Below are 72,089 nucleotides of genomic sequence, written 5' to 3' on the forward strand. Positions count from 1 at the left end.
ATAATAAATGGAATGGATGCTGTTAGACAAGTGCATCTCAATAATGAATGGATAGCTGTATGGATCGCTTTCCTTGAATAATTCAGGTAGCTGTGTGGCATTTGTGAATTCATTTGGGAATATCCCTGCCTGTTAGCTATTCCAATGTGTGTGTAATGGTCAAATCTGCTGTTAATGTGCAGGTGGAGGTGGCCATGCATACATCGTCTGTGTGATTATCTTTTCATACGTGAGGGGGAAAAAAAAGGCAGCTTTTGTCTCCTGTAAGTACATAAAAATTCAACAAGGCAAATAAATCAAAGCGTCAGAGATCATTTTCATTTCCCATATCCTTGACACATAAGTCTAGAAAAAAAAAGTGAAATGGGCAGTGAGAGCAGTGTAGGAAAAGGTAAGCTGCACAAGAAATCAGTCAAATCAGTGGCACCAACCACACAACTAATTACATCCACTGATACTTACTGGATTTTCGGCCATCAGGAAGCAAAGTAACGTGGAACACAATACACCAACAAATCAACACTCATGAAACGGATCGCTCACCTGTGACACTCCTGAATGTTGTGGATATGAGCTTGTTTAGACTACAGTTGTCTTGGTAGAAATTTGATTAAAAAAAACTTTGAATGTCAGGACTTCAATCTCTATAGTTGTAATATAGTTGTATATATATATATATATATATATATATATATATATATATATATATATATATATATATATATATATATATATATATATATATATATGCATATTTAAAAGGTTTTTTTCTGTCACTTTTAACACTAAAGGAGCAGTAAAATTTACTCTTTTTTTTACTATATTGAGAAACAAAATTTCTGATGCTGGAGTACAAAATGATGACATTGTTGTCTTGGGGTAATGGTTCCAAAAGAAAAACAAAAACAGAATTTATGCTAAAAGTAATGTAATAAATAAAGGGCCAGTATGTAGTTTTGGAGATCAAATTCGGAATTTGAAAATGTACGATATTAATGAGGTAACAATACAACCTCAGAAATCTTCATTTTCTCTGCAACTGAATAAACAAGCTGTTCCCTGAGGAAAACATGGTCCCAAGAACACTGTTTGAAGCTGGAGAGGTGGCAGGGTCCGCCAAATATAAACAAAGTAAAACAGTATAAAACTGTGTTGTCCTTTAAGTTCAGTTTGTTTATGAAGAAAGTTTATTTATTCATTCTTTTTTTTAGACATAATCTTTCTGTTCTGGTGAAAATTTCTTGCCAATACCACACTACAGCAAACTAGCACCTTTAAAGGTACCCTGTGAAGGTAAGGACCACTAAAGCGCTATGAAGTGAAATTTTTAACAGTGGGCTCCGGTTCGGTTTGTTGCATGAACCACTGACATATGATCGACAAGACAGCTCCCCAAAAGTGAAGCCATGACATGCCACTTGCCCCCTGGCAGCTGGTCGCAGCACATCATAAACCTCCTCCATGTTAGCAAATGGAAATCGACGCTGTTACTTAAAGGATAGAAAAAAAAAAAGTTGCAAAATGTTGCTTGAAATGTCAGTGCCCCCGCAGGGCTTCTTTAAGCTGGTCTTTGAGGATAATGGGTCTAAAATAGGGACGTGCACACAAACACTGCTTGCGTTCTGTGTGAATAAAAAGGAGGGCTGACAGTGTCCTATGCAACAGAACAGAAAAGTGATCTGAAATACAAGATTTTGGTTCACAGTAGGTATCAATTTTAATTTCCTGGCTAAATTTGAATTATAGTCAGAATGCTAATACAGAGCTGATAATATGTATGTGTACATGTACGTGCATGTATACATTAGCATGTTCTCGGGCCTCTTGTCGCCTCCACCCCAGCAGACTGACACTTGTGCCTCTAAGAGGCCATCTGCTCCTTGTTTATGCAGACTGAACTCCAGCTATAAGGGGCTGTAAATCAGGTGAATTGTTAAAGAGAGCAGTCTGCGTTGTGGCCCGAGGCTCATCTGTGCTGCGCGAAGACGGACGGTGCTTCAGGGAGCCGTGATGTGAATCTACCTGGGACTGAGTTAATCAGTGGGTCTCATGGAGAGGTTTCCATCACATTGTGCCACACGTGTGTTTGTGTGCGTGTGTGAAACAATCCCGGTTGGCGCCTGCAAAACATAATTCCCATTCTCCATTACGATATAATTTAATGCGTCTATGCTTCCACCGAGGGCTCCGACTGGCTGCGTGCACCTTCAAGATCTCATATCGATCTCTGCCCCTCGCAAATCATTCAAAAAACTGTCAACAGGGCTGCAGCAGATCAGCTTATGACGCTGAGTGGATATGAGCAGCCAGCAAACTGCGCATTAAAAACAAGATTCCTTAACCTGATAGTGCCATCTTATGTTGCATCTGGGAGCATACCAATGGTGACATTTCATTCACGGAATCCTGGCTGCACATCATGGGGTACTGTTGAGTTGATTTGCTGATGAATAATGCAGAGGGAGATAATGGGACACACTTTATGAAATGGCACCTATGGCTGTCATAGAGATAAACTCCTGCGCGATGATCTCACTCCTCACGCACGTTCTTATCTAACCTTAAGGTCTTCTCTCGATGAAAGGCAATGCTGCATTTTGATGGGAAAGGTGTACAATATTTTGGCGTACTAATGTGTGACATTTATCACTGCTACTGTTAAACTCCTGAAGTCAGAGCTGCTGTGATGAGAGGCTCAGCTTTTTCCGTTAGTCTGACAACGTCTAATGCAATGTGAGAGGGGAATTAATGTATATCTTTGTTAATTCTACTACATGACATAGTTAAACTGGGATTATTATCCTCAAAAATAAAACCTTTAACGGTGATGTAGACCGTATGCCAGTGTGACACATGCACAAGCTTCAGCAGCCTTGTGTGCCACTCAGCACACGGTCTGGGAGGGCGGTCCTCCTCACACACGGTCTAAAGACATGCGCCGCAACTTCACTCACAAATAGTTTTTCAAAAGCCGCCTGGTGGGATTTGTCGGGTCCTTGCATGTGTCACACAGATTGGGACGTAACCGGCTTGTTTACTCTGAGAAGAGGACGGGGCCCGACACGGCCAGCTGCTTTGTACCACTTGAGCAGATCCACCCCCGTTTGCCTCTCTTGTTACGCATTTCCCTCTGCTGCTGATAACAAACTCTCTTGATCCTCCTCAGCTGCTCTCCTTCTGCGTTCGCAGCCTTTTCCAGGCTTGATTTTGGAGAGACAAAAAAAAAAAAAAGCTTGCTGTCTGAGAATAGATGTAGGTGGCCATACTGTCACTGATGCTGAATTGAGCTCATGTGTATATTGGAGGGCCTTTTAGCAGGTGTCTCTACCCATTCTTGAACTGCTCTTGACGCTTGTCGTCGCAATCACAATGCCACACTTGCCGTACAGGAGTGCAGCCGCCAGCCTGTATCAAATTCGAGAGGCAGTGCGCTGTCAGAATAATCCTCGATACATCTGCTTGTGTTCACTTGCCAGGCCCTTATCTTCAGTGGCTAACCTCATATCCCACGGCATTCCGAGATGGCTCCAAGATATTCCATTTTGTCATTATTTCACTCTTTTTCATTTTGACTCAAATGAATTACTTTCAGTTCAATTGCTTGCTTGAATATGACACAGCAGCCTGTTAGTTTCATTTAACATGAAGACTGGAAACAACATGGCTACCTAATAGAAAAACCCAGCTTTTTTATGTTATTTTAAGGATTAAACCAACAACATGCAATCTATTAAGGATGTAAATGTAGGGAGGCATAATTTATGACAGAGCTAGTTTACAGACCTTGTAGTGACTAAACCTAATTGCCAGCAGGATGTAGTTTTATACTGATGAAGAAAATGGTGCTAATCTCATCAAACTCAAGGCCAGTGGTTCCTGAATAGAAGGCCTTAAAATCAAACAGAGGTTAATATCCATGTTTCATTGTACATTTTTTTAAATTCCACATCACTAAAAAGGGCACCAGTTACATAGCTAGGATTTATGCTATATTTAAAAAAAATAAAAGATGGAAGAAATTAGAAACACTGAAATTATAATCTTGTTAAGTTAGTTATGTTTCAGCTAATGGTTGTTACTGAAGGCAGGTTAGTCTTCTAGGTGATGGCAGTCATGGCAGGCAATGTGAATGTTTGCCATTGTTAAAAATGCTGATAATTCTCAACCATCCACACTTTACCCTTTATGACCAAACTGAGTAAATTCAGCTTCTGAGCAACTTGAATGAGGATGGCTCAGAGGATGGCTCAGATCTACTCAGAAGTGAGTAGAGGTGGAGCCTGGTTGCTGAAACATGCCCATCTGGTTGGAAACTACTAAGCTAGCTAAGGCTAACAAGCTTGCCGTGTTCACACAGAGAGAAATGAATGTCACCTTACCGTATTCTGCCAAAGACTGTCTCCTACAGAGCTTGCCAAAATAATCCAAAATACAGGCCTTAGGCTATTTAGTACAATTACCAGTACAACAAGCCACATTATTTATCTCATTACAGGTTTCTCCAAAAGGTATGAACAACTAGAACAGGGCAAAGAAGTCGAGTCAAGTGACTGATATTAGCAGAGGTGCAGCTACTAGAGAGCTTGTGTCTAGCTGTCACTCAAGGTGTCTGCAGTCATTTATATAAATATTCAGCCCCCATGTAGGTAATAGTGGAGCAATTGGCTCTATATGTGTGGTCTTGTTGGAAACGACTCAAGGCTCAAGAGAACCAAGTGAGGAACTGCAATTTCAGCACTTATGAATTGGTTTTATTTTACAGTCATAAATGTTGTTTGATTGTACATGGAGGGAAGCCATTTAAAAAAATCACTATGAAGGAGTGCCTTGGTAATAAAAAAAAAATTAAAAAAAATTAAAAAAAATAAAAAATTCAGCTGCTGCTCACTGAAGTGTATCCATTAGTACACAAACAAAGTTGTTGTTACTGTTATTACTGAGCTTCATAATCCTTCATAGAAATAGAAAGCCATCAGGAAAAAAACAATAGGTCAGTGGGCACATTTCTGTCGACACTGTCGCCCAAACGGTGACAGCTCTGGCTGATGAGGGAGCGTCAAGAGGCTGATCACAGCCTCCCTGTGCACGGCCTGCCCTCCATTAACATTTTATTCTGTCATGCACTATTGTGATAAGCCCACGTCCTCTCAAGCTCCGGTGAAAGAGGCTGACAGCTCATTTGCAGCAAAAATGGCAAATGCCTGTTAACGTGTATGCATTAGTGAAACGGAGACAGCAAACAGGTGAACTACGTGTGGCTGGGTATGTGCTACCTGTCATCTAAAATGTAGATGTCAAATTTCCTTTGAAGATGTGGATGCTTGCTATGTAATGGGTGCTTTATACAGTAACAGCATACAGCCGTGAAAGGCTCTTGAGATTCCATTCATATACTTGGCTGTGCTTTAGAGTGCCCTGCAGATGCTGTTTGAAGCTATTATTTTTGAAATTTCTACAAAAAGTATTTTCTCTGTGGATGGTCAGGTATTGATCAGACTCTTTCCATTTACTCCAAGCTTTGTGGGTGTGAACACTTGACCATTGTTTGCTGTCCTCATGGCAGCGAGTACAAATCTATATTTTGCTGCATCCTGCCAGCAAGACACAGAGCTCACTGGGGTTTAGCAGTGGCTGACATTTCTCCTGTCACGCCATTCAGTATGGCCTAAACTGAGGCTTAGCAGACAACCCACCTCCCGCCGAAACCTACCACCACTGTACACAGCTGGAGAGCCTCACTGGCAGCCTCGGCACTGTGGTGCATCCTCAAGGAGGACTGAGTAAGCGCTGCCCTGGATGTGAAAGTCGTTCCCGCTGCCATGTTCAGTCATTGTCCTTAACTTTATGCACTGCTCTGGGCTACTGGCTGTCTTTTCAATGTCTAAAAAAAAAAAAAATAGCGTGAAGCTCAGCGTGGGTGGTACCAGTCAGCAGCTAGCTAAGGCTAACAAGCTTTCTGTGTTCACACATAAAAAAGCAAATTTTGCCTCACGTTATGCAACTGCAGGTTTGTTTGCCCTGTAGAGCCGTAATACCTTAAGTTACACAGCTGCAACAGGCAGCCAAGAGCACCAGCAGGCACCACTAGTGTGTTTTTGTTTAGCCTCTGTCTAAAGGCAGCACTCACCAGAGAGTTCTCATCTCCCTGTTCTTCCCCGGTGTCTTTACTTTTTTCCTTATCTATTTTCTGTATGTTCATCAAGTAAAGTACATTTCCCCTCAATTCAGGTGTCAAATGAGAGAGAATTGCAGTGCACTACAGTGGATATTAAGATAAATCCCAAAAACCTTTCAAAACCAACTCTCTCTTAATTCCTCCAGGAGCTCTGGGCATGGCTCTGCCAGAGCTCCGCAGCTACAGCAGCTGTCTGACAGATAATGCCAAGTGGCCATTTGTGGTACTGCATTGTCTGGTACTTGTGCACTGGTTTCAATTTTCAGCCCTGGAGGTTGATAAGATAAAATACTCATGACAATTTCTGACATGCCACAAATCCATCCAGTTCAGCAACAACTAGTGCTGTATCCAAAAAACAGCACTTCTCCACAAAAGTCAAATGTTTTGCATACAGTTATGAGACAGGAGTCAGTGGTGTATCTATCCTATATCTTTCAGCTGCCTAAATGACAGTTAGCATTAGGTCATTAGGAGAGCCTTCTTTCACCTCTTCAGTAACTCCTTATTGACATCAGTGATGTTCACTGCAGAGAACAACATGTCAGTCGGGATTGAGCTATGTTGTGTGAGTGCTGGCATGTTCCTGGCATGCTAACGTGTTAGCTCACCAGCTCCAGTAGTTCACATAACCTTTGAGTAGACACAACATGACTAGTATTGTATTGAACCAAATATTGTCAGACATCAAACAATGGGTTAAAGCTTTATCCTTTGGGTTTCTGGTGTGGCTGAGCCTCAGCAATGAAAACTGAAATGAATAATGAATGTAATCTCTCAATCCTCTCTACTGTCTCCTGGGTGGCAACATGTCAGAATGCATACATAAATTGTTTTGCACAACAGGCTTCTTTGTTGTTGTTGTTGTTGTTGTTGTTGTTGTTTTTTTTTTTTGAACATGACATTTACAATGAGGTTCCTAATAAGACATTGCTTCGTGAGGAATTAAATCATGTAACGAGGTGACGTAATTATGCAGACGCTTAATCACTGCGGCTGGCGTGTATACAAAACAGGAATATTCTGCATGAGCGTCACTGTGGCTAAAAGCTGCATCAGAAGGAACACACTTCTTTCTCCAGATGTGAATCATCATGCTGAATCTCTAATGAATCTCTGATATCATGGATGGAAAACTTTGTCAAGAAAAAGAGCTGAGCGCATTCAAACTTCTGAAGTGAAGAGCTTTGAACGTCGGATCAGTGTGTCTAAGCCTGATAACTGATTTTCTGTCTGCTATCTCCAAAGTCCTCCCTCTGCCTCACTGTTTCTACCTCTGTCCCTAATGTCTGTCTCTCTTTTTATTCCCTCTCTCTTTGTCTGCTTATGCTCCCCTCACTCATCCACTGTGCCTGTCCTCATTAATCGGGCATGTAGGCAGCATGCAGAACAAGGTAATGTTAATGTTCTCTGTCAGGAGCCTGCTGCACCGCACTCACGCTTGCTTGCGTGCTTACTCGGCTTTCCACCTGCTAGCCTCCCCTGCCTGGCTGTCTGCTGCCCCTCCGGTCCGCGGGTCTGCCTGGAGGTGGCCATGCACCAGCAGGGTTTAATGAGCCTTAAAGGACAGAGGTTTTGACATGGAGCTCTGCCGTCCATTTGCGTCACACCTCCAAACACACATGCAGCCCCCGCACCGTCTGCAAAGAGGGACAGTGTGATCGTAACCTTGGGGTTGTTACTTTGTTAATCAAAAGTGACAGGGTTGTTAAACCGACAATCTATAATGTGTCAAGTGTGATCAATAAAATAATGTGGCGAGGACTGCAGTCTGTAAGTGATTTGAGGATTGAATGGATGAGGTCACCAAGGATCAGTGTGTACAGACAGTCTCTACCCCCCGAACCAAAAATAACTCACCTCACCCCTCGGGCGCCACCAGAGCCGCTGAGGTGAACGGTTGGTGAGGTAAGTGTAAGCTGCTCTGGGCATGAAGACTCAGGTGGAGCGCACAGTGTAAGCCACGAGTCTGAGAGTTTCTGTTTTTTTTTTTATCTCATCCTGGCTGTCAAGCCAGATCCCACCTTTACATGTTGCTCTCTGTATTAAAACAAAGTGGCTTCGCCCCCTTGAGTTACATTTCTCCTCTGTTTGTCACGGAAGACCAGGTGGTCAGATCACTGAATCAATCTTATAAATTCTGACATCTCGTTAGCGATGCTACCTACTCACAAGCTAATCATCCGAATTGCGTTTGTAGCCTTTCTGTGCAGTATGGACTTATCCTGTGACCTTACTGTGCCGTTGTGTTCCCAGCTCTCCAGGGAGGAGTGTTTCTCTAGTCACAACAGGAAGTATTGAATCCAAAAGGGCAATCTGTATCAAGCCACAGGTGTCTGTTAAGTGAATGGTATTCAAAAAAGGTTAAGTGAGTGCTTTTCTAGCTCTCATGCTGATGAAATGTTTGACAATAGCAGGCGTGCAAGCCTGAAATGTTTTGTTTTTTTTCCAATGGACTGCCTCCATCCGTGCAGCCACAACTCTTGTCTATTATTATTTAATAGCCCTTAAATTATAAAACTACGTAGAAAAAAAAAAAAAAAGTAGGCAGAGACCTTCTGTCTATTCGAAGAGGTGGATCAGTTTGAATCGCTTGCCTAATCAGTGAAGAAACAAAAGAATATGAAAATTGGACCTGATGAATGAAAATTTAAAAAGAGGAAGGAACCCAAGCTGTCGATCATCTCCACCTGCTGCCCAGCTGCACTGCCTGCACTGACTACTAACCACTGCATGTGCTCTTCAGACCAGATTTATTTGCATAGGAGGAGGGATACACATGATGCTGAAAAAAACTATAATGTACTGATTCAAGTCACGTTAACTCGTGAATACGTTGGAGAGAAACATTAGATAAGAATTCATTTTAATCTAAATGAATTGAGCAGTCCCATTAATCTGAAATGTTGCTTTAGGCTCCGTCTCATTTGTTTCTGCTCTGTTTCAATACAGGCTTTTTCTCTCTAGCCACTCATTAAGGTGATTGGATATTTGTTCTGATTTATTTTCAAATCTTTTGTCTTCAGTGAAATGTTTAAGAATTAATCTTGTTGCTTTTTTTTTTTGTTTAAGGGATACACAATGTGCATACAATACAAAAAACAATGTTAAGTCCTTGGTGGGTGCTACAGAACCTGAAACAACACAGCTTTGCATAATTTATGTTAATTTCATTGTCTTTTAAATTACCCTGTTAGTTAAAAATAGTAATTCTTGTTGTTCGCATCTGTCTGAATTATACTAATGTATGACAAGGGCATGCTTGAGTGTTGCAGCGGGCAACTTAATCTCATGTATTTCATTATGTACCTATCTATGAACAAATATAGGAGGGTTTGTAAACATACTCTGTTTCAGTAATGAGTAAATGCACCATCATTAAATTCTATGTTATCCTTTTTAAGTGAAATTGAAGACTATTTACTACAGCTTGTTAATGTTGAAAGTATCACTTTTAATTGAGTACATTTCAATCATAGTAGTCAACACATGTTAACATTGTAACCCATGTGTTAGTATTACTATATATTTGTTTGAACACACGTTTTGTTAAATTTCGAAGAAACAGATTTGCCTACATTATAGATTTGTATGTGTGTATGTATGTATGTCTGTATATATATATATATATACACACACACACACACACACACACACACACACACACACACACACATTACATACATACAGTGGCAAATGAATATGTGACCAGTAGCTCCACCAAATCATGCTACATTTCTGTGATTTCAACTGGAATTTTACTGTTTTTACAGCTGTATTGCGGAAACACACATTGCTTATGGCAGAAATACTGCCATCAGCTTTGGAGAAGAAAGCCGGTGATTTGGATCAAGAACAGCAGATGGCCCGCTGCGTCTTTCAACCATCCTGACCAGCTTGACCACCCCAGGGCTGAAGAGACTTGGAACAAGAGCCAAATGCTAATCCAGCTTGGATTGAAGGTGGCCCCTGGCTAATTGCAGGAGCTGTTAGCACACAACTTAGAACAGCAATGCTAAAGAAGGTGAAATCAGAGATTGTTGTGCCCACAGAGACCTGTCCACACCACATCTCAGATCAAGCTGTAGCAGATCCTATTCTGAGCCAAGAGTGCAGGACTGCGGTGGACTGTGTGTTTATAACATTGATGCTTGGTGCTCACACACTGTCAAAGTGGATCGGCAGGGTTTCCCTGATGTCTTTTGATGCGACAATGCAGACCATATTATCATCACCATCATTTTGCTGCTGTTCATAACGGCCATGATGCAAATTCAAAAGATGCATTACGTATTGATGTATATTTGTATATGAACAACTGTAAAGATGTTCTGTAATTTGTTTAGCATGAGGGAGTTGAACTTAAATTTTGATATACAATCCCATGCCAGTCCAAAATGCTCACATGTGAAATGGTCTTCCTCTTGTGATGAATGTGTTACCTCACAGGTGATAAGGTACTTTCCTCTAAGAGACACTATACAGACAAGGAAGGCAGTAGAAGGCTGTTGCTCATAACATGCTGTCCTCCACTGGAGTTGATGATAAGGCAGACCAAGACTTTACCAGCGTTGCTTCAATATGGCTGTGCAGTTTTCACATTTGTTCTAAAAGCCTTTATTACTGTGGCACCAAGTACGTAACTTTCTTGTCATAAAAGCCAATTAAGAGGTGTTGCCTCCCAGCGCTCCCTCTCGATACTGAAAAAGAGCCAGTGCTGCAGAGCTGACAGGCTGCCCCTCTGGGAAGCTGGAGCAGGCAGAGAAGCAGCGATGCAGTGGCTGAATCCAGAAATTGAAAGCATCGCTTGCCCGGAAAGCTCTTAATCATTTGGGATGACGCTTGGTAAAAGCTGTCAGTGTGTTGCGGCAAGATATCAACGTAAAATCTCAGTCGGCGAATCAAACTGAGGATGATGACAAGACGAGGACATGAACTGACATAATCATCTATAACCTGTATTTCACCTCGGAGGACCATCTGGGAAGGGCCCTCATTTACAGTGGTGTAAATGAGTAGTAGGTAGTAAGATATTTCTAGCCGTGTTCCAGAGACTTGTCTTGGTTGGGTCACAGCTGAGTTAGGGAACTCATGCTTCCCTGTTTTTCACAAAAAAACTCACCGGTTAGCTAACTGCCCCTCAGGCGTTGCCTTGGCAATGAGTATCATCACAATTACCTTCTGAATTAGCAAAATGGTGACAGAAACAACACAAAAGTTGCTTGGCGTCAGCTGCAGTGAAGCATTGTGATTTGGAAAATCGACTCCAGAGCCTCACGTTCGCATGACCTTTCTTCATGCTCCTTCTTGGATAATTATCGCTCAGATGTAATTGAAAAAAAAGGTCATTTGTGCAAAATGAAATGGCAGGGCCATATTCAGCCATTTCAATAAGACATGTGGAACATGATTCTGTATTCGGCCCAGCCTGAATGCATGAATGCCATTCAAACAATTGGCTGCAATTACTTCAATGTCATGAAGAAATGCTGCATCACATTATTTGGCAAATTATGAGTATAGTACCTTTTAGGAGAGCCATTACAGCTGCTATAACTAGATGTTGTATCTGCTGTTTACAAATGATCAGACAGACCTTACTAGCGATGTGACTGCTGTATGCAAGATGTTATTTTCATCCAATTTATTCACTGCACAGAGGAAAAAAAAGCCCCCTCTCATGATATTTTCTTAATCAAAAGTCTGGCTACTGACAGGACAACCAGAGGAACACTCATCTCAGATCGAGAACGTAACGTTGGTTTGAAAAGTGGGCTGGTGTGAGTCACAATGCACTACACATAATGATATTTCAATAACAAATTCTGCACCTCTACATGCTTTTAACATATTTATATATATGTATATACTTAAAGGTTCAGTGGGCAGGATTTAGTGGCATCTAGAGATGTGGTTGCCAATTACAACCAACTGAACATCTCTCACCTGACGATCCCCTATGGCGGGCGCTAAAAACATTAAAGAGTCGCTTTAGAGTCAGTATGTGGTTTGTATGTTCTGTTCTACTGTTGAAAAGTACAGGACAGTACAGTAGTGCAACATGGTGCACATGGTGTGGAAGAGGACCAACTCCCTCTGTAGATGTAAAGGCTCATTCTAAGATAACGAAAATACAACAATTCTTATTTTCAGGTGATTACTGATGACTCATGACAACCTAACTGCGACTAGACCATCTTACCTCGAGCTTATTAACATATTCATTTATTTGGCAACCTAAGTAGTTAAGGTTGCTGACGAAGTTATCTGTCACAAGTTAAACTTAGAATTATTTATCATCAATTTTCTGTTATATGTAAAATGTACTGACTACTGTTTTACACTTTGGAGCAAGGTTAAGGTTATGTAGAGATTGGTGATGATTGATTTTGTGCCCAATTGGGCAGTGGCACAGTTTCTGATTAATTTAAAAAAAAAAATTTTGGCAGGTTGCACTCAACTTGGAACAGTAATGCCGAGCTAACGTAACCTGAACCAGTGATGGTAACGACTGGCCAGAGAGCTGGAATCACATAGTAACTCACAATATGATCCATGATCTGCTGCCCATGATAACGACAGCATCACGACATGTGATTCTGTGATACTGACAACTATATAGCTTCCATTAACTTTACCTGCATTCAGTTGATAAACAAAACCACACAGAGTCATGGTGCAGTGAGTCAAACTGGCATCACAATCTGTTTAGAGTGCTGCATGTTTGAATAATATTAGTGAAATCTGGCACTGGTGTATCGATAACTGTATATCAGCGGGACTTTTTCTCAAGATATATTGCCATTTGTATTACATTTGTAACATGCCTCCGACCAAACCTCTGTTGAATTTGGCTGACTTGTTCACAACTTTGCTAATACAGCCAAACATCTTGCAAGTGCAACACCACACAACACATGCCCCAGACCTTAAACCCTCCTCCCAGTGGTCAAAAGCTAGCAGCGCTAACTTGCAGCTACAGTTGGCAGCAGTTACAGGTCATTTTCAGAAAACTCCATAAATCACAGAGTTGAGGCAGAGTAACCAGGAGACATCAGGGAGAGCAACAGAGAGTATTTTCTCCACGATCCAGTTTCACCAAAATCATCGCTAGCTGGCGCTGTGTGTGATGAACTGCTGTAAAGTGTTACACATGGTGATCCTACCCGCTCACTTAAGTTACATAGTACAGAAACGAGCGATAGGGTATAATATTTACATAAATCACAAGTAGTTAATGTGAGCTGAAGGCCTAACTCATAACGTTGATGGACAGATATTATACAGCATGCATTAACAGTATGTATATGCACAAGACAAACTCACTTTTAGTGATTTATGAGCAAACCCACTTAGACAGGTCAGTTCCCCACTCAGCTAAAATTGCTATCCATGGCAATTACAAAAGCTGCCGGCCCTACTGCAATGGGTTATCTGTAACACGGCTCACAAATCAACCACCGTTTTGTTTTACTTTCCTTTTTCACTGCAGTCTAAGACGAGATCTCATCCACAGAGGCAGGGAATCCCTCCGCAGCTGACTTTCAACTGTGCCAACTCTTCCGTTTTATAAGGTTATCGATTTCAGTCGTGGCAAAAAGCCTGAAAATGCATTTTCTGAAGAGACTGCAATAAATTATTAAAAGATTTTCAGCCAGAGGCCATGTTCGAACTATCCTGGCCTGGTGAAGGTCAAACTGTACGCAATGTTAGTGTTTAATAAGTTTGGTCTTACTCAAAGCCAGGTGTGTTTTCTTTACATTGACTTGTCTGCTTCTCGATCCCTCCTCAGGTGAACTACAGAGAGGGCTGTGACAACACAAAAGCTGACGGGCTTATGTAATCGTATAGACTTCACGAACCCTGCAGGATCGGTGAGTGCTGGCCTCTGACGGCCACACGACAGTTCCTCGAGGCAACGCCATTACAATTTGATTTGAAGTGAGCCAGACAAACCGGTTTGTCAATACTGTTTGTTTTACTCTGGATGAGATGGCCCCTACACACATCCATGCAATTATCTATCAGTTCAGTGTGTGGAGGTCAGGTGTCCCGAGGAATCCTGTCTGGTTTAGTCTGTGTTAGTGGGGACTCGGCGTGTCAAGACGAGAGCCCGGCTCCACTCTCTGACCTTTCTGATGAAGAAATAACTAACCTGGAGGCTGGTGGAGATTCTGGAGACGGTATGTCTTGTTTTTGTGTTGAAGAAAAGTCATTTTGACATATGAGTGTCATGCACACTTTATTGATGATGGTATAACCTTGTGAAAGTACTATAGTGGGCTATAACAAATCATTATTTGTAGCAGATGGAGGTCGACTCAACAGAACTGTAAGATCACAATGAACACGTACTGTATACTTTGCAAAACTGAAAAGGTGACAGAGGGCATCTATGAACTGTTAGGACAGGAATCAGATTCTGACGATGAGCGTTAACAGATTAGAATGAACATTGTTTTTTGTTTTTTTTTTTTCTCTCCAAAAGACCTTTACTGTGTGTTCAGACCAAATTCAGGTGCATTCTACAGCCGCAGAGATACAAGCCTGTGAAAATATGCGACGAGACAGGGGGCGCAACCTGGTGGAAAGCGTCCCGGGGCTCTATGAACCTGCTTCATCAACATACAATGACGATGAGACAAAGAAGACAGACTTGTGGAAAAAAACAGATTTGTGTTGAATTCTGTGGCCGAGCTGAACACAAACACACTCAAAGATTAACCGCCAATATTAGTTCAGTGCTGGTTAGCTCACTGCTAACATATGTACAGTACCTTTATTAGTTGTTTGGGGCAGATGAACACAGTCACTGTTCACAAATTCCAGAAGTCAAAGATGTGTAAATGATGCAAGGCAAAACTTCACTTTGCTTTGTGCCTGAAATCCCAGTTAATATATATTATGAATAGTTTAAATGGCAGTGGCAGTAATATAATTTGTCAGTCCCATTCTCCAGTGCGCAAGTCCTCTTTTTCGTTTTCTGTGCCCTGCCCCTACAACCCTCTGAATTATTTGGATTTTTTAAAATAATTTATTCATCTATTTTACTGTTTTTTGTCTTAAAGCTATCAAGGATAATCTGGTGGGACTGAGTCTTTCTCCACCAGTTTGTTTAGGGCCTGCCCATTGGGCTACAGCCATAGGTCTTTTTTTTAACTGCCAAAATATTTAATAAGAACACAGTGTTGCCAATTTGGCACCTTTCCCACTGGACTTGGCAACATTTCTGACCCTCTTACAACTTATTTTTATAAAATAACCAATTACAAATCTTGCGATGTATTCAGACCATAAGGGGTAAAGAGAGAAATAAATACAAATCTCGCATGAAAGCAGCTCATATTAATCTCAGTCAGTGGTCTTTCCTTCTTTGAAAAATCTGTAATTGTCGAATGTAAATTCCCACCAGATTACCAGAAAGGAATACCAAGGACATGACCACAGTGCCTTCATGGACAGGTACAGCCCTAAACAATTTCCTCATCTGGAAAACATAACCTACAGCTATAAAACAACAGCAACAACAACTCGCATCAAAATCCCAACTAACATAGAGAACTGTGACTTTTCATATTTATATGAAATACCTACTTGAAACAGTGTATTCAGATAAATGCTAGCATAAACATGCTGCCAGGTCAGTTTCATCCAGCTGGATCCACAAAAGGAAATGACAAACAACAAAACTGTTGTCGAAATTAACCATGAAAATGAGATGTCCTCTTGTTCCACCTACTTGCCAAAAAAACTGCAGTTTAGGCTGAGCTCTGATAACATGAGTGAGTCAGTACATCACAAATGAAGCCTTCTCTCTGAGTCCTTGGTTACTGTGGGGGGATGTTATGTCGGCATACACAAATATGGTCTATTGAACCTGGTGTGGCCTTGAATCTAATAGAGGGAGACTGTAGAGTCCTGACCAAGGTAATGTTCATCCAGCTGTTATTGGTCGACTAAATGGAAGAGGCTCTCCAGCACTCACCTGCTCCTGTCTCCTTTTTGTTCCTCAGCTCAGCTCTCATGTGTGAAGCCTGCTGTCCACTTAAGGTGAGACTGCAAATGGTCAATGCTCTGCTGTCCATACTTCTGTTCAGGCATTTTAAAGTTATCATTAAGAGTGTGTGTTTTTGTTGTTTGACCATTAGCTGTGTCATTAAAAAAAAATATTCATTATAATTGACATTTTTGATGAAGGAGTTGACACAGTATGGACTGTACAAATATTACTGAGGTGGAAAAGTTAAGCTGCATTTTATATCTCATCCTGCACGATTTTTGCAGCCAATAAATGCCCTCTTAATTTTTATTATACTGCCATTGTTGTACAAAAACCAACCTGTCCTGATCCTTGACCACTTGACCCTGTAAATCGACTCAGTGAAAGCAACTTATTTAGACCAAGAGGAGACCTCTGGTGGTTTTGATAATTAATGGCAGTAAATGAGGATGTCAGTGCTGGATCACCACATCAAATTTTATCAGGCACCTGAAAACTCACTCATAGGTCAATCACATTAGCACATATGGACGGTTAGCTCAGCATCAGCTATGTAACATTCACTTAGCTTGCTACTAGCTTTGTAACTGAATATTTGAATAGATGAGTGAATGTTAATTTGCTTGTCGCACTTGTTTGCACTGAGTGGTGTTGACGAAAAAAAGGTCGGGTAATGTTAATCATCTACGTTCCGCTGCCAACATCTTCTGGCTAAAAATACATAGTTATACTGTCGGCTTACAGGCAGGTTACAGGTTGATTGTTGACCATGTGACATTAATGTGACAGGTTTACCAGGTTGTCATTACACTAAGCTTGAGTGAGAGGACAGAGGAATGTGTCATTAGAGACTTGGTGTAATTAAACAACATGGTTGCAAAGCGCAAACTTTTAACTTTTTTGCCCACTGGCAAAATGGGTTTTACCAGCCACTCAATAGATTACCATTGTGATTTTGACTGGTGAGTGCAGCATAGAAAGGTGTAAACCTCGATCTGCCATTCAATGTTTTAGCTCTGGAATACTGGACACTGCTTTGAGAGATCGATTAACCTTTAAGTTCATAAAGAATTTAGACTTGATGTACTACTCATTGTTAGTCATCACCAAGCTGTGACATCCATTAAATGTTCACATTCAGAGCCAAGCTCAAAAATACTGTCAGGCATAATTAAAAAGTTCAACATTCTATTCCTGAAATGAACAGTGAGAAACCAGATGTCCTGGTTGGACAGGACAGCTATTGGTCAGCTGCTGTTGCTCAGCAACATTTCCTTCATCTGTCAAAAGGAGAAAGACAGGGCCAAGGTCAGCAAGGCTCCTAGCTGCTCACCCTGTCAGCAATATGACGGGAATGTGAGCTGCAAATGAGATGTGCAATGCCGCACACACACGAACACACACGCACACACACACACACACACCTGGCAGTGCTCCCATCAAGTCAATAGAAAATGTCCACCACTCTCTTCTGTCTGTATTGCTTTTGTCTTGCTTATCTATGTTTTGCTTAAAGGCAAGATACTTTATCCAGCAGCAAATATTTTAATGATGTGATAACATTTCAGTGATGCATTCATACTTCTGTAATCACGCTACAGTCTGATTCATAATATTGTCTGCACTATTGCTTTTTTTTTTTTTATTATATAACATATTATTATATCATATTATCTTCTTTTCTTCCTACCACAAACGTGACGGTAGTTTTCCATCCGAACCACTGACTCTCGCAACATACAGCGAATACACACTGCCAGCCACAATCACAAGTAAATACCCACAAATCATTATGGTCAGAAGCAAACAGGTCCACTATGTTTGAACTGTACAACAGAAAAGCATCCTCGCAGACGGGCGCTAAATGACCTGAAGCTCAATACGCATCCATATGACACTTTTCACATGTTACAGAGAGAATCTGGAGCACCAGCTGAGGAAACACACAAGCCCTCCTTGTCCTCAGGTAGCCTCCTGTAAGAGAAAGAAAGCACTGTTAGAAAACAATAGATCTGACACACCTCTGTTTAACTTAACTTACTGTCTTGAGTTGAGCACACTCATTGTGTTTATAGTGCCCTCAATTTACCTTGGTAGTGGTCTATTTCCATTTATTTAACTGCTGCACTTCTTTGGGATCTGTCTGGATAACGTCTCAGATAGATTCACTAAAGTCAGTTGATCTAATTACACTTGTCATCTATGTGATGACCATATGATACTTCCATGTTTTGTGAGGCAAGAAAAGCTTTACAAATGAACGCCACTTTTATGATTATATAATCATTATATGATTATCATGATTATACTTAATGATTATTAGGTGTAAATGCAATTGCTAGACGTAAAAAGCTACTGTCTGTGCTCAGTGTAATGATGATTAATGCTGCTTGTTAGCAGTCACCCTTTTGACATGTAAGCACTGGTATATTTTATGTTGTAGACTGAAATGTGAAAATTTTGGACTTTATAATTGAAAATCAATTTAATTCAAGACGAGGCAACTGAAAATGCAAAAATGCTAACTTATTTCAGGGTCTAAGTACTTAGGACTTCCTGTAGCATTTTAATATAGAGAACTCAGTAACCTGAATACCTGCCTCTATAATGTCTAGGGGAACATCAGCTCATAGAGATCAGAGAGTGAGGAAGGAAGTCAGTGAACAGGACTTAACGTAATGTAAGTAGAACATTAAAACTTCTTCCGTGAACTTTTGTGCCTTCTGGGTCATGAAGATTAGTTTTCATCTGCAATGGTGGTTGTTAAACAATGAATACAGCTCCTGTGATCCCACGCTACTTCACAATGTCATCATACTAAGTCTTTTGTGCAGAATAAAGACAAATCTTCTGAAATCATTTTCACCTTCCTCACACAAAAGACATTCAGTTACATAAAGGAGACTTTCTCATCACAGCATTACTATAAAAGGATGCAGTAGAAAGAGAAGCTGGTCTGACATAGAAACAATGTTCCTTTCCTCACTAATACCAAGAGGTTTTGTTTTGAGAGTGCAGCATAATATGCTATATAAGACAACTGGGTTCCATTTTTTTTTGTCTAGTTCACATACATTGTAATAGATACAAAGTGGGTACGCAACCAGCTGCAGAGGGCAATATTGGTTTAAAGTCTAACTCTGGAGAGAAAACTGAGTTGTGAGAGCACTTTACTGCAATGCTGCGACTGAGTTGTACAGCTCGATATTAGTTTTGGGACCGAACTTTGCACATTACCATGCTTTTGATGGTGATGGAGCGAAGCAGTTTCACCTTTGTATTCTGTGATCTGTGGATTGAATGTTAATGAATTCAGCTTTGGCAAGAAAAAAACTGAAAATATATTAAATGAGCAAAATATTAACTTGTATTGGAATTCTCCCTTAGAGTTTACACTAAATATTGAATGTTTACTCTTCTGTGTGGCGCTAACAAATAATGATTAAAAAAAAGTGTCACATCGCACACATTTCCTGTATTTCTATTTTGCATTGCCAGTGTGACAGATGATTTGTGTTCAGTGTTGCATAAATGACACTCCTGCCTTCCCCACAAAGCCGACCCTAGCTCGTTGGCCACAGATTGTGTTCAGCCTCCTCCCCTCTGGTTGTATCGACCACTGACGTGTTTCATGAAGGCTGCGCTCTTGCAACAGCTGTCCTGCGGAGTCTTAGAAACAAGCTGTGATTACATGGCTTCTTTCATGCCGATATCCGTCTCTTTTTGTTCACAATTTGATAGGCTTAGGTGATGGAAAAAAAATTAGCCCGCTGCATGGTCTTACTTTCCCCATTTGCAGTCGGGATGTTTCATGGATCACTTGGTTCTTGTATATGCTCCATCAGGGTTTTTGCAGCTTTTGTTCCGGAGCTGTTTCGCCAAAGCTGTTTTACCCTCAAGGTGATTGTGCCTTTTAACCACGAACGTATTCTACAGGAACGTCACTCACCACACATGAGACGGGTCTCTCCCTGCTCTGCCTTGCACATTTTTCCATTTTATTGCCGCATTATGCTCTAGACTAAAAGCTTTTGTTCTCCACTTCAGTGTGCAGAATAATGGCATTTTTAAGACTTGCTTTACATCAAAAAGTACACACAGGGCTTTCAGTAATGGCACTTGAAAAGAAAAAGTGTCCATAAAGCTGTTCATGAAACATCCAGGAAGGTACACTTAATTGAAGTTGCTTTGTAGAAATTTCATTCATTACACATTCATACAGCGTGGTAATTTGTGAAGGTTATTGAAATGTTAAGGTCTTTAAAACACTCATTCATACACAAAGCATATATAAAACACCGCAAAGACGGTCATCCGTATATAATCTGTGTATAATACATGACATTCTGCAGGAATTCAGTTCTGATTTGCCACCCAACAAAATAAAAAGCTCTGGTCTTTTACTTTGTTCATGAAACTGGATGTTTAATGTGCATTTAAGAAACCAATAGGTGAGAAAAAAAATGAAATATAACAAGCAATTTGTGGAATTCCATTTCTGCAGTAAGACACTAAAACTGATAAATTCCTATGAGATTCAAAGGGAGTGAAGAAGTGCATGGTGTCGAACACGGGGTCAGCCTGCGGTCCCATGAGGTTGCTTCCTTTCAGCCAAACAACAGTTAAATGGTAACTGACACTGGCGCGCTCAGTGATTTGGGAGAGAACACCAGCAATTGCCCCCCCACCCTTGATATGTTTGACCTCGCTGTGATTGGCTGCTGTGAAACTTATAGTGGTTGTAGATCTAAGCAATGTCTTTAAACCTCTGTGGACTGTTTCATTTAATATGAATCAGCATTTTTTTTCAGCATTGCTGTCTGTTCGTGAGGCCATGAAGTGATGCTTTTATCTATATGCAAATATGATTGTCTGAGTCTTTTCCCTGTGCTCGTTGCATCTTGAGCTGTTGTAACAAGTGAATTTTCCCATCCTGGGATAAATAAAGGCCTATCTATCTATCTATCTATCTATCTATCTATCTATCTATGAACACTGAGTATTTGCGAATCAGTTATTTTACAATAAGATGATGTCTATAATGTTCCTCCAAGCACTGCACCATAAACTGCTAAGTCATTAATTTTACGAAGGTCTATGCTAAAAATGTTCACAATGAAAGCTTATCAGGCCAAAATGTTTTAATGTTAATTGCTTGATTTACACTTGCCAAAAGGGATAGGATTTCTGGATTTAGTTCTTTAGGTCTATGTTGATGCAAGCTAGCTGTGGACTGATGGAGAGCCGACTGTTTGGCTAGCTAGCTGCGTCACTAAGTCTCCTTTTGTGACATTATATGAATTATTATATGACAGCGCTGCTTCACCAACAGTGAAGAAAAGGTGAAAAGTGTTTAAGTTGCTGTATTGTTTTTAGATTCTTGGCAGTTTGAGACATGATGAAATGGAAAGTACAGGCCGAAAAAAGTCAATCATCTTCAGTCGAATCCATCTCTGATTAAACATAAAGTTATCATCAGTATCCAGACATCCATCCATCTCTTCTGGTGTAATTTTGAAAAACAAATTGAGCTTTCACCTCTCTGCTGTTATCACAGATATATCTAAGTGGCTGTAAAGCTGGTGACATTCAACCCTGCATTCATGCTTCTCAGCTGGTCTCCTTTCCCGTGCTGGTAAGTCATTCCTCTGATAATGGCATGTTGATGAGCTTTTAGGTCATGATGTGCAAACAGCACGGGTGCTACAGAGAACACGTGCCGTACTTTATCACTCACAGCATTGACATAGCATTTTAATAGCTGTTTGAAGTTTGAAGCTTTATATTACAAAATGCTCTCAGTACCAGATTTGGTGCTGCACCAGTACACCCCCTAAAACTTATAAAATGAGCCTACTGCTTTACCTGACAGGGTTAATGCCCATAAAAATGGGTTTTAAACTAACCTAGGTAACTCAGTGTGGACATCAACTAAACAAACATTCATTTTATCCACCATGTTTCTGTGCATATAAAGTGCAAAATTTAGCAAGTCGTGTACTTTCTCAGGGTTTCAGAGTTGTAATTATTCCATTTCCACGTTGGGCATTTAGCAGACACTTTTGTCCAAAGCGACTTACAATAAGAACATTTGTCATGAGCAAGAAGCAACGTATCACCGTCGATGAGGTAAGAATGAAATTATAGAAACAATTTTCAAGCCCTCATCTGAGCATTGTAGGTGCTATTTATCAAGGATACCTTAAGTACATGTAACCCAGTTAAAAGCATGAGGTAATAAATGATGCTTGTAGTATCATTTAATAATCAAAGCATATAAATAGTGTTATTATAAAGGCTGAAATTCATTTAAAAAAGTTATAACAATGTTAAAAGCAGTTTAAAAATTATTATTATATGTTCATTGTTTTATTTAAAAGATAATGTTCTGAAAACTGTCTAAAACAGCATTTCTGGGGTTAATAGTGAGTGGCAGGAGGGCAGGTCTCAGGTGTTTCTGCAGGGACCAGAGTGAGGGAGGAGGCTAGGGGAGAGCGGTCAGAACGCAGCTAAAGAGTGATAGTGACCCAGAGATTTTCGGGGTTACATTATGAGTTAGAAGCGCACAAACCAGTGTGTTACTTGTGTCTTATGGCTGTCTGCCCGACAACCAGTGGAGAAGATGGACAAGCTGCATACTGAGAAACGGGAGGAAGTTCAACACGAAATTCCAAGGCTGTTTACGTTTTGTGCTACTACTAATGCCAAAGTTAGCCACCCGGAAGCCTCGGCCTGAGTTAGTTTATTACAAGTGAACGGACATTTTCTAGTTAAAGTTTGACTCCCTCAGTTGAACAGTTTGAGGGGTTTATCTGCTGCCTTCGACCTGTAGACCAAGAGGAGACCCAGACAGAGCTCAGAGCAACCAGGGCCGCAATCGTGAGTTCTTCTGGCAACGTGTGAGGAGAAAAGAGACACCAACGGAGTCCATGTTGAAATGCTAATCTGTGACTGAGCCTGCACCTGTGAGTGTTGGAGGACAGACGGGACAGTAACATTGAGTCAGCTATCTTTTTATTTTGCTCGCTGATGAGTGAAGCCACCATTAAGTTTTTGGACCAGCGAACACGTGCAACGCATCAGGCCTGCTACAGTATTTTGATTTTATAATAATTTTAGTTGAGGGCCTACAAATTGTGTTTAAGTAACTGTGAAGTTGGTAAATTGAGGTTTTCTGAATTCATCCATTTGAGGGTTAAAAGTTGACTGTGCATATGGTACATTTATAGTGTTTTCCTGAAGAAAAGGGACATTTTATTTTGAAGGTTTAAAAAACAGTCATATTTCTATCTCATTTTCTTGTTTCATTAAAATAAAAATCATAAAAATCTTTATTAGACATATAACTTAAGAAAGATGAATTCATAGGTAGGTTAAAAAATATTTCATGTGTTTAGAAATCCAAGATAACATTTAAAACTGAGTAGATCAGGGTTAAAGCTATTACTAATACTAATACTTTGAAAGGACCCAAAAGCCCTGCCCTCGACAATGTGGCTACTGAGGGGAGCGCTACATACATAAGGGCTATGATTTAAGTGCAGAGGGTATTCCAACACCACAAATGCACTCTGGGCCATGAGAGATGTGGATTTATGGGAACTGGTGTTTATTAAACATCGCTAAAACAGAGTGAATCATCTGCCATGATGTTAGCTTGTGTCCTGGGTGAGCATTTGTATATGCTCTTCATGTAAGTGCTCTTTATATCTATCCTCACCTCATATATTGCAGTATCATTTCGGGAGGTGCTCATCTCACCCACTTCTGCAACCTGCACACACTCCTATTCATGCGCATGAACGAAAATATAAACTCACTCAGTCCACACACTCTTATTGTATCTTTTTTATTGAGTTTTGCCGTTCTTCTGCTGTTATTTACTACTGCGCAAATAAATTTCACTCCTGCTTTCGATCTGGTCCTTAAATAATGCCCAGTGTGTGCTGGAAGTCTGAAATAATTGAGTTTTTGAAAGGTAGGGTGGTGGATTCTGGAGAAACAGTAGAGTCTCACCCAGTGTCTTTAGAATTGATTTCTGTGAAAAAAATTGTTCAAATGTCTGAAATAGATTATGTCAGAACAGTAACATAATTATCTCCTCTATTCACCGCCGTGTGCTCCCACAATTTCCACCCAACGTTATCAAGATGTGAGTTTAGCTATTGACTGAAGCTTTTTGTGCACTGATTGTCCTGACAGATTGTATTTGCACTCAGGTTGTAGGTAAAAAGAATGAGTGGGCTGAAGGCTGACTGTTATGTTTAGCCCAGGCATTGTCAATATTGAAACTGGCGTACTTCAGCACTTGCTGTCTTATTGAGTCGAGGCTGTCCAGGACAATGATAAACCTCTAACTAGGCGGGTTCTTTGTGACTGTACCAAATCATTTTTAACTTGTGACTAAGAACAACGCAGGTCTTAAGGGATAGAGTGCAGGAAGGAGCGGTAGATGATGATGAACATGCAGCCTGCCCAGAAACCTGATCAATCACACTCTGGTTGTTTCCTTTGATTTTACACCTGCATACAGGGGCTCAATAGTTCATCCCATAAAATAATGATTGTGTGCTGGTGCGAGTGAAGGGTAAATGCTTTTTTCCCAACAAGGGATTCTTGTTGAGTGTTTCTTGCAGAGCCTGCTGGCTCAGCAGCTACATTAAAACAGCAATCTCAAGGCTGCATTTACACCTTAATTGGCTTGAGCTGCGCTGATGTATGCTCGTGGGCTAACAAACAAATTAATATTGACAGACTGAGGTTGACAGTGATCCTCATATTCATGCACATCACGATCCACCATGTTTGACACACAGCTACAGTTAACAGGTTTAAAATGGGAGAAACAAGTTTGAAAAATGATAGATTTGCAGAGTGTTTCAAGATACCAAAGGCTACAGTTTGTCAACTCTGTTTTGCTCTACAACATAGAGATGGTAAAACACACATTCACAGAGTGAAAGCCCATTCAACTGGCATAATACCCTCTCGACCCGAGATTCATTTTATAGAGAATGGCTGAATAAATTGCAATGCATGGAAATGAACTGTAGAAAAGAAATGAATACCATGATTCACTGTCAGAGAGAATTGTTGGAATTTGTGAATGTTCATCAACACAGCGATATTCTCTTCTCATGTAAATTACTTTGGCATTCTGCTGATGGCAGGAGCGCTATTTCCCTTCTTGTACCTCTTCGTCAAAAAGGGCATGAAAATGTACGGCACTCCAAACACAATAGGGCTGGAAGGCAGCGGCGGGCAAACAGGGTTCGCAGAGCCAGGGCCATTTCACCGCTGCAGCTGCCCACTGCTGAGGCTTTCATTCTGATGTCTCATCCTCTCAGCCACTTCAGCCCTGCTCAGTGTCTCATTTTCACCCGTTTGGGTCTCGCACTCTTTGCTAAACCGGTGGCAGGTAAATCTTTACTTGAACCACTGAATGAATTCACAGAAATGAAGAAAATGGAATTGCCATCCCTCAACAACAAAGTGGAGATTTTAATCACAGCGGGACTCAAATCAATATGGAAACTGAAAATAACAGAACGGTTGTGGTTCAGTACTTACCCTCTTCTCCGCTCCAGACAACATTCTATTTCTGTCTCTTGAGAAAGTCACAGTGATCAGGCAATCACAGACTGATACACTCTTGCCACCACTTGGCTAGGAGTCATGGCAGACTACACATCAGATCCCTGGACATCTTTGACAATTTCAGGGACTGTCTCTGCTGTTCCACCTGACGGCACCAACAACATGAAGCTTTTGTGTGCAATCACTTCTGTTAAGCCCAGCCCAGCTAATTTGCAGATCAAGATCCAATTATATGATGTGAAATTATACTCCACTTCTTCCTCTTCTTCTTCTTCATCTTCTTCTTCTTCATAATTCCAGGTGAAAAGTGAAGGTCTGTGGATCAGATATTAGAACCAAGATTCAGATCCCATTAGGTGTAAGTCAGGCCTGGGTGCCTACGCGTGTCAGCCCAGTGATAAAATGTCTGCAGTGAACATTTCTGCAAACCACTGATACTTTCACATTTGTATGTGTCATACACACAATATTGACATTTATAAAATTTGGATCATATTAAGGTCATCTTTTCTTTTCTTTTTTTTTTCACCTGACTGTTATATAAGGAAGTGTATACTCACTGGCGAGAAGGCTGCCAAGTCAGTGACCACAGTTCAATACTGCCATTTCAACATGTGTAATAGTTGTGATTGAATGCGCCTATGTACATTTACTCAAGTACTGCGCTATAGTACAATGCCGTGCTTGAGTATTTCCATTTTCTGCTACTTTATGCTCCAATATTATCATTTTAACTCCACAACATGTATGTGATAACCTTGGTTACTATTTACTCTGCAGATTGCAAACTGTATCAGAGCCAAAGCAGAAACATTTTTAAATACATAAAGCACACATAAAACAAACCCTGATTCTTAGAATCAGTGAATTGCTAAATATCCTATCTGATAATCATTCACATTAACAATTATTCAACCAAAGTGTTCAGTATGAAAATGTATTATTTGCTTTTACTTGTACTTCTAATAAATACGTTTATTGCCAGAAATTCTAATTTAAAGTCAGATATTTGACTCAAGTACTGCTTGTACAGGTGACTTTGGATGTTACAAAAGTGATGCTTTACTTTATTTTTAAGGAGACTTCTGCAAGCAAAACAGATATTTTAAGCCAAGAGATGATTTTCCAGTGATTTACTCGGGGGACAAAGTTGCATTTTGGCTAATGTAGGCAATTGTAGCAATGTAATGTAGGCGGTTTACAAACCAAAATGATCAAAACTGATACACCAGGTCATGCACCAGGTCATTTCAGAACGCGCGACATACCTGCTCTAACCGTTACCTGAGTTAGTAACTTTCGGGAGTGCAGCTTGAGTTGTAAACAGGTTCCAGCCTGTTAATAAAGCATGCCACATTCAAATTTACGGCCCCTGTGCGCACAGCTGATGAAATGCTACAGCAGCCACCAGTCAGTGCCTCTGTGATCCAAGGACATTATCTCCCAGCACATTAAGCTCAATGTAGCTCCATAACATCGCGTCGGGAAATCACTGTAATCTATTCTAGTGTTAGGCATTATCACTAAACCAAATTGGGGCCGCTTTGATGACTCAGATATTTAGAGTGACATTACCTACAGTAGCCCAACATAAATTGTGCGGGGGTGTCATATTGTTTGTGTTCAGAGTACAGTTGGCCTCTGATAGCTTCAGTGAGATGAATTTGTCTCAAAGCAGACCGCCACATGCTGAGTGACTAAAATGAATGCCATCACCCTCCTGATTGATGTCGTCGGTGCGGCAGTAGCTCATACAGAAGCTATCTGTGCCTGATTCGTGGCGGTCTCGGATGAGGCTGTTTCTTCTTTGATGGCTGGTGGCAATAGATCAACAGGGATGGAGGTGCAGGGAGTAAAAAAGATGTCATCTTACTAGACATTCAAATGTGGCAATCATGCAGCATCCACGAGGCAAAGGCAATTATTGTCTGTGTTTATTGTAGACAAAGAACAATACAAAATACAAAACAAACCATCAAACAGCAGAGAAAAGCTACCTTGAGACAGGATTGTGCACAAAGCGTCGACTCAGATGGTACCACATTTTGTCATTTCTGTGTGTTCACATCACAAAAGCTTGCGTTCATGCAGCAAACAAGTGAAAACACATCCCTCACAACTGTTTGGTGTTTTCCCAAAACATAAAATGGGGTTCAACTGAGAACAAAGGCAGAAACTACTAAAAGTGCATGAACGAGAGGTACTTTACACTACAAACTACAGGCTTCAACATTTTTTTTTATTTTATTTTATTTCAGTATTTTCTCATCTATTCCACTTTGAAGCGAATTAGCTTCCGCTGCTTTGGGATGATATAAAACACACTGAACGGAACAATGGATCGAAACAAGCTGTTATTTTGGAAATGCGCTCGCTGGAACACATTTGAAAACACGATATTAAATTTATTTCCACACAGCACTGCACAATCGATTTCAAGCAACTTTACAGTATGGACAAAACAAAAGCCTGCTGCTCAGCCTGACGCAAGTCCCTTTCATTTAGTCCACTCAGTATTCATTCCCTCTGAGTGCTCTTCACTTGATATACATACACGCGGCTCAAACTAGCAGCGGAAAATTTTTCTTTTAGTAGCAGGGTGAGGTATATACATACTGTGGACTGCACCAGCTCAAGTTTGGCACTTTGTTGTAATATATTTACACATTCCATGATTGCTCTGTGGTCTTTGCTGGGCAGATAAATCACAGAAAAAGGTGCTGCACTCTGCAGTCTCAGCCAATATCAGTGAATTACTGCCAAGACAGTTATCTGACCCTTTGACGAACAGCCCCTCTGTCTGCACAGGAGGGTTGCACATTTCCCCCGCGTTCTTAAATATTGGCCGCTGACCTTCACAGGCTCCTTAGAGAGTCCACCATGGTCGTCTTCACAGTGCCTGAGGCAATATAAGGCTAAGCTGTGACTCTATCTCTTAACTCTCTACTGCAAACATCATGGTGTTATGTAAAAGCAACCAAAATTCCATTGTTTTGAGGTTTGGGGCCAAAAATGGTCACTGTTATCCCTCCTTCATCACCATGGAATAGTTATGTTGCCTCAGGGCAACACTGCGCTGTAAAACACAAAGGATAATCTTCTAAGTATTGATCCAAACTGTCCAGTTAGGATTCTTTAGCTCATGGAATGTCTCTGTGTCCATGCCTGTGAATTTTCAGTGTATAGGTTCATAATAAACCAGCCCACTCGCCAGAAATAAATGTTGGCATTTCAGCACTGTTGGAGACAGCACTGTAGAGGGAAACCACTGAATAATTTTAATGTGACGACAGGACATTTTTGACACAGCCGGCACAGCCACCTTAGCGACATCCAAACAAGGTATGTTACCAGGCATGTTAACTTAACCAGCTCATAAGCACAGCATTGTCACATCATGAACTGGAAATTGAACCTACAGGAATGTAAATGTTTCAACATATCTCTAGTTTGCAGAAACGCACATTGCCAACATTTATTCTGCAAATTGGCTGTAAAAGAACATTGACTGAATCCTTCATTGAGCACAATACTACACTGGAGGGAATCCGACTGCACAATGCAGCCCTGCGGCAAGGATGAGAAATATCTTTTGCTCAAAGACCTATCAAATATGCTTCTTTAGAGACTCATACACCTGTACGTATTTTTTTTACTGTCAAGTTATCTCCTCTCAAGCATGCAGAATAGCAAAGTTTATCTTGCATTCCCTCTTAACCATAAGGTCACTTCACTTGTCTTCCTTTTCTGTTGCCTGAGGCAGCAGCGTGTGGCACAAGGTTTCCGACTGCTTTCCTGCAGAAATCATTTGCGTTTTAAAATTGTCACAGCAGGTATAATGAATGTCTGTAATGTGTGTCCTTTTCTTAACACGGGCCTTTTCAAAGGTCGTGTAATGCCCTATCTGTGCTTTCTCTCTTGTAGCGAGATTGAAATGTCACGGTGTTGTGCATTTGGACTCATTTGAATTACATGGTTTCTGGCGGGAAGCTGCGAGAGCAAAGGGGAAAGACTTGCCGTGAGTAAAACCTGGACACCGCTGAGTAGGTGTCCCATGGTACCCTCGGGCTAGACGATAGATAGGCCATTTTGTCAATACAAAAATAATAAACTTTAATCCACTGTAGATAAATTGACAAATTGACCCAGCCTCAAAACCAAACTTTTTTTTACAACAACTAGAAAATCTAATCATTTACACATTACATATGACTTGTTTTATAAGTGATAACGATGTCACCAACCATGTTACTTTTCTTACTTAAGATTTGTGGTTTAACACACAGCCAGCCCCCAGGTTGGAGGGATTTCCTTGGGTAAAGACTGATGTAAGCCGTAGTGACTGCGTGATGTCCCTTTAGCAAGACAGCTAAGAAAACCTTGGAGCTATGGAGAGTCACATTTCCTTTTGGCAGAGGCTATGCATCCCCCCATACTTCCAGCACCTGGACCAGGTACACCACTCTGTGCATCAAGTTTCAAGATAAGTCAACACCCAAATTGTCAAAGTAACGATATAACAGATTAGTAACTGTGGTGTAATGTCAAAATGTAACTCTAACACAATGCCCCCTTTCCAGGATAGGCACATGCTATTGTTTTGGTATTGTTTGGTAGTTCGATGAGAGACAAGCACTTTTATAATGGAAAAACCTTTAGAATGGCGTGACTCTTTCTCCTAAAGCCTTGTTGGTGGCAAAGATGACGACAAAGTCTCAAATAGGAGCTATGGGCTAATGTACATTTAAGCGGGATGCTGGTGGGGCAGAGCGCTTGTACTCTTGCCAGTAAGTAGACCCAGCCACAGGAACAGGTAGGCTAACATATTAACTGATGAAGTAACCTGACTCGACATAAATGTAATCTCCATGGTTGTAAACATTTTCACACTCCAGGATACACTGAGAGAACGTTTAAAGATCATCTGTTTATTTTTGTATAAATCATTAGTTATTCTGACTGCAGCAGCACATGCAATTCTTGATCACCATTCTGACTGTGCATCCAACGAGGGAATCTCGAGCTCATCAGAGAACGGTGACGTAATTAATGTCTTGATTAAACTGTGATGAAATGTTTTGCCATACCCCCCAGCCCTATAGAGCCAACTGCTTAAACTTTCCACTGTTAAATGTGACATATTTACTTAAGGGTCTCTGTTGGACTGGAGAGAGAATCCAGTCACTTAACCATAGGATAAACTCCATGACACTAACTGCTCTCATGTACCTTTTTCCTATAACAGTTTAAGCTGAAGTTTATTTCTAAGGTGTCTCTGCATTTTATCAAGAGGATAAATTAAATCACATCCTGTGTTCATATGGTGAGTTCGACATTTCAGACAACTTCCTCTGCAGAATTGAATAATCGCTTTTGTATACGTATGAATCAATAAACTGTACTTTCAAAAGAGTCCTGAAATCTCCTTTCACTCATTTTGTACAAAATGCTAAAAGGCCTATGGGTCAGCTCATTTCACAGCATCCAATTTAGCTTTTGGCAAATGGTCCTGTGAAATAAAAGAAACACTTTTGAGTGAAAACACCTTGGAGGAATGAAATTGGAAGTGTCTGGGTATGCATAATGAAAAACTACTCTCAAATGTCCCACGGGTGAATCAATGCAGCTGTCAGAATCCTTTTTTAGGTGGAGAGTCAGGCGTTGACATCACCCCCAGACAGGGAAGGCTCCTTGAATGGCATTTTCTTAGCACTTGGCAGGATGCTAGCAGGTAAGTACTGATCTGACTGCGTGTTTAGCTCGTCGTCCATTTCCGTGGTGAAGTGGTCGGGACTCTCCCCATTGGACGTCTCCTTGATGACGCTGTAGGTCAGCGCCACACTGTAGGACGGGGGTTTCTCCATGCGCTGAGGGCCACAGTGACACAGCTTCTTGAAGGCAGCGCGGAACTTCTGAGACATGGCGTTGTAGATGACTGGGTTGATGGCGCTGTTTAGGTAGATGCAGAGGCGGCAGAAGAGCAGGAACCAGGTGTCCAGATAGGCCTTGTCCAGGAAGGAGTTGACCACCACTAAGGTCCGGTAGGGCATCCAGAGTAAGGCGAAGAGGATCACCACCACAGCCAGCATCTTTGTCACCTGATGAAATTCAAGCATGTGTTAAATAATACAAGAAATCACAGGAAACAGCTCAAGGCACGTGGTCCAGAGGTCCTTTTCACAGACCTTTTTAATCGTCATAGCCGGAAAAACACAGTTGTGACTGATAACATTAACAATGGTTTTGTTGTCTATTGTCCCAGTAATCCATGACAGTGTAACAGTGAACCAGCACGCACAACACCAGGACCCTGAAGCTGAAGCAGCTAAGTAATCATTATTCTAGTATATTTTAGTAGTAGTTGTTATTTTACACTTGTGCCTTTCCCACTCTCACACGTAAAACATCTTCAATAAATACAGGCCTTTTTCTTTAAGTTTTTTTGGGAAATGATATTCCTTTTTTTCATACCATTTATTGTTAGCATTTCTTTCTTTATTTACATTCAGTAACTACCTCCTTTTATAGTAGCTCTCATTCTTAGTGGCAGATACTGCCATTCTAATGATCCACCCATGCACGAGGGCTGCAGCCAAACACATAGCCCAGGTCTCCCATTATGCAATGTGCTGTGTAGATGATAAGTTTGCTGGTGAAGTTCCAAAATGAAAATGTGACTTTTTGTTAGTGTTTGTAATACGTCTGTTAGGAGCATCCTGGTTCTTTTCGTTTTCACACTGGTTTACAGTTTTTACCATCAGTGAAGTAGGAGTCACCTTTTGAGCTCAGCTGTAAACACCATTACAGGTTACATATAATTGACAGTTATAGCTGGCAGCTGCAGCAGGCGTTTATATATGTATAAGCACTTAGATATGCCATTATTTAACTATTCATTTACAGGGTGAAAACATTTGCTGAACTGAAATCTCTGTTGTAGGCATTGTTTTTATGCAATGTAAATGTGTAATTCTGCTAAAAATGTAATTGTAAAAGACTGTATCAGTTCAAAGTTGTTATTTTACAGTAATCCATTGTTGAATTATGTACAGTACTTTACTGTAATTGGAACTGCCATTGATGTTAGATTAACCTCTGTTAAATTAACCTCTCTTTACACATTTCTTGGTGCTGTTGCTTCACATTAAGTCATTCAAGTGGCATAACAGGTGTAGGTGTTATTGTGAAGCTGTCACAGAGGACATATACCTGTATACGATCTGTCTGCATTCAGTTACCACTGAAAAAAGATGGCTCTACAAGACAAAATCTAGTTTTGTAATTTGTTTTCAGTACAGGATCAGTGTTTGTTTGGCGCACTGTGATCGGCCACAGCTGTTGTTGTTCTGTTGCATTTCTGACAAGGTAGATGACTCAACAAGTGAATTCTGGGACCTGTAGTATGAAATCAAAATGCAAAAGAGATGATCGACAGATCAGAGGGACTGGAATCTAAAGGACTGTAACTCTAGGGCCTGTGATAGATGCAAAGTGTCGTCATGACACGCTGTATCTTGTCTGTGAACACAGCTGCCGCTCCAACTAAAACTCAACTTGTGAGTGTGTTTAATGAGATTAACACGGTGCGGCCACGCTCCTGCTCAAATATTGATGGTGTGACTGGAATTTTGGTCGGGCTTAATGCCAGAGAACCAAATTCAGAGGAGGGAAACCCTCCTTTGCTGAATATTCAGTTTGATGCTTTGCTTCAAAGCGAAACTTGAATATCCCAAAAAACGGAAGATTTCACTTCTCATGTGGGTGCAAGACAAACCACAGATACCCAAAGTAATCTATTATCCAGCGCACACCAGGGTACTATTAGATAGACACCAGATGCTATATTTGAGGCTATTTTATCAACAATCACCTTAAAAACAACAAGGAGCGAATGACGCATTTCCCATGTTGCTTCATCAGATGATTGATTTTTGGGTCCAAAAAGCCATTTAGATAGTACTCCAGCAGTAATGACAAAGAGTCAAAGAGTAATGACATTTGGCAGAAGGTTAGTTTCACTGCCTGCCTTCACAGTGGGATGCATTCATGATCAACAAAGTGTTCAAAACAGATCATATTGGCCCACAAATGAAAAATGTATTAAAAAGCAATATAAAATGTAGAAAAAGTCCCCCCCACTCAATCTTTTCTTAACAATAGGTGTATTAACACACAGAAATGATGACAAGGTAAATAGTTAATAGTGTGCATTCTTGAACATATTGATTGGTCAGAGCTGGAAGATGAAACAAAAGGGCTGCTGCAGCTTTAGGGGCATCTCCAGCAGGTGACAGAATGGAAAATGAGGTGATTACATCATTTCCATCTTCATTACGTCTGTTGTGTTAACCAGAAATACAAAACGTATCAATGTAGTAAAATCTAGGTGAAACCATGTCAGTTAAGGGAAGCTGTTTTACCTAACTTAGCAGTTAACAAGATCCTAATCCTGGAACCAAGAAGACAACTAAACCCAGGGACTATCGTTCACTGTATACAGCTAAGCCTTGAGCAACTACTATGTCCAGCATGACACTAACAAACACTAACCAGCACGTTTCTACACCCTAAACCAGAGTTTTGGGTAGGAGAAAAGCTGAGTGATCACACGGTATTGGGGTTGATGCATTATGGGTGAAGATGGAGTGCAGGGGAACATTGAACAGAGGTATTATAACTGAAGCTGTCGTCCTGCTGAACACCTGTTGATAACTGCTATCAACAGCTTTCAACAGTTTATCGAGGAATGAGGAGGATGACGAGTGGTGAGGATTTAGACTTTTTTGCCAATGAAAAACACAGTCTTTAACAGTGTTTCCACATTGAGCTGGCTGAGCCATGTAGCTAACAAAACAAAATAAAAGAGTGCACTCCATCGTCAGCAGTGAGGTGTCAGGTTGCCTAAATAATTCATGAAATTCTACTTATAGGATGTGCTACTGCCCAAATGTCATTAGCGCTGAAGTTCTGTGGACACTTCCCAGAGTTTCTGGCAGGTTGACTGAAAAAGAAGCTCGGCAGAGCCGTACCGTGCAGAGTCCCATCGCCTAGAACAATAGCTCATTCACCACGGCGACCATGAAAAAAAAGACTATGAATGAAGCAGGAACGGCGAACCAAAAGACAGGCAACGCCGTCCTGCTGATGCTGTGATTTTAGGTACAAGTCAAATTTAGTTGAATCTCTCCTTGAAGCCATTTGCAATATTTTTGGGGAGAAATATGGTCCTTTTGCCTCGCAGTTTATATTTTAGATTTGTGATCCCACGTTTCTGCAAAGTTATCCCTGCAGAGTTGTCAGTTATTTGTTGGAAATAAACTGACCACAAACAGATCAAGACATGTCCTATGACTTTTTCATTAGGAAATATCAAATGTATGTAAAAATATATTTTAAAAATATATGACAAGTTGTAGGACATGTCTTGTTCATTTCTTTTGGGGGAAAACCTGCACTGTACACCAGATCACAATATTTTCTGTGCGTAAACATCATACAATCTTTGTTTTAGGTGTGAATTTTTTTTTAAAGACAGCGAAATCATTTTCTGTGTAATAAAAACAGTCTTTCCAAAGAGAGCAACATCGCAACCTGAAGATTAATGCAAATACATCAGCATCGTAGACCTTTCTAATTGCAGCTCTCATAAAATATTCACTATTTATTCATGAGCTGTTGATTATTTCAAGGTAGCAGGACTAATAAAATCGGTATGCACGATTTGAACAAAGCGCGGGTTAGTTAATATAATTACCGGATCCTGACGTGAAACGTGTATGTAATTAAATCTTATCCATATTTATACTGTGTCGCCTCAGCTGCAGCCAGGTGAGTCTAATTGGATTGGATGGGGCGCTGACGGTGTCATCAGTGAGCGAAATACTTAATCTGAGCTCCTCAGTACTTTTTGACCTTTGAGTAATTCAGTAAGGTGCACAGTGCATGGTGGGAATTGTTCCTTTGGTGCGCAACTGACCACCAGGAACACGTGTGAGTATGTGTTTGTGGGTGTGTCGAAAAAAACACAACCTAGTGTGTGCTGATGGAGGAAAAGCCTTTGAAATCTTTGAGTTGGGGCTGATTAGACTATCCAATAGAGCATGGAGCCCCCCTCAGGGTACCACACCCCCTGTCATTCCAGGAAGGCTTCTTCCACTGATCTGATCAACAAACGTCTAGCTCTGCTATCTACCTGTGTGGGTGTGTGTGTGTGTGTGTCTAGCACAGCATGTCTGTGCCTTCAGAGGATTATGTTTATGTTAGCAAAGTAGGAACTCTTTAAAGGGCGTTATAAGCTTTTAACAGGATGAAGACGATCTCAGAGGAAGATGAAACACTGGACGGATGTGTCTGCGACACGAGCTCTGCGAAGGAAAGCTCTCATCCGCATGTAATAAAGCTTGATCCCGAAAAAAACTTGCTGTCTTTTCACTTTTGTCAGTTGGACACAGCTTGCAGTATGAGGTGCTGTGTGAATTTATGTTTCAGAGTTTTAAAAAGGCTGGTCAGCTCTATTCCACCAATAAAATAAAACAGAAAAATAGTGGGAGGGCAGACTGAGTTCTGGCTGGTTTTGCACTTCACTTCACACCAGACTCAATATGAAGGTGAATGAGTGCTGGCAGCACTTCATTGCACTGTGTATCAGACTGAGTGCAAACAAATTTGAATATAAAGTGCATTTAAAAAAAAAAAGATTGTATGTATGAATAATGTATGCCATGCTCCTGCAGACCCAAGGTCTTCTTTATCAGCTCAGAAAACAAACCAAACATTGTTTCATCACTTTCCCCGCTGCATGAGAGGAGCTTATAAACATTTCTGACTGATGACTCGTTTCAGAGGGAACGCCATTACATTAATTCTGTTTGGATGTTCGGTAGAGCCTGACTGATATCATCAGCCGATATTGGCGTATCGTTGATCTGTGGCGGACTTTCTCTGACGACAATTCAGACAACACGTTCTCACTCCAACATGTTAATGACTCTGTGATCCATCAGCAATAATGCACGATATGCAACGTCCAGACTTTCAAAATAAAGCTTGCTGACAAACATATTACAGCTATGAAATGTTAGTAACACTGTTAAACTTGCTTAGATCTAGGAAAAGATAATACTTTCATTTTAAATAACTACATTCAATCACTTAACAAACTGGTCAAGTAAGTTAAGACACATAATATAGCATGCCACTCATGTCAACATAACTTCATTTACGTATGTTAACTCACTCATGTCACATAACTTCAGAACAAATTAGTCAAACTTTGAAGTGGAGGGCCACTGGCCAGGCTGCTGTATTTGACGTGTTAAGATTCAGAACAGGCGTAGTCTGATATGCACAGGAAATCTTCTTTCTTTGTAGATTATAATGTGGAAACAGATGCTTGGATGATTTTATAATTAAAGTTTAATGCTCAATTTTAATGTTTCCTGCTTCTGCGACATATCTCTCTCACAAATGTTTGATTACCAAGTTTGAGGGGAATAAATGTGTGTATATCATCCAATATCGGAATTTTTGATCCATATCGGCATCAGCCCCGAAAATCGGTCAGGCTCTGGTGTTTGTGTGAGAGACTCCAGCTGTGCTTATATACAGCTGATTTTTATATGCACTGTATCTGAGTGGTGTTTAAGCAGCACATAGCTTTGTTCACAAATGATGGGTATTTTGATGGATCACTGCAAAATTTAAAAAAAAAAAAAGAGAAGAAATGTGTATATTGGCATTTAAGTGGATATATAAACTTTGTATTCCCTAGCACTGGTGGATTTGCAGCAACAGTGCCGTCAAGAGAACCTGACAGTGCCATCTCTTCACTATAAACACAGTACATCACCACTTCCTGCACGCTCACACACAGTTGGTGCCCTTCTCATGTTTCTCGCCCCTGCCCCTCAAACATCCTGTGTCCACTGTCTCCTACATGGATATCAGCCAACAAGATATCGGTCGGCTTTAGTAAATCTGCCCGAGTGTTTGGAGTCAGTGGTAACATTATCTAACTGTTCCTTATAGTAACACCATTTTCCCCAATAACTATAGTGAGTATGTTAAAATGTTTCTTCCCCCTTTTGAGCATGAGAGGGTTGAAAAGCATCCCTCAAACGTGGAATCTACCCATCTGACACCTGTGGTGCAGCTGTCCTCACTCCCCTCCTCCATCACCACACAGTGACCATGTGAATGAACAAACACTGTTCCCACCTGTCTGCGGGACGCAGCCGTGGTGCTGCTGGAGGAGCTGGCTCCGATCATCCTCCCTCCCTGGCTCGTCTCCTTCCTCCACTTCTTGGTGCTCTCCTTCGGGTGTGAAGGCAGCGGGTTGAGGAAAAGTATCCGGGCGATCAGTCCGTACAGAACCGTGGCCAGCATGAGGGGCAGCACGTAGAACACCGCGAAATCCGTGAAGTAGATGGGCAGGTAGTGAGTCCTGGACACCTTGTAGGCGCAGCTGAGCAGCACCACGTTGTCGTACACCAACTTCTTGGTGTCCGACAGAAAGAGCCACATGACGCAGTAGACGGAGGTGAGCGCCCACACCAGCATGATGATCTTCTTGGCCCGGGATAAAGTGCAGAGGAATTGCGCCTTGATGGGGTGGCAGATGGCGATGTAGCGCTCCACGGTGAAGGCGGTGATGGAGCAGGAGGACGCGTTGATCCCCAGGTACTGGAAGTAAGTGATCCCCAGGCAGCCCGCGTACCCGAACACCCACTGCCCGTGCAGGGCGTCGGTGATGTTGGGCAGCCCGGCGGCGGTCAGGACCATCAGGTCAGCCGCGGCCAGGCTCACCAGGTAACAGTTGGTGGGAGTCCGCATGTGTTTGGTGGTCAGCACCACCAGGATCACCATCACGTTCCCCACGATCCCCACCCCGCATATGAGGGACACCAAAAACACGCTGACCACCTTGTACTCAACTGTGTAGTCAGTCCAAACACCCAGGGTCTGGTTGTCCTGCAGCGACGTGTCGTTCTCTACAGTCATGTTCTCCATGGTGAGGTTCTCCATGACAGCAGGAGCGGGCCGGAGCTGTGCGCGCTTTGGGGGGGGACAAAAAAAAAAAAAAAAAAACTCACAGCACAGAATCACTAAAAACCATCGCAGCAGCCCCGCGACCACAGATCCTGCAAAAACTTCCTCTCATCCAGATAGGACCCCTCAAACTCCCGCGCCAAATCCAATGTGTGATCATGCAAATCCATCAGATGAAACTCCAGAACGTCTTCCACATAGGCATAATTCAGAAAAAGTCGACTGAAGTTTGAAGGGAGAGGAGGTGTTGCAGGCAGCTCCGCGCCCTGCTCCTGTCTCACTGCTCACACAGTTATGACTGAGAGCTTCCTGCAGAGCCTCTCTGCTGCTCACAGCCTCTCTCTCTCTCTCTCTCTCTCTCTCTCTCTCTCTCTCTCTCTCTCTCTCTCTCTCTCACACACACACACACACACACACACACACACACACACACACACACACACACAAACACACCGGTCAGAGTGAAGACACACTCACAAGGCTCACACTGTTGAGGACATGCAAAAATGTTCTTTGTATCATACTACACACTCATGAATACAAGTTGGGTTGTGAGCAGGTACAAAATAAAACCTGCACTCTGTAGTTTTGTGGAAGGAATCTTTATCAGAAGAGAAAGATCTTCACTGACTGTATTTGTTTGGTTGTTTGTTGGGTATCTTTTTTAATGTCTAAACAAACTGAACGAACAAATTGACCTTAAAGGACAACACAATCTCATACTGGTTTACTTTGTTTATATGTGGCGGACCCTGCCACCTCCCTAGCTTCAAACAGTGTTCTTGGGACCTTATTTTCCTCTGAGAACTGTTTGTTTATTCACTCGTGATGAAAAAACTAAAATAAAATTACAAGGTTTGTGTCATTACCCCAATGATATGGTAAATGTAACAATTCTGGCATTGAATTTCCCCTCCAAAGCTACAGAATGCCCCTTTAACCTCTTGTATTGAACATTTATAACAGTATATAAACAGACAAAGAAATTATTTACAACACACTGTAACACATTCGTTTGAAAGAAATAAAAGAAGCTTTAATTATTGTGTTACAAACATTTTTATTCATGCATTTGTTCACATCATTATTCTAAGGCTACACTGACACAATTACACACACACATTTGCATTAAAGGTGCAATATGTAAGAATTGGCCACCTGAATGAGCACTGATAGGTGTGGTGGTCTGACTGCAAATTCAGATATCAACAGTCTTTTCCCCAGAATCAATGACTATACCTATCAAATCATTTCATGCACAAATTCAGATTAATTAACAGGTGAGTTAAATTCTTCTCAACTTGTGAGAATTCATTGTATTTATTCTTTCATTATGCATCATGGTTACTGTTATCTCAAGCATTAACTAGTCATCAGTCAATGATGCTTCATGAGAGGAGTAAAAGGGTAAACCTGAATATGTCCTGATATCTGTTTACAAGATAAATAATCAGACATTTTAAATTCAGATAATACACACAATACTGTCCAGGTGCATCAAATCACGATACAGAAATCTTGGCTTTATCTTTGACAGCAACCGTAACAACAACAGGTGAAATCAGTCAGTCATTCAGTCGTGCTTTCTTCAACAATGCAACATCACAAAAATGAGAGTCCAAGCTAATCTAGAAACTGTCATATACAAGCCCTCATTATATCCTGGCTGGATTATTATCATTTGCTCTATTCCGTTCTCACTCAACACAACCTCACCAAACTTCTACTTGTTCAAAACGCTGCAGCAAGGTCACTCACAAAATCTCACAGACGAGTGCATATTTTAGCACATCTACATTATATGGCATTTAAAAAAAAACATCCATCAATTGATTTATATACCTAGTCTGAATCCAAAAAAGATCATCTACTTTCAAAGCAGTTCCAACTGTTCCCTGAAGATATTGTACAGCACACTGAGTGAAATATTCAAACTTAAGTCTCGTGTCTTTTCTGACTGTGCCGTTCCATCAGCTGGAGTTACTGTCGATGTCTGCATAAAATGGATTTTAGCCAGAAGTCAGCGTGACATTTTTGGGTTTCTTTGGAAGTGGGAGCTCAGAACATGGTTCTGTAGATTTGATCGATGTTTGGCTGCTCAGAATGAGTTTGTACTGACTGAACCACAAGATCATCTCATCATAAACACTCCATATACAACACGCCATGTTCACACTAATGATATAACATTGTTGTAAAAGGGTGGTAATTTTATATGATTTACTCCTAAATGAAACACATATTAGATGGATGTAAACGCTGGGGTAGAGGTTAAACAAAGTAAAGATTAAAGGCATTAATTTACAAAAACACACGACTGTACATTGATGGAATGACTAATGTGTCATGCACTAAATAGTGCCCAGCCCAAATGAGCTTACATGACACTGACAATAACAACACAAAGAAGGGTCCATACAATCTCGTAACATGTGATTCTTCAAATGCAAAAGGAGAGCATAGGCCATATGAATCAATAAGAAGAAAATGTATTATTATGTTGGCTACAGTGTTGCTCTCTGTCTTAATAGCCATGCATTCTCTATAAATCTGGAGAGAGAACAGAATAAATCAGGCTTTTTTACCTTAATTTTCTCAAACAAAACAAACACTGGTGATAAACAGAACATGTACAATAAGCAGTTCATGTTAAAGATGTTCTGACACCAGTTATTCCCTCTGACTGAGAATATATGGGTCAACTCCAAACGCTGAAAAGTAACTATATATGTAAAATGTGACTAATTCCATTTTCACAAGTTCTCTCCGAGTAGAAGTTTGATGTGCTTCTCAATTATTAGATTCGTTTCCATTGAATTATACCATACACTTCTACTTCAATCCACTCTGAAAGGGGAAACACTATATTTTTTTATGCCAGTACCTATATGTGACAGCAGACATCGCAACGAAATAGTTTGCATAATGAGATTAACTGACACAATGTATGATGCGTATATATAATATCATCTATTGTTACGGATTAAACTGCCTGAATCTGAGCTAAGCACTGCTTCAAGGGTAACGCCACCAATTTTACACGTTAAAGCGCATGTACAGGCCTTGGGGAGCGCTGCTGAGTATGTGGGAAAAGTCTGAAGCATTATTTTTCAAGTTTTGAAAAGAAAGAAGAACAAAAAAGGCAAAAGTCTGTCTTGCTGTGTCGATTTTGATCTTTGAATTAAAAAGATCTCCTGGTGCATACATTACAAACAGAAAACTGGCAGTTTATCAGATTACATGCAGCTTTCTCTGGAGCCACTAAATGCTTTATACTGCTTATTCACACATGCAGTAGTACATCCCAAGACCTGCAAACACCCTTACATATGTAAAATTGGGTTACCCTTTAAACATAAATGACAAACAGTATCTTACACACACTACATGTACCTGCAGGAGTATTCCTGTTCATAAACTGAGCGATAACGAAAAGCTGCCACTGAGAGTGTTAAGGTCCCTGTTGCTCAGCTGCCAGGTGCCACAGGATATTGAGGATATAAGAAGGGATAAAAAATGAAGCCATAAAACACAATAAAATCACTCTGAACCTCTTATTGAGTCCTTCAGGCACGCCGTGACCCTATTACAGGACTATTACAATGATGGAAGGAGACACAAATGTCATAAGAAGGACCAAGGTCACTGTATAATATCACATTTCGGCTCCATATCGTTATGATGTGTCATTTCAAGTGGTGGCTCACACTGCTCACAGCATGACTTGGCATCATGGGAGACATGACTCCAGCCTATTTGTGCCACTTTTTATGCACCCTTGGTTTGAAATTTAGTGCCGTAATACACATTGGCGCTATTGAAATTGGCTGACTTTCATGTGAACCATGTGTTCAGTGTAGAGGGGAAATTGGGTGCCTCTCTACCTCTCTCTTCCTATGCCTGCATCCAGTTGACTTCTCACACCTCATCGGCGAGGAAAGGAAACGAACATCCCCACTGTTAGACTACAGCATCGCTATGTGGAAAAAGAGGGACGAGTTCTCAGGGAACAACACCCATGGGTGGCATTGCGGCGGCTACCCTCCCTATAGGGGCAAACACCTGTAACATTCGATGGAGGAGCTGAGGGAGATCGTGTACTTCTGCCGGAGCTGCCTCTCAGTGGCAGAGGGAGAGGAAGTCCTCCGCTGTCTGCACTCATTTCCATCTGCAGGATACAATAACTATACGTGATTAGCACCCAGCACACAAACACACACACACACACACACACACACACACACACACACACTGGTGTTCAAGGTCCCGTAGCAAAAAAGATAAACAAACTGGCTGAGGTTTCAGGCAGTCACTGAACACAATCTACAGATTAGTGTGATTGTTATTCCCGGGGAAACTGCATGGGCTCGAGTGAAAGAAAAAGGGAGCGAGCACTGGATGAAAACCACTCAGATCTCAGCACAGTAGGCGCTGCAGCTGTTTATATTACTGTGTGCAGCCTTCCCGGGAGGCTGGTTTAACAAGGAGAGCTGAGCAGTGTGCAGGAAAATAACTGCCTAGAAGGAAGCGCGGCTCTTTCTTCAGGCTGCTTTTTGAACTGTGAGCAGATTATCCACACAAAAGTACGATTAGCTGAGTGTTAATGCCAGTGTTTTTTAAAAGTCAGCGGTGGATTTCCAAGGTTCTTGAGTGCTCCCGAGCCTCCTAACCTCCTTCTGGTGAACCCCAGGATCACTCCAAAGATTTTATGTCGGCTTGCACGTAATTTACCACGTCGCATTAATTCATTGTCACTTCTGTATTGATCCCCGCTCCGTCTATTGCTCCGTCAGAGTAGAGCTAAATGAGGTGTTCGTTTCAGGTGGGACAGATCATCACTCCTCGCAGCAGGGGGGGCGAGAGGTGAAATTCGCAGGTGGCTGACAAATTTTGTAATTGCTGCCTTTCGAAAGCATAAACCGGAGGTGTGAGAAACAGCAGGCGTGCCAAGTAATTTAAAGTGAATATTGATTCTGTTAATTTGAATGGTTACGCTGTCTGTACTTCATCACGGATGTAATAACACTGGGGACAGAAACGCATGTTTGTTACATGCTAGGCCTCTAAATCTACCAATAAAGTAGCTTACAGTGAATGCTGGCCTCATTATACCTTAGGATCATAAAGGCAAATCCATTGATTCATAGATTATTGAACTAAACAAAGTCGTTCAATTGAATTGTTTCCATCACACTGAAAAACACTCCAGATGTCTACTTAAAGCAGTTCTAATTGCTATTTCATTTTTAAATCTTAAAAGAAAAACATAATAAAAAACATAAGAAGCACATGAACATAAATATATAAATGACAATATGAAAGTGGATTATCCCCTGTATCTGCAGCTCCGCTCTGCTTTCAGGTGAGTTTCAGCTCATTGTAACACACTGGACTGGTTCTCTCTCACTGCTCTCAGTGGCTGTTTTCAGGCAGGTAGAAGCTCTAAGTGACTGACTGGTGGAGCATTTTTTAGCTAGAAAAGCCCAATATTTCCCCGAGAGACCAAAAACAGAGCTCAAACTGGAACTAAAATTGCAATTACTTTTACCAGCTAGGCAGAAACACAAATACAAATACATTTTAGTGTTGCTTCATAACTGCTGGTTAAGTAAAAAAAGAAAACGCTTTCTAACAGATTCTGCATATCAATCACTTAAAAGATGATGAGGCATTGCGACCAGTTCATGTCTGGTGCTGCCAAGTGGCCGAAGAATATATTATGTATTTATTGGAGTATGTTTGACCCCCTTTTCTTTCAGTACACTTGTTTATGTACACGGCCCACTACAGCAGATAGCTGTATTCACCTAGTTGGTTTGCCATCTGCTAATACAGTCAAAGAAGAAGAAGCAAACACACAGCATAGCAGCACATCACCTTGTTTTGATACACTTGTGTTCACACCAATCAAACGGACCGGACTTGGATGGTGTGTTCTCGGATCAGAGCCTGGGATCCTGTGATGTGAAAGCACCCTTAATTATAGCATGGCTCATTTTTTTTCAGATTAGCACTCATTTGTTTTTCTGCCAGGACTTCCTTAGGAGAAGATTGATTGAGAGTGGAATCAGGAAGAAACAGCTGGCCTGGTTCAGAAGCTGAAGATAACAACATACCCCGGTGCTTCTGAAGATAAGCATTTAACACGTTATGTATTTTAATGTTTAATCCCTGCAACAACAAACAAAAATATTCCCAGCTCAGCGTCAGTGTGTGTAAATAATGTCTTCCGCTTGGTTACTGTAACATCTCTGCAGCAGCACGTTACTGTAGTTGATTAAGGTGGAGTTAATTCTGACTACTTCGTTCACTTGTGGTGTAAACTTTAACAATGTGTTGTGATTTATAAGATGAGGAATTCAACAGAGTAACTGTTTGTACAAAATAAAATAAAATAATAACACTTTTCACACACATAGGGCTTGATAAAGTATTTTTCTAGATATGACTACACTTCTCTGTTAAATGTGGCGTAAGAGAAAAAGTATGAAATTCCCGGATAAAAGAATTGATTAAAAGTATAAATAGTAAACGGTGATCATATACAGTAGGTCTACACTGCCACCTCATGGTCACACGCTGCTACTGACACATCAAACAGGAGGAGAGTCACAGTACATACAGTAATTTGGACTAAGGCTCATTTCATTAAGATGCTATTGATCATGTATGATGTTGAGGTCTATTGCATGAGACTGTGTTCACATTTTAGTTGCGTTAAGGTGTCATCACATTTCTATCACAGTAGCTGCAGACAGCTTTATTTGAAACTGTTGTACCAAACGTAAGTATAAGCCACTTCCACTGGTACACTGGGGTGAAGCCAAACAAACAACTGCAAAATGTGTCTGAGCTCTTGGAAACAAACTAACTTGGATTTTATATCTCTTTAGCTTTAGTGCTGTTGAACTCTTTTAACATGACGCTCCGGGTTTGTGCTGAAGGTTCTCCTCCCCTTTGCCTCCACATTCATTTACATTTATGTAAATACGCTCCTTCACACTTTCCTTTCCAGGCTGATATTTCACCTCCAGGGATTTGCGTCTTTTGCAGAGTGATCAGTGGAGTACATGAAACAAAGCACTTGCACACTCCACGCCACACTCCTGCACAAAACAGCGCAGCTCCCCCCATAATTTACTGTTAATCTTCTGTTTAACTTGCAGTGCTTGCTTTTTATCTTTCTCTGTGTTTTTTTTTTTTTTTTTTTACTTTGTCTTTTGCTTTGTTTATTGTTTATGCATCAAATCAAATCAAATCCCCTCGCACTTGGCAATAAACCAGCTTCTGATTCTGAGAGCCAGCCGTTTAAAGCTGTGAGGAGAGTACCCTTCCTTTGTGTCTTACCAATCTTACTTGAATATCTTCAACAGTGACTCTGTTGATATAATGCATTTTTCATCCATGGCAGCTTTTAAGAGAGATTTCAGGGTAAACATCCCAACAGAAATTCCGAGGCACAACTGCACCGGTTGCAGCGGTGCCAGCAGACTACTCAGTGCTTGGCTCGCTGTTTTTCACCAAAAAATAAATAACGTCTTTGGCCTGAATTCAAGACTTTCTCATCTACCTAATGAGTGAAACTCATCCCATCCCATCCCATCTGCACCATACTGCTGCTCTGACTTTGCTTACCGTTCAGCCCACACAAGGATACATAGAGCTAGAATGAACTTGACTGTGCATTTGTTAAAACAAACGGGATCCGCTGGCTAAAGCAAAAATGTTTGTTGTGTTATAATCAGGAATTGGAATAGCTGTGAGAGATAATTGGCACTCCTGATGGAGACGGAGGGGCAGAAGAAACGAAGAGACAGTCATCATCAAGAGCCATCGAGAGCGCTGTGATGCTAAAGCAGCTGTGGCGTGAGGGGATAACATCGTGTTAATTATGATAAAGGGACGATAAAGAGAAGAAGGGCCGACAAAATGGCGGAATTAATTATCAGAGTCGGCTCGCTTAATTACCAAAAGGCTTTTTTCTTTTTCTTTTTTTTTCCTTTTTGTAACGTCTTGTCTTTGTGTGAAGCATAAATCTTTACCTGGACACTCACACACACACACACACACACAAACACACACACATACAAGGCGCTGAGAAAGCCATTATTATCCTTCCATTATCCCACAGTGTCTGTGTTGAGGTCAGCCACATCACTTCAATTAGGACAGTCACTGTAAATGAACTTGGAGGTCCAAGTGCTGAATATTTCATAACAGTGTCTGACGCCACCACCACACACAGCCTGTCAAAGAGTCATCCTGCTGTCTGCATGCACTCTCCTCTCTGGGAGGCTTTTTAAGAGGGGTTTGCGTGCCAGACATCCCAAACAAACCCTGGAGACTGTACACACCTGCTTATTAATAATCTACATAGCCTGCTGTCGTGACCCACTACCCTGCCGGAGACCTTCGGGTGCTTTCTGGCTGCTGGTGGTGAAAAAACTTCCCGTACTGTTTGTTTACTTTAGACTAACAACATGTTCATCTCTTTCAGTGTGAAATAAAGCTCCTAAATTAACAATGAAAGCTGAATAGATTTTCCCCTCTTTCAAATTCTGAGTCTTACTAATTCATTTGACTCTTTTATCTTGAGTCCTGGACTTGGTCGCAGCAGTTATCCAGCTGTGTTGCCTATATAAGCCTCTCAGACAATGTCGGATTGTGGACTTCTTTGTGAAGGTCGGATTTTCCGCAACGGTCCAGAGGATGTGACTTCATGCATGTCCTGGAATACCTGGTCCCACTGCCTCACTCTGCTCTGCTAACAGAGAACAACGGTAGCTGACGTTACTTTAGATATGGATTTTACTAACATAAACTAACAACCGGCTTACCAAAATAATTTATCAGCTCTTAACAATGCGGCATTCAAGTTCAAGTACACCCCCCCACGGTCCCTGTCAAAGTGCTCAGGGTGTCGACCTGGCCTCCAAATTCGCCAGGTCCCATCTGATCGGGCATCCGTGGGATGAGCTGGAATAAGTCTGATCCATCCAATCCCTTAAATGGGGGCCAGTTAATCTTAATATAGCCTGAAGTGAGATGTCCATGCAGTGGTGGCATCTGCTGCATTAAGTGACGCACCAGTGCACAGACAAGTTGTGACATATTTATCGTGAAATAGTAACAAACCCTTTTCTTGCCTGTAGCACTGCATCAGGTTTCCTTCATATGAAAGGCACCACTGATGGTGCCAGTAATGGAGATTTAACAGTCATATTGCCAACGCTTTATCATTTTATAGCAGTCCCAATATTTGGTACTTGCTATCTTTGGTAGCTGAATGTCAGAATCTCTCTGGACTGACTCTGCAGTAGATTGAGGTCATTTGTTGTCCAGAGTGTGGAGACTGGCTCCTAATTATAGTATTGAGAGCAGCTCGGGGCATTCCCCTCCCAGCTGCTTTGAAATTGCACGCTGTGTGAACTCCCAAGTTCAGTTTTGAGTGCAGGTGATGTATCAATCCTTCCCATGAAGTTCTGTGAAAAACAGATGCGTCCGAATACATAGTATCGAGAGTTGGGGTTTCACCCTGGATATCGGTGTTAGTGTCCCTTGTGAAACCAAAACTAACTGTTGACCTGTTTTTCACTCAGTCTGTAACTTAGTGGGTGTAATGTCACGGTGCTGCTGCGACAGCCGGATTATGTGTTGTCTGTTTTCCTATGTTTCTCCTGTCTGCCCGAACCCATGACCACCTGCCTGCACGTCCCAGCCAGTCGGATCCTCGCACCTGCCTTTCCCCTCAGCTACACCACGAAAATAATCCTTTTCCAACTTGCAAGCCCTGTCTCCCGTCGCTCGTTTTGGGTTAACAAAGACTCAAACGTAACATGTAACACACAGTATAAAATGTCTTACATCACAAACAAAACTTAAACTTAGCTTAAAGCATCCACGAGAAAGGTTCCTTTTGTGATGAATCTGGCGGCCCCTGTGGACAGAATGGGAAATAAAAATCTGGATTGTGTTGGAAATATTTAAACTGTTTAACTTTTCCAATACATCAATAATCCTGATCAATGCATGAATAATCAGTATATACTCAGTATACTCAGTAAGTATTTATGTCTTAAGGTCAGGATGACTTTGTTGGAAAGTGATAGATACGGGACATCATAGAAAAAAGGGTGTTTAACCACAAAAGAAGGAGGTAGTGGCACTGGTATGAAATGTGCTAAGGGTTATCTCCCATGGAGAAAAGAAATATTATGTACATAAAGAAAGATACCGAGTATATGGAGGATGACATTATGATATCCAAAGCTCAGATATAAGTTTTGGTTGGGAGGAACTTGAAATTAGACTTTAACCATTAGCATAAATGTGAGTCCTACTTACACACCTTCATCATTGAACTTGTTTGTCTGCATTTATTTTTAATGAAAAAGTGGATGGTGATCAGAACATCAAGTGAAGATTTTCTTTTTCACAATCTGGTTAACACATGCATTTGTGTTGGACGCAATATGAGGTAATATCTCTATTAGTAGCTATATAAAAGTAATTGACGAAAAAAACAGAACTTTGTTTTCGTATTTCTCACGCACCTTGGTTAGCCTAAATGTATACAGATTTAGTAGCTCGGTAATAGTAATAGTAAAGCTAAAATATATCAACATTCCCGAGTAATGTTTTGATTGCACCAACCTGGTGACTGGCATTATGGTAAGAACAACTACTCAGAAAAAGCCAATCCTCTGACTGATGGTCTTGTGGGCTTATATAATTCATATACAGTAGAAGCATCAGTATTGAATTGGGGTTATTAATGAATAATTCACACACCCACACATGTACTGTCCTGCTCTCCTTCACACTCCTGCTGCTGTATCAGCAGGGATCTCCACTTCTCCCCTCCTTCACCTTCTGACATCTGCTGCTAGCTAAAGGAAAAGCAGAGCTACGTCCACGTCTCATGGTCTTTATGCTCCGTGTGGGGATCTCGTGGCAGGAGACGCACTACGAGGATTTATAGCCATTAGAAGCACCCACTCCCCGGCCGCCCCTCCTCTTCCAAGCCTGGTGCCCTTGCCAGGAGGAAAAGTGGTGCACTGTTGCAGACAGATAGCATCTGATAGTTGGCTGTTGTTGCCCCTCAGTCGAGCACACAGTCAGCTCCCGGATCTCCCCTCGCTATCTCTCGGCAAGACGCCGGCGGGAGTTGCCCACAATCTGACCGGAGCGTACCATAAAGCGTTATGACTCCCTCTCTGCAAACTAATATCTGGAACAAAAATGGTGGAGTACATCTTTGTCTTTCCCTCTCCCTCTCTCTCACTCTCTCTCTCCCTCTCCCTCTCCCTCCCTCTTTACTCATCTGTTAAATGGAGTCTTGTTGGGAAATGAGCCAAAGCTGTTCACCCCAGCCACCAGGACTCCAGGAAAAAGCGGGGACTATATTTATAGCTGCTGCCTGGTTGCGCTAAATAAGGTGGAACAGTCAGCGAATAAATATTGAGTTGAAAGTGGGGATTAAGCACTTAAAACACTGATGGAGGGTGCAGTCGATTGACAAAGTGTCGCTTTCCACGAAAATCTTAAGTCATTCACAGCGTTAATTGTTTATCAGTTATCTTCAAAGATGCAGCCAACAGATTTAGGCGCATGTGGGGTCAGAGACAAGACGACCTATTAGATCTCTAGATTAAACCTGGATTAGGATGGTTTTGACATAGTGACCAGTAATCTTCTGAGAGCGCGGGGGGGAACAGATGGTGCATGATACACGCGGTTTAACAATGTTGTTTGCATGGCACCGCTGGATATTGTTCTGATATGATGTGGCCATTAACTTACAACATACAGTGCGGATTAGTACGCACGTCGCTGATCCTCAGTCGTGAGGTTCTTGCTTATTTGGTCTGACATCATTAGAAATAACCTCACTCTATATAGATGTACTGTACAGTGTAAACAGTATGTCTCTCTTCTGTGGGTGGATGTGTTATATATTGATTTCATTGTGCTTAATGGAACAAAATTTTACATTGACTTAATTTGTGAACACATTCAATGAAATAACAGCGTTGACACGTCTTTTTATTGTGTCTCGCAGATTTGTGCTGAAGGTAGCATGCGACAATTACTTTTACTCTGTTGAAATGCTGCCCCCTGTTTGTTCGGAGTGTGAATTGACAGGTCTCCAAATTTTACACATTGCACCTTTTACTGCACATTATAAGTGTTTATCTCGCCTGGCATCAGTATGTCAAATGTATGGCATTCAGTTCTGACTTGATTGCAACCTTGTGGCACTTGAGCTCCTGTAAACTCCTCTTCAGAGACTCATTCTATAGCGATATATTTACCTCCTGACCGATCCTTCACCTTTTGGGAGCTTAATACTTGCACACTGAGATTTCTGCAGCATCTCATCCTCCTAAAAAAGGCCAATGCCAGTAAAATACGATGCTCGGTCCCGTGTGTGTCTCTGTGTGTGTGTGTGTGTGTGTTGAGTGGCTGCTGGTGATCTCAATCGGCTCACAGATAGCTGCGCTCCTTTCAGCGCCACGGCTCGGGCAGCTGAGGCTGTGTGTGTGTGTGTGTGTGTGTGTGTGTGTGTGTGTGTGTGTGTGTGTGTGTGTGTGTGTGTGTGTGTGTGTGTGTGTGTGTGGGAGGGACTAACAGAGAGCTCGCCTCAGTGCAGCACCGAGCAGCCCAGAGAGGACTACAGTCAAAGCGTCCACACTGATACGGCTTTCTCTATTAATCCGTCCCCGCTGCGTGAACTCCGGTGTCTGTGAAGAGGGATAGGGCGGAAGGGATGCCGAAGTAGCGCGGTGAGTGTATTTCTGCATGGGTGTGCAGTCTGAGGAGGTTTGTGTGTGTGTGTGTGTGTGTGTGTGTGTGTGTGTGTGTGTGTGTGTGTGTGTGTGTGTGTGTGTGTGTGTGTGTGAGGGATTAGAGCGGAATAAAAAAAAAACGGATTGTGCACGACTGGTCCACCCCTCAATGCGGAGGAGCATCTCACATCTTCTGCTGAATTCAGATAAAGTGTGCGGGAGTGATCCGACGCGTGCGGTAGAAGTGTGCGGTGGATTTAGCACGGGGAAGTGGCAGCCTTATGGAACAGTTTCATCCGGATGTCCTTGCAAGTAGACCAACTATTATTATTATGTACATAATTTATGCGTGGTTTAGTTTCACCTCCTGTTCTATAGGCTGTGCCGGGTTTTTTTTTGTTTTTTGTTGTTTTTTTTTTTAAAGAGAGAAAAAACAGTGTCGCTTAATCTCGGTTTATACGTGGATTGTTTCTCTAATTGGATACAGAGGCATTTGGCTAATCACAGCCTCTGTTAAGCGCCTTTCAGAAGGGCTGCACGGATTTCTCCTAACCGATCCGATCAACTTTCAAGTGGTGTCCATTTCAGTCTAGCCCACACGCTGTCTCAAGGCAGGTGCATTTTGCGCACCGTTCCAAATTACGCACGCAAATGTATTTGTTTGTGTTTGTGTATTTGTTTTTTCTCCACATTGTGGATCTAGGGTTCCACGCTCTGCTATGAGTGTAATCTAATTAAGATGCGCCATATAACTTAGAGCTGCTGTGTGTGTGTGTGTGTGTGTGTGTGTGTGTGTGTGTGTGTGTGTGTGTGTGTGTGTGTGTGTGTGTGTGTGTGTGTGTGTGTGTGCGCCCCCCTCTTATTAGGGATGCTGCGCGGTGTCAACGTCGTAGGAGGACGGCTCAGAGTGAACCAGCTGGAGGTGAAACACGAATGGCTTCTCCGGAGCTGCTTCCCGCTGACGAGGGAGGCAGACAGCCCGACCATCCCGACGTCCTTGACCGGGTTTCGAGCGCGCTGCACATCCGCAAGTCAGGCGGATCAACAGGAGGTGCGCTCCCGGGGGAGGGCTGCTGTAACCCGGCCCGCGGCTGCCACGACCGGTGTCATTCAGCGGCGCCAAGGACGGGTAAACTCGGTCCCCTCGGCGAGGAGAAAGTCCGGGTTTGTTGCGACGAGGAATTAGAGACTTCTTTCACGTACATTGATGAGAATGTTAACCTGCGTCTGGCCAGCCCGGATACTAGTTATAAAAGTACTCACAGGCCCGTGCGCAACGGCGAGCCGTGCTCCGAGACTTTCCCGGAGCTTTCCTTCATGTCCGAGGATGATTTGTCCTTCGGGGAGGGCTCCGGGAGCTCTGTAGACTACGGCTTTATCAGTGCAGTCACGTTCTTAGTGACCGGGATCTCCTTGGTGATCATCTCCTACGCCGTCCCTCGGGACGTGGTGGTGGACCGTGACAGCGTGTCGGCGCGGGAGATGGAGAGGCTGGAGATGGAGAGCGCCCGCATAGGTGCCCACCTGGACCGGTGCGTCATAGCGGGGCTGTGCCTGCTCACGCTGGGCGGCGTGGTGCTCTCCACGCTGCTCATGATCTCCATGTGGAAGGGGGAGATGTACAGGAGGAAGGTCATCGCTTATTCCAAGCGCTCGGCCAAACAGTACGGCTCCATCAGCCTGAAAACTAGATCCAGTCCCAGCCACTCCTCCGCGCACTTGTCCCTGGAGGAGGAGATAGAGGAAACTTTGACTTGAGATGCTGCTCTGCTTGTGAATCTTTTTTTGTGTATGACTGAGGAATTAATGCCACTCACACACTCTCTTTAACATACTGTAGCCTGTAACTGTATTCAAACATTCACAAAGTGTAAGTCTGCCGCAACTTGTTTTGTCCTCCTACTGTAGAAATAGCTCAGACGCTGTATTGTATATCCACGAGGCGACGGAAAGGACAGGAAAAGCACTCCAATGCGAAGTGAGCAATGACCTGAAAAGCATTATGTGGTATCGAATTGGTCCCAAGTGATTGAAAAACGGCACCAAACCACGAAAGCGGAACCGAGAATGCTGAGAGCTTTGAGTCACAAACACTGGATCATATTTTTCTTCTTTTCCTTTTTTTTCTGCACCCGGGATACAATCTCTGAGAGCCTCCATTTATTATTAAGGCTATTCATATTTAATGCGAATGTTTCCAGCAGCGAACTTGTGCACAGACACATTTCAGGAAGTACGCGGAGTGTGTGTGTGTGTGTGTGTGTGTGTGTGTGTGTGTGTGTGTGTGTGTGTGTGTGTGTGTGTGTGTGTGTGTGTGTGTCCCCGGGGCAGGAGAGTGGGCGCGCGCAGGGGCGTAAAGCTGTCCCCGTCCACCGTGATGTGGGACAGTCATCTTCAGTGGCCCGCACGGTAATATCCAGCGACAGTCCCTCTGTGGTGCAGTGCTGAGGTAAGCCAGTGAGGACCCCCCACGGCCTCACGCGTCCGAGCCAAATATCCACGTCGGTCGGATTGTAGTGAGCAGTTTGACTGCAGTCGACAGCGCTGACACCGCTCACCCTCCTCTGCTCCCTGCTCCCTCCTCCCCGCTGCTCCTCTCTCCTCACCTTCCTGGTCTCTCTCCGTCTCTCTGCCACGGGAGACTTTGTGTTCTCCCCCTCAGCACTGTACTTTCTGGCCCTATAGCGTGCGGACAGGGTCCCGGGCAACCACAGCCAAGTGCCTGTGACATTTCAAGGTTGACGAGGCCTCCTCCTCCTCCTCCACCTGTCTAGTTTGATTTTTGTCTTTTCTGTCTTGGCTAGGACGGACTTAAGAGCCCCCTAATCACACATGAAAGAGTTCGCCCTATTTCCCAAACCTTAAGCCTTTACCACTTCAGAGGAGCTAATTACATTTCCAAAGTGAGGTATCGCTCTTTTTGAAAAAAAAAAAAAAAAAAGTTATAGCCTATTTGATGTTATCGCTGGTGATCTCCCGACAAACATTTTCGCAGATGACATTTAAAGCTTAGGAAAAGAGGTTTATCATGTGCAGACTTGCTAAAACATGAGTCAGAGACCGACCTCCTGCTCTTGGTAGAGGAGGACTTTTTTTTTTTTTTTTTTTTTACTTTCAGCCTCGGCAGAGTCCACGCTGAGGCGACCTTCGGCCTCCTCTCCGTTGATGCTGTGTGAAGACGCTTGCGAGCAGAGAATGAAACGCGCCGCACACTCCTCCTGAGACACAGTCATCCATCGTGTAGGAATGTGCGCTGTAACGTTCATAAATCATGCATGAACCACTAGAATTCATTCACATTTGCATATATTCACACACAGAGAAAATCCGCGGGACACGTGCCGGCTGACTCTTTACGCAGCGTCACGGTTACCTCGGTTTTTTCTCGTTCTTGCATTTTATTTATTTATTTATTTTTTTGTTCCCAGGGCCGCGTGACCCTGTTTCGAGGCTTACATTCAGAACGACGTGAGTCAGGCTCTATTAATGAGATGCGTGGGCTGATTAGTCCGCGGTAAACAGCTTGGGGACACGCTGCTTGCTGCGCTGTCACTCTGCTGCGTGGCTTCTGTGTTCGCTGTCACAGAAAAAAACACGTGCCCGTCTCAGCGCCAGTCAGCGCGCAGCCCGACGGATGACTGCGTCTCAAACAGGACTCTAATAATGAGGCAGCTTCCTCATTCAGAAAGCATCTGATGCAAGTTTGTGGTTTGCTTGAGCTTCACTTTTTCCCGTGACCACAGAGCTGACAAGTGTGTGTGCCTATGTGTGTGTGTGTGTGTGTGTGTGTGTGTGTGTGTGTGTGTGTGTGTGTGTGTGTCCCTGAGAAACAGCCATTTACTTCCTGAAATGGCAGTAAAATGCCAAATGAAGAGATTTTCCGGGAAAGGTAATAAAAGTTAATGATCCATACGAGGCAATGTTGTCTTGTTCTCTTCACAGAAGCCGTAAATCCACAGATGTTCGAGTAGTATGTCACTCTTCGGGCCTGTCGAAACAAAGGTGCAGCGCCCGAGCGCTAGTTCGCCCTCACCGGTGACGCTCATGTGAAATTAAATCTGCTCAGCGCTTAACAAGGCGGCCAACAGCAGTGCCTCTGATGCCAGCGCGTTCTGTCTAATAGTACTGAGTAATTAATTCACACCCCACACACATAATGGCCACATTACACATGCAGGGCACCAGTGCTCTCCATTCAGCATCAGAGGTGGCGTCATCTGTGAGAATGTCACTCAGTTGTAACACACACAGGATCATAAATGCTGGAGGGAAGCCATTAACATCACCAGCTTCAAACAGACTCATCTGCGAGCATGCCACGCAAGTTTTCAGACATATACTACCCCCCCTCCCCCCCCTCCTTCTTCACCCCCCACCCTTCTTTATGTCCTCCTCCATGGTTGGCACCGTGCCTCACAGCCGACACCAGGCTTCCCCTCATACAGCCAACTAAATGTGTTTGGGGGATTTAATCAGGGATTTGCTTGAAGCGACAGCATTTTACACGCCAAGCTCAAGTGTATTTCCAGAGGTTTCATGCATAAGCTCTTTATCCTTGAGCAGTGTGCAGCTAAATCACCCTTATTGATATTTGGTTGGCTCCTCTGTAAGACGATCCCTTCAGGTAAGGCCGACGGCTGAGCTGCTGCCATCAGCGAATTTTCCTAAAGGTGTTATTACACTCCTCCATCATGTCAGTGCTAATGCTCAAAGTGCGTGTGTGTGGGGGTGTGCGCGAGGATGTGTGTATTTATGTGACTTTGCACAGGTGCTGAGTTACACCTGAGGTTAGAGAGCTGCTGACCTTCACGTTTCAATACAAACCGTTTCTGTGGGGACATTTAGTGTGGAGGGAGGGCGGGCTTTGCCACCCAGGGAGGAAGAAAAGTCAGTGGTGAATGCAGACAGGCTGAGCAGGAGGAGGATTCATAACACTGAGATATTATAAGTGGAGCAGAAGTAAAAAGGAACAACTTGATATTTTGGGACATTTGCTCTTTTTTCTTGAATGTTAGATGAGAAGATCTGTCCCACTCAGATTTGTCTTTTCAACATGGCTTTGTTTGAAAATAGAAACATCCGCCCACTTAAGCTCACCAACACTGCTGCTGCAGTGTGGGAGGAACTATTCTGGACGGCCCTGGTCCCTGAACTAAACGGTCCCAGAGAGGAATGTTTACATGACTCAACACACATTGAATCACTGAACTTACAAGTCTAATAGTGAATGAAAGCCAAAGTTAGCCAGGTCTCATTCCCAGGGGTTTAAATAGAACTGTTTCTCACCTCCCTCTGTGTTTCATACAGACATAGAAGACACCTCTTAGTGTCTGTATGAGTCGTCGTGCTTTAAACTAACTTAATATTCAACACATTCACCTGATGTAGTATACAGAGCGAGAAAGTTCCAAGACAGGTGGCTGTTGGAGTTTAAGGGTAACTTTTACACATTTAACACATTACCAGTGTGTTTGCAGGTCTTGGGGGGCTCCACTACTCTGAACTGTGGGTAAAAAAAGCTGTTTCCAGTACTCCTCTTCCTTGTGGAACCCTGTTGCCTGCATTACTCACAATAAAGCTCACAGTATGAAGTCAAACTCCCAAAGACCTGGAAACACACTTTGACGCATAAAAGTAGCGGAGCTGCCCTTTAAGTGGCGGGCCACACACAGTACCTTCAGTCAGGAGAATGGGGTCTGCGTCCCTTGTGAAAGCAAGCGTCAACAATCTATTCCTAAATCTAACCGAGTTGTTTTTGTGCCTGTTTCACGTTAACCATGCGTAAGAAAAGGCTTTAGGGCAGGAAGACGTCGTGCATCACACGCAGATGCTCCATGACGAGGGACGTCACACAAAGATGCGACACAAGACTGTGTTTGAGGTGAGATAACATCAGCTCACCTTCGACTTCTGGGTGAATTTTGGATGTAAACAGCACCTTTGTGGTGCTTAGAGCCCTCCTCTGTGCCCAAATGATGGACAAAACATGATTTCCGCAGAAGTTGAAATGACTGAAACAGGAGGTCATAACGTAAACCTGTAATTGCTGCATCATCTGGGAGAGCCCCGTATTTTTATGCCAAGTAACACTGAGATTGTTGTGTTAAAGGAAAGCTGAGAGTGGAACAGAGAATGGGGAAAAACCCTTTCCAGAATCAGCATCCCCCTTTTAATCTTGTAACACACGTATAACACTTATATCTTGCTAGTTCAATCTGTCCAAAAACACCAAGTCATATGTTTTGGAGGATTTAGGAGACCTCCTCCATACATTACCCCAACAAAACCATGACTAAGAAATAGTCAGACTATTCCTTTAATAATCCTCAGAGTACAAGCAACTATGTGGTACCCAGGCTTTCAGCTAAAAGCAGAAAGAACCACCTCTCCTTTGTCATACATATTAGATATATTCATATCTGTGGTGAGCTTGTCCTCCATCTATCTGTGGACAGTGTACCCCCCCCCCCCCCACACACACACACACACACAAAAAAAAGGAAGGTAATTTCCACTCCGATTGATTCATTTGGACAGAAAGACTAAAGCCAAACTCCTCAGGGATATGACTTCATTCTTGGTTGCTCCCTCCACTGCTTTACGCAGACAGGATATTTTTAGTCAATGTGCATATTGGATTTTTGGAGAGCTCATTGTATTGTAAATGTAGTCGGCAAAGCTCATTGCTCAGGATGCACTTAGCCGGGCTGCTTTACATTTAGCCCTGCAAGAACGTCCTTGTTCGGCTCCATCCGAAGCCCTGTCCCCGCTTCAACTTCCCCGTGACATTAAAGCTCATGAAACATAAGTTTATCCTGCCTCTGTGTGTTTTCCTCAGCTCAGTTTATTATTAGATGCCTCCTCCTCATCAGTTCTGTCTTGTCCTTTTCCCTTTCTCTCTTGCGCCACACTGTTCCCAAATCCACCAGGGTTCAGCAGTTTCCTATTCTGCTTAGTGAGATTGAACAAAAAACCCTATTCTTACAGGGAACGACCGCAAGTACTGCTCCGTGTCCAATCGATTTACGTCTCTGGTCAGCCCGGTTCTGCATGGCTGACAGCGAAACAGTCCTCAGAATCACTTTGTCACTCGCTCGCCAGTCAACCTCACTAATGCCGGCAATCGGGCCTGCCATAACCAGACACTGGAACGTCTGCCGAGCCATTTCCTGTGTTGTACTTGGCACCTTCGAATCACTCTCTCAGACGGGTAAACTATCGGCACTCTGGCCACTATGGTGGATGAGAGAGGAAATGAGGTGATCGGTTGGATCCATCTTACGGTAAAACCACTCAACCGCTGCAGGAAGGTGATGCAGGTTACATCCTCGCCTGACCGTCTGTCTCAGCCTCTCCGATCATCCACCACTGAGGATTTTCACAACGGGCTGTTTTACATGGCAGAGGCCGTGGCCCTGCCAGTGATGTGGTTACACAGTGGCTGCTTCAACAATAACATTACAGTCATAGTTTCAATGAGCTGAATGCCTCCTCAGCTTAGCAGATTGGGGTAATGTAGACTCGCTGCACAAACAAATCACAAGCTCGGTTCACCTCTTGATCCCCTCGCTGTTCAGCCCCCTCTGTTGTAAATCACACGGTCTTGCTGGGCTCCATTGATTTGATTTGTATCAAATTGCTAATGCAGTTATTCGTCATGCGTGGCCTCCCGTGTATGCTTGTTTCCCCCCATTATGCCTATGCATTTGCCTCTAATTACAGTAAATAATGACCGCCTGCTAGTTTGCTGCAGTAAATACTATAAGGGATCGAGCGCGGCCTTCAGAAAGACATGAGCGGAGCCAAGAAAGCAGCTTGTTTTTCTCCTCCTACGACATCTGAACAACAGAGCGCAGTGGAGAGGAACACCGAAGCGTCCTGACACATTTATACCGGAACACAAAGTATGTTATGTGTGTCTGTGTGTTTTACATTTCAAAGAAACAGCATCCTCGTCGGCTGAGTTAAACCACAATGGAGCTGAAGACATGCATAAACTGAGCCTCAACAGCTTTGGGCAGCTATACTTAAACACAGCGATGCAGGCTGGAAAGCGTGCAGCATCGCTGTCCCTCTTGGAAAGCTCCAGAACGCGTTGTTTCATGTGTGCACACGTTTTGCGACACAAGCCCAGCTTTCCCTCGCAAGATTTTGAACGTCGTGTTCAGATGTCGACTAAAATTTTGAGTTCTGCCAGCCGCCTAGGGTTCAACAGGGTCGAGACTGTCAATTTCAGAGCTCAGAGAATAGACCTACTTCAGAACTCTCCCTCGACTTTGCCAGCAGTCATCTGAGCCGTGACAACTCTGCGTTGCACATCAGTTTCCAACAGGACAGACCCGATGATTAAACGCTCCCCGATCAGGTGAGAGTAGCAGTTTTCAGCGCAATGCTCCTCATGTCGCCCAGCTGGGCGGCTCTGCATGGTGCACTGCGCTCCGTGATGTTCTGTGCCGTGTAATGACATTTCAAGGCCTCTCCTGCATGCCTCCTACACAACAGGGATATGTTACTGCCCACTCACCTGCCATGGCTGGTTGTAACTCCACACATTCATAAATAATTTGCCACCATGTCTGGAATCCACTGCCTTCAATTTTCACCTTACTGGTAACTCTCAACAAATCTAGTGTCTGTGATTGGAAAAAACGTTTTTAGTATAGAAGAGTGCACAAGCAATCTGCACATTTTAATAAAGTCAGCATGGCCAAATATAATCTAAATGATTTAATTAATTCTTTAATCATTTCAATTTACTGCTGAGGTGGGGAGGAATATCATCAGTTTTTTGAGTTTTTTGTCATCAAATGAAAAACTAATTGAAACATTGACCTCATGGTTACGTAAGTTAATGGATCACCAAGTTTATTAGAATTCAGCATTTGTGAACCATGAATGTCTCTACAACATATTTTATAGATATTTCACTTGAAAGCAAAAAAAAAGAAAGAAAAAAAAACCAGCTGGTGGCACGACAGCTAAAGTCAGGGATCGTTAGGATTAGTATGATCCTCCTGACATCTGCATCAAATGACAATCCATCCAGGAGTTTGCAAACAGTTCACCCCAAACGCAGATCCAGGGTGGCACAGGGTGAATGCCAGAGAATTGCCCAAATCTGTTTGCCTCGACCTCGGGCATCATGAATGTCTGCACAACATGTCAGTACAATCCATCCAATTGCTGCTGAAATGTTTCAGTGTGGACCAAAGTGGGCGGCAGACCGACCCACAGACTCCTTGGAGAAATGCCATCAGCCTGGCTAAAGACAGCATGAAGCTGACCCTCTAAGTTTGAATTAGTCATACTTGCCCACCTGTTTCTGACTTTTGCAAGACACAAATGCCATGGTCATGAAGAAATGATAAAAATGCCACTGCCAGTGTAATCTAAGTTATTTGCTGTCTCAGTCTGCCATTTATCCAGCATTATGCCTTTAGACATAAACTGTAGCTTATTGTCTCCAGCCACTGGAGTTAAACTCAACCACTGAGTCCCAAATATGTATTCTGAACAGCTTGTCCAATATTTTTATTTGCATTGTAGCACGTGCCTGCGGTTTTACAGAATCCTCAGCTCTAAGATCCTGACAGAGGAAAGGCTGTGGATGAGCAGTGGTGTTGAGTCTGAGGCTGAGGCCAAAAGCAGACGCTGCAGAGCTGATTGTCTGCGCTGCATTTCATTCGCCTCCAGTGTTGTGTTACCAGCAAACACTGGACTGCTGAGAGATGATACCGACTGGCGGAGAAGCCCGGCAGGATGTGGAGAGGGAGGATGCTGACAGGATAGCAAACACAAAACAATCCCACACATGCTCATACACACACTCAGACACAAGCGCGCATTGCATGCATGTGCTGAGTGCATGGTGAGTTTGGCGGTTTGCTTTACTCACCATATGACTCAGTGATCGATCGGTGTGGGTGAACTGTGTTATTGAGAAGGGATACGCTGCGCAAGAAGATACCAACCAAGCAAAAAGTATCAGCGGTAGAGGACAAATTCACGGACACATTTACTTACTCAAAACAGCAATCCTATAATGTGTTGGTGTACATTACAGCGTACACCATTAAGTCCATGAAATAAAAGTCCTGCATTCAAAACTTGACTAAAAGTAAATGAGAGCATAGAAATATTATTACAATATAAATGTGCTTAATATGCAGTACTAACAGTATATTATGCATGTATTTCAGAATGTTTTCATTACTAAATTACTGGATTTATTATACTCAAAGGAATAAAAGTAGTAGAAATACAGAAAAGGGGTTAAACTTGTACTTTGTACTTGTACACATTTTTATTGAAGTACATATACCTCCAATTGAGCTCCATAGTAACCATAGTTACTTTTCCACCATTGTGAAATACAACACAAACAATTAATACTAAATATAAAAAACTAAATATAATAATACAATTAAAGATCTTTTTGTTTTTACTTGTTTTTGGCGGTAAAAGTTTAACATCCCCACTGACCAAAAAGTAAACATCCATATTGACCGACCACCCCCTTGTATCTGCATGGAATGGTTTGATCCTGCCTTTGTGAACTTATCATTAATGGTGTTTGGTTGCAGTCAGTAGAAGCCAGATGTACAGTTATCACAATGATGCCTTATTCAAAATCTGGTTTTCAAGACAGGAAAGAGAGGGAAGAGAGAGAGGAAAGACAAAGGAAAGGGTGTCAATCTGTAAGGGTGGGAAGCCTATAGTCTGTGAGTGTTGTTAACCTGTTGGCATAATGTCCATAGTGAAATAAGATAGCTAGCTACAGACTAGTGTTAGCCTACATTTCATCAACAAAAACCATGCAGGGAAATGTTTAGCAAGATATTCATATTAAATCATTGTCCCTGCTCCTTTTAGCAGACTTAACAACAGACGAGTCAGCAGCGGCCCAGTCTCCCCATACCTGTCCCCTCCCTGTCCCATTGAAAGCAACATTGTGTTCCATGACATGCCAGTTAGCATCACTGCAGGGAGTCAGTGGAGAGTTCTTTGGATGGTCTACTGGATGCTGGACAGTTGGAAACAGGCTCGAGATTTTCTTCCCGGGGCTGTGAGCCGGAAGTAGAAGGGCGGCGGTGGCGGCTTCCCTCCAAAATAACCGCAAGCAAGAGCACCATTGTGCATCTTGTTTGTGTAATTATCACGTACACCATATACAAAATGTACAAAGATGTAGCTTCTCCTCGCTCTTTGAACGCCATCTTCCTCGCATGCCGAGGCAGCTGGTGACGTATAGAGCTCAGCTGGAGGTGGCTCTATTACCACTAGTTGAAATGGGTACAGCACCACCTAGCATACCAGGGTATGACATGCTTCGGCCAGTAATTCCATTTTCTCACTGGCATGTATACTCTGTCAAGTGCAGTTGTCTGATTGAGTTGCATAGTCTAACTATGGTTGTAATCCGACTAAGCTGTGCATGTAAACGCATCGAGAGAGTAGCATACCTCAGCCTGCATGTAAATTACAGACATTAAAATAATCCAGTTTGATACCTTCATTTAGATTGAATTATGGAATGACATCTATAGACTTTTATTATTCCCATAATGAAGGGCACTTTATTTGAGAAGTTTGCACACACACACATGCACACACACACACACACACACACACAAATCTATCAGATCTAATGTATGTAATCAAGTGGTGGTGATACAGAACTGTGGGTAAATTTGGTCAATGTTCTGTAGTGTTACTGTTATTTATTGTTATATGGCATATTTTAATATATATACTGTATATATCACAGTATATGTATTTATCAGATGGCCTGGTCTTTAGCACATTTTTTATGGTGGCTTTTAATCTTGCATCAAATAGTGAACTGCATACTGTATGCAGACTTGCCTGTACAAATCACCAGCAATAAATATTGTACTAGTACCAGCATTGAACTAGAAAAAAAAAGACTGTTGCAAGCCTTTAATTAGTTATGTAAAGCTTTTGATGGGACAGTTAGGACCTAGAGATGTGGTGACAACAGCTGTAATAATAATAGTAATAATAATAATACTGATAATGATAATAATATGTATAAGAAGAAGAAGACAAGGAAAAATAGTGAAAGTTGTGAGACTTTATTGACAGCTACCTGTCATAGACAGCATGCACATGCTTTTGCATCCAAAAATTCTGTAATGTTGATGTAATTTCAAAACTCATTTGAAAAGTGAAGGATAATCATACAATAATAAACAATTAAAAATATAACAAAAATAAAAATAGAATAAAACAAAAATAATTAAGTATACATAATATTAACAATAACAAGAGCAATTCTTCGAAAAAGCCATGCTGAAAGAAAAACATCCACCTAACAGCCTGACTAAACGTTGCTGTCCTCAGATTCGGTGGAAAGAAACCTCCACCGTTTGGCTCTAGAACTACAGAAAGCAGCAACGCCACCTGTGTTTGTCCAAGTAGTCAGAGGCGACACCAAAAATCAATTTATTGACAAATACAGGAATCTTAAAGATTGTTCTTCAACTTACTGGAAACTGTTCGGTGGAGTGGGAAGTAACAAAGTACTAATACTCAATCACTGTACTGTCAGGTGTAGAAGAAGTAGTGAAAACTGTAGAAGAAGAACACTGTAGCTGTACTTGAGTAAAGAATGTGAATATGTGCCGACACTGTCCTCCCAGGACATTAGAACAGAAGTGATATGGGCTCTTGCACTTTGTGAGAGCTGTAAATACAGACTTTGTTGTGAGATCAGTGAACGGTAAAAACCTTTTCCAAACTGTAGGAAGCTCAGGGCAAAAGAACATAGATTATTCTGATGAATAAATAATTGGATCGGGCCAGATCCTAAAAACTAAACTGACAGCCTCGTTGTCTTCTCTGTAAATTATGACGAGGGAGGGCACCAAACATTCATCTTCATGATCATTGACTTTTATTCATTTGTATCAGTACCAGCATCTGCATGCCTCAGAGTCGTATCAGTTACATATACAGCAGTAATAACCACTGCACTTTGTTTTCATCTACACGGTATTGTATCGCTTCAATAGCTGAAGGCGACCTGAAGATGGCAGCATCAGACCTTACAATGCGACCAGTGGTCTGAACCCCCGGCATCGCACTTATTGCCCTGTCAGCATCGAGCGCCCGGCACTCTGGGAATAGGCTGTGTGAAATCCCCATCTTACGGCGCTGAGCTCTGTAAATCACTGCGGTTCTGTAAAATATGTGCATGGTTAAAAAAAAACATGATGTGGAAGCTCGAAGCGAGCCACTCTACCCTCTCTGGTCAAATGTATTCACTCCCCCTGCAATCTATTGGCATGCCCATGAGTGCATTTATAAATGCAGGCACACAACTTCCTCTGGAGGTTTCCTCTTAGAGTCCTTCCCTCCCCCAAGTGTGATATTGTGCAACATCTGGCTCCGGCTGCGTATTGATCTTGGTCAGGATGAGGGGGCGAGTTGGAGGGCAGGAGTGGGGGGGGTTGCTGTAGTGTGAGTTAAGTGCACAGGTCTTTTTTAAGGACCTCTTGTTTGTCCCAGTGAGCATTTACCGTCAAGTGGTGCTTTAAGGTTGGAGGAGAGCGAACGTCAGTCCCGGAGGAGATCAACCAGCCAGAAGCTGAATAATTCATCTGGGCCTGTGCCTTCTCCAAGCACCGGGAGTCTGGAGCTGATGAGAGCTTATAAAACACTCCTCTACCTCCAAACATCTTCTACTTTCCCCCTTGACTTTCTCCTCACTCTGATCCTTCCCCTTGGCGGCATGTCCTCAGTTTTGTCCATCTCCCTCTTTTGTCCACCATCCACAACGCTTCAAGTTCTCCTTGCCCTGGCACCGAAAGTGTTATGCAACTGATATACAGATGATGATGCCCTGGATCTGATGTCTTAACGCAATAATACCTCCACCCTGCTCACCTCCTTCCCCCTCCTCCCCCCGACGCTCTGCAGCGAAGGGGGCTCTTTGCGGGAAACTCGAGCACACAATCGTATCTGCTCACATCTCAAGTTTCCCTGTGGCCCGGCACACCGATGCAAGGCAGTGCATTCTCATCATCCGAACCTTCAAATTTGCTTTTCTCCTCCTCTTCCTCCTCCTCCACCACCACCACCAACAACAACAACTCACCCTCCTCCACTTTCTGGAACTTTCCTCCCCTCTCATGTTTCCTTTTTCCTATATTGACCTAACTCGTGCTCCACCTTGCAGTGATGCAGAGGAAAATCAGGTGGAAAAGTCACAAAGAGGAATTGAAATTGCGCAGTTTACTTGACCTTAAGGGATATCACGGAGCCAATAAATCTGTCGAATAGGGATGTCGTTGTCTGGGTGCCTCTGTACTGCTGCTGACTTTGGATTTGCTTTGATAAAGCTTTCCTTCTCTGCTAATTGATACTGTTTCACCTCCTTCCTCACTACAATGCAGTACATGTGGGTTTGCCTCGGAACAGCTGTTTGTCATGCTGTTTTTAAGGCTGAATACCTCAACTTCAAAAGCTGCCACTGTTACACTTCATTTCAGATTACGAGGGCAGCAATAAGAAGAAATGCGATGCTGTCCTAGTTTATGAAGAGCACAGTAAATCCTGAATGTTTAATAATGACTTGACTCACTTTCTTATAAAGAAGTCTGTGAACTGTGTCAGTTCAAACATTAAAGGGCTCTATATAACAATTTGCTGTAATTTACATGTATTAATCACCAGGTCTAACATGACTTGAAAAATGACCCCGTCTTTGCCTATACAAGCTTGTGGGCAATCTGTTTAAAGGTGCAGTATGTAAAAATTGGCCACCTGTCAAGTTCATAATCGATACAGTAAAAGGGGAGCATATCAACAGAGAAACCGCTAAATGGGGAACCAGGTAAGTGTCGCTATTTTTTTTTTTTAGCTTTGGACCAAGACAGGCCAGGGCTAGCTGGTTAACATTGTAACCTTTGCAAGTATCTTTAGAGCACAATACATAGATGTCATGATATCAAAACTGTTATTTCTTCATCACATTGTTGATAATTTTAGTAACATTTTTAACTTGTTTTCAACAAAAATCTTTCCTAATGCACCTCCACCTTAGTTGATTAATGCTGCTGGACTGTGGGTTTGATTCATGTTCTCAAGGGCCTCACCTCATCTCCACTGCGCTAGCGGAACAGTAGCTAACGTTAGTTTAGAAGTGGAGTCCGCTAACGTAAACCAAAGACCAGCTTCCAGCACAACACAGAAGTTCCACATAGCCCCTCTAATTCAAAATATTTACATACTTAATAAAAGGAATGGCCTTTCATCGCTAATTACTCAACAGTAGCAGCATTTGCACAGAAACTCCATCAAGTGTACCTTCCAACATCTCCAAAGATAAAAACTGTGATGAAATTAGGTAATCAACCCTGTTTATTGCTGAATTAACATAGCTTTGTTTGTGGCTGTTCTTCAATCATGCTGCCCCGCAACTTTCATCCTGGTTTGTAATCTTTTTAGTTTTCCATTTCTCTTTAGCTTTTGTTTTGAATTTATTAGTTTTGTTTGGTCTTCCTGCCTGCTCTAGTGTCTCGCTTTTGGTCCTTTTCGTCCTTTTTTTGATAACTATATCATTACAAGCATCCATGCCAATGGTTTCAATGGCTAGCATGACCTCAGCTTCTAGCCATGGAATACATAAAATGTGTGCTTAGTAAAGCAGCAATGTTCACACACTTTCCTTGATGTGACGGTATCTAGCTTGCTAGCTAAAAAGACCAAATTCAATGTTGGACATTAATTAGGAGTCATATTTTTCCTGTTATTACAAATGCTAACTGACTCCTCCTGCTGTTAGCCCCTGCACCATGCCATCACTCTGTCCAGGTAGGGAGTTTGGGCATGGTGCTAACAAAGGATATATGGTTGAATGCATCCCTCCTCCAATTCTGTGACTAAACTTAATCAACCCTCCCATCCAACACCTGTTAAGAAAGCCAATAAGCTTACTCCAGAAAATAGTAAAGTCACAGATGCTCAAAAGGACAACATATCAAATTATTGCACTGACATTGTAAAGATGCGTGAGGATTCAACGAGTGCTTTACCTTTACTCAGCAATATGTGATCAATATATTGTTGAGTAAAGGCACTTGTTGGATGTACTTGATTTAATGCGACTTCCAGCTCTAAATTCTGCGCAGTAATCCTGCTGTCACCTCTTCTGCAGACAAAGAAGTTTCTCTCTTTTGTCACCGCGCCGCCGACAGACTGAAGATGATGTCATAAGTTCTTCGGAGTCAACAATGCACCGAGGCCAATATGGATTAAAAGTCTAAATTCGGTGGCTCAACACAGTGCCGATACATTACGTCATCCCTTGTGTGCTGTTATTCATTTCTTGCAGCGTAATTGAAGCGGCCATAGATGATGTCATCTAAACACAGGACTTCCATTCAGACGTTGTTTTGTTGCGCCCGTACACGACCGAGCAGACCAGCCCCATCACCATAACTCTAATAAATGGACTGGATATGGCAAGCTGAGTGTACTTGGCCTCCACTGAGGAGATTGGCAGGTGTTTGATATTCACTGAAGGCTACCCCCCCATCGCATCTGTCCCTCAGTCCCCTGAAAAGGCATGTCTGAGTCTAAATTATAGACTATGAAACTTGGAACCTGTTCGGAACTACGTATGAGTCATCTTGGAGAGACAGTGAGTGAGGTGACTACCTCTAACCCATCCGCTCATGAGATTAATGACCTATCAGCCTGTTTATTGACACAAACAAAATGACTCCTCTTTACTTATGCCAGGGGTCTCTCTCTCTCTCTCTCTCTCTCTCTCTCTCTTTTCTTCCCCTTGTAGTGTCTCTCACTCTGTCACTGTGTCCCCCCCCCCCCCTCATTGTGGTGCCCAAGGTTAGAGAGGCGCAACGAGAAAGGGTGGGGAGTCGGAAAAGTGAGAGAGAAGGGGGGGTCTAAACAAATCTCTGTCGTGCCAGGACGTCCTCCTGCCAAGGTTTGTCTCGCGCTGGAAGGGATGAAGGAAGGCAGGACGGCCGGGTGGGAAGGGTGGCGCGGAGGTGGGTTGGGGGGGGGGGGTGATGGGGAGTGACGTGATCCCCTTTATCCCGGCCAATAAAACAGAGTGGCCGGTGAGATCCGGATCCGTACGTGCCGTCAAATTCAATAAGGTAGTGCTTTAATGTTTTCTTTTAATCAACCAAATTGCATTACACACTGCCTCCTCCGCGAGGCTACATGGCGAAGAGGAAAGGGGGGGACAGGAGAGCCAGGAACGCTTGGTGTGTAGGGGAGCTGGAAGCTCCTGGGGGGGCATTCCCGATATGTGGAGGAATTTTGGGGAGAGCCAAATGTTGCATGTATGTTGAAGAATTTCTACAGAGCAAGCCTGCTCAAAATTGCTCCTCCTCTGGTTCCCCTTCATCAAGAGGAAGCAAGAGCCAGTGTGAATTCAGGGTCAGACTGGGGACAGACAAGGTGTACAGACAGACTACGTCATTCTGGTAATGAATGCCAGCTCAACTCTTAGAGCATCAGCCGCTTTAAAGGCAGAGCACTCCCTCCTGGGCGATGGTGTCTCTTATCATGAGCTTACCCCCTCCCCTCCTCTCAGTGCCTTCCTCTTCCTCCTCTCCTTCCTCCAGCAACTTCCTCCTCCTCATTCTCTTCTCTTCACCCTCACCGGCCTTACTCGTCCAACGCTCGCCCCTCCGATATGACTCACCCTTTAGTAAAGGTGCATCAGGAATGCTCCTCCAAACACGTCATCATCAAAAACCCTTTTTCCTCCCCGAAGCTCGAGGGAAGGACGCAGCACCCGGCCTGACGGAGAGGGATTGTGCATCTGCGTCATGTACCGTGGTAATCACCAGCCGCTCAATCAGCTTGCTGCCCCCGTCGACTGGAGTTACTGGGGTTTTAATTCTGATTGTGGGTTTACTCTTGGATGTTTCATTCCACCTTGGATCAGGCGCTGCTGTTGTGGCCCGAAGGATTACAGCCTGCTGCCGCTGTCGGCCGTTCATCCGTGGACAGATGAAACTTCACAGAGAGCAGTAATCCACTGGAGAAGGGTGGCTTTGCTGCTCAGCTGCCTCAGCCACAACTTTAAAGCCAGCTGACATTTAACATAATGATCAGTCAGAGTGGCCGAGCGTTTACACACGGGAAAGGTTTCCCGGACACAATTAGACCACAGTCCTTGCATGGGCTAAAAATGAATCACAATACACAATACCATAGTGTAGTCCCTCTATCCATCTAATGGTAAACTGTGAGTGGAGTGACTGGAAGAAAAGCCTCAGTCTCAGCTGTGATATTACGGTGGTTTATCCACAAAGCTTAGAAAGATGACCACAGTTACAATCTGCTGCACTGTGTATAGTCTAGGATACAGGCTGCACTTTGGTTTTAGCCATCCATCCTGCTATGAGTCATTTACAGTATGCTATTAGACAGAGGGGTTACCCAAGTTTTCCAATGCTGAAACAACACCATGATTGCGAGAATGGAATCCCTCCTTCCATCTTATCAACATTAGAAATAATTAAGAATTTGATTTTATTTTCAACTCCTTTCAATTAAACCACAACACAAATCTCAGTATCCATGCTCAGTAGGCCCCCAAACAGTTGTCATTTCGGCTGGAATGTTGGCCAATTTACTGCCTTCAATGAACAAGCAGGAATGAGAGGAATCTGAGGAAGCAGGTCATGATGTTTTCATTTGAGAGTTAATACTGTGCATTCACAATACAGCTCCAGTCAATTAACTTCATATTTCAGTTACCTTTGAAGGACTTTTTAGCTTAACGTGAGATGTGTTTCTTTGTTTTTATTCACGCAACTGCTAGCCCCTTTCGCATAGAGAAGCCGCATTATTGCCACAGCAGCGGTTCGCCAATTCTCCACCATTGGTCATTCGAAGCATCTCCGCCTGTAAGATGAACTGCTGTGTAATTCACATAGAGAGCCGGCGCTGCGTCTTTTTTTTTAAACAAGCACTGCATGAGTTTTATGTCTGCAAAACTTAAATCATTTGGATGCTTTTTATGTATCTACATGACCAATGAGTGAAAGACAGAAGACAGATTACAGTTGTGTCAAAGCTTTGCTCAAACAACCATTAACTGAAGCACCAACCATGACTGCATGCAATCACACAAGCCTGACAGATCTGCATGTCAGGGTGTGTCCAGACACTGAAAACAGCAGATGAATGCAAAGTGAAACAACAACAGAAACAACAACAACAACAACAACAACAACATCAACATGCTGCATGGTTCACGTTGAACTCGGCCCTGAGGTCCCTGATGGGTGGATGACTTCAGCTGCAAAGTCACTTTGACTCAGTGAATCAGGAATCAGGTAACGGGATCAGGCTTCATTAGGTGACTTCAGCCGAGCTGGCAGACAGCCAGGTGAGCTGGACGCACAAATGGACATTGATTTTTCAATAAGGGCCCTGAAGCTGTCAGCCAACCAGGCTATGGTGATATCTTTTCTCGCGGGGATGGCCTTCTCCCGATGATGGCCTGACTGGCACCCGACCACAGGCCACCACACCGGCTTTGTCTCCCGCCCCACACATTCCCCTGGCTCTGCCCAGTATCCCACACGGGTCTTTACTTATCATACTGAAGTGCAGCTACAGCTATACAGTTAAGTTTGGGCCTAAGACATGGAATAAAAATGTTGGACTAGATGTTTTTTTTATGAAGTTGACAGGAAGTTAAACTGGGATACAGTGAAAAGGAACTGAGTTTACAAATTGATCCAAGGTCTCAGTGGGAGAAAGAGGTTACAATGATATTTTCATGTCAGGTCATCTTTATTTATCTAGTCTGGAACTCTGTTAGCCCTCTTTGACCCTGGCCTGAAGGGGCCCATCATCCGAAATGGTTTCCATCCATCAGGCCTCCCTCAGGGCTTCTTTCTCCCCTCAATCAGTACTTCTACAGCCACAGTCCTCATAGTTAGCCCTATCTGAACCCCACAGCCAGCAGGGCATCATGCCGTGATAGTGGAGGAGGGCTTGTCTGGACTTGACAAACTGCATAACCCTACAAAGTGCAAATAGATGCAAGATGGCTTCATGTAAGGAGGACAGCAGGAATGAAAGGGAGAAAGGATTAGGGTTAGGGTTAGGGTCATAGTCGGAAATAAAGATAGAGAAACAAGTGTATCGTGAAATGCAGAGACAAGCTTATGATGAAATGCTTATAAATCTTCTGATGGAGTATTGCCCAAAAAGCTAGAGATTACACAACGAGAAGGTGTATTTTTTGTTTTTCTTTAACCCAAAAAGGCCTGAGTCAACAAAACAAAGCCTTCTGGTTGTGCCAATTGTGACACCAGAGAACAATGTCATGACTGATCAGATCCACTGGAGGTTTCCGTCCCATGTTTGTATCTTATGATTCAGCCTGTTGAAGCGTCTTTGAACTACACATTAAATTCCAAACAAGAAACTGCTTGACCGTTGGGATAAAAAGTCATTTTCA

General features: G+C 42.5%; 2 protein-coding genes across 3 annotated transcripts; one reads left to right on the plus strand and one right to left on the minus strand.

Annotated features, from left to right (window-relative positions):
- Positions 1 to 30,680: 30,680 nt before the first annotated feature.
- Positions 30,681 to 39,092, minus strand: trhra (thyrotropin-releasing hormone receptor a). Its single transcript, XM_037074452.1, has 2 exons — positions 37,989 to 39,092; positions 30,681 to 31,870 (listed from the first exon to the last, which is right to left on the minus strand). Exons 1-2 carry the CDS (start codon positions 38,793 to 38,795, stop codon positions 31,427 to 31,429), a joined length of 1,251 nt encoding a protein of 416 aa, XP_036930347.1. The 5' UTR covers positions 38,796 to 39,092; the 3' UTR covers positions 30,681 to 31,426.
- A 12,382-nt stretch (positions 39,093 to 51,474) lies between these two features.
- On the plus strand, positions 51,475 to 53,837 carry LOC119006447 (transmembrane protein 74). Of its 2 annotated transcripts, none has more exons than XM_037075170.1 (2): positions 51,475 to 51,604; positions 52,474 to 53,837. In XM_037075170.1, the coding sequence occupies exon 2, from the start codon at positions 52,541 to 52,543 to the stop codon at positions 53,363 to 53,365; it is 825 nt and encodes a 274-aa protein (XP_036931065.1). In that variant the 5' UTR covers positions 51,475 to 51,604; positions 52,474 to 52,540; the 3' UTR covers positions 53,366 to 53,837. The 2 variants fall into 2 exon arrangements, with proteins under 2 accessions (XP_036931065.1, XP_036931066.1); XM_037075171.1 differs by lacking the exon at positions 51,475 to 51,604 and adding an exon at positions 51,873 to 51,919.
- The last annotated feature ends 18,252 nt before the right edge of the window (positions 53,838 to 72,089 follow it).

Source organism: Acanthopagrus latus, chromosome 17 (assembly GCF_904848185.1).
Source record: "Acanthopagrus latus isolate v.2019 chromosome 17, fAcaLat1.1, whole genome shotgun sequence".
Classification (NCBI taxonomy): Eukaryota; Metazoa; Chordata; class Actinopteri; order Spariformes; family Sparidae; genus Acanthopagrus; species Acanthopagrus latus.

What these genes read in the sequence shown, in the direction of transcription:
- LOC119006447 (XM_037075170.1), top strand. Translation starts at nt 52,541, where the DNA reads ATGGCTTCTCCGGAGCTGCTTCCCGCTGACGAGGGAGGCAGACAGCCC.
- trhra (XM_037074452.1), bottom strand. Translation starts at nt 38,795, where the DNA reads ATGGAGAACCTCACCATGGAGAACATGACTGTAGAGAACGACACGTCG. An exon ending in CGGCTGCGTCCCGCAGACAG is followed by an intron (nt 31,871 to 37,988) that starts GTGGGAACAGTG and finishes GAATTTCATCAG; the next exon opens with GTGACAAAGATGCTGGCTGT.